General features: G+C 41.9%; 2 protein-coding genes across 6 annotated transcripts; one reads left to right on the plus strand and one right to left on the minus strand.

The window, feature by feature from the left end:
• Positions 1-16,023: 16,023 nt before the first annotated feature.
• Positions 16,024-29,995, plus strand: LOC310637178 (armadillo repeat-containing protein 12-like; the record flags this gene model as incomplete). The annotated part of the gene is made up of 6 exons (XM_083357506.1): positions 16,024-16,162; positions 17,265-17,413; positions 21,097-21,231; positions 28,691-28,864; positions 29,018-29,089; positions 29,486-29,995. The coding sequence occupies 6 exons, from the start codon at positions 16,024-16,026 to the stop codon at positions 29,852-29,854; spliced, it is 1,038 nt and encodes a 345-aa protein (XP_083213632.1). The 3' UTR covers positions 29,855-29,995.
• Positions 29,996-33,213: 3,218 nt separating this feature from the next.
• BRPF3 (bromodomain and PHD finger containing 3) lies at positions 33,214-60,131 on the minus strand. 5 transcript variants are annotated; one of them, XM_083357503.1, is made up of 12 exons: positions 58,777-60,131; positions 57,845-58,001; positions 56,657-56,788; positions 55,753-55,881; positions 54,339-54,651; positions 53,813-54,076; positions 45,091-45,588; positions 39,793-39,889; positions 38,217-38,314; positions 36,935-37,032; positions 35,142-35,296; positions 33,214-33,998 (listed from the first exon to the last, which is right to left on the minus strand). In XM_083357503.1, exons 1-12 carry the CDS (start codon positions 60,123-60,125, stop codon positions 33,815-33,817), a joined length of 3,474 nt encoding a protein of 1,157 aa, XP_083213629.1. In that variant the 5' UTR covers positions 60,126-60,131; the 3' UTR covers positions 33,214-33,814. The 5 variants fall into 5 exon arrangements, with proteins under 5 accessions (XP_083213629.1, XP_083213628.1, XP_083213627.1 ...); XM_083357502.1 differs by having other exon boundaries at positions 38,217-38,311; positions 45,091-45,591; XM_083357501.1 differs by having other exon boundaries at positions 45,091-45,591.
• Between the last annotated feature and the right edge of the window lie 11,958 nt (positions 60,132-72,089).

Raw genomic sequence — 72,089 nt, forward strand, 5'->3', positions numbered from 1 at the left:
TAAGCAATGCTGACGAGAGCACAGCACTGTCAGTTGTGAAATATGGCATTAGACAGCTTAATGGCACAGAACTCCTGCAGCACTACTGTTTGAGAAACCCCATTAGCTGACTGATAGAAATGTAAGATGATAAAATAACTATTTATTTTGAGCCCAGTGACACGATTGCGGAGGCAGAGATAGCAGAGGGAAAGGTTGACCCTTTGAGGAACAGCACTGGGCCAGCAAACGGATGGCCCAGAGTGAAACTTTCCTGGCTGAAGCCTCCTAATGCTGCCTCTAAAATTCACTAGATTTCAACAGGTGTTGCAGTGTGCAGGTATTGTCTAGTTCAGGGGTAGGCAACCTTGGCTCTTTTATGACTCGTAGACTTCAACTCTCAGAATTTCTGAGCCAGCTATGCTGGCTCAGGAATTCTGGAAGTTGAAGTCCACGAGTCATAAAAGAGCCAAGGTTGCCTACCCCTGGCTCTAGTTCAACACATATCTTCAGTAAATTTACTACTTTCTGGATGACAGATTGGGTATATTTCTCTAAAATCAGGGCTGAGCAACATCACAACTGAAAACCTGATTTAGACCGAGTAAGAGCCATGGATGGCAAATGGGATAACCTTACATGCATACAATTTCCCTTTTTTCTATCTTAGGGGCATACACTGAAGGCTCTCCTTTTTTTCTTAGTTCTATTTATCCCATTCTAGATCTCACTATAACCAATGTACTGTATTATGTTTTCCATCGACAAACAATGGGAAATCATTTATTTTTAGCAAACCTATACCTGAGACAAAAGCAAGCCACGTGTGTACTTCCATAGGAATGAGGAATTAATACTTAGCCCAAAAATAACAACACTAGATTTTGTCACAAGATATCAATCCATTTGCAAATGAGCTCAATTCATAAAGCCGGCTCTTGTTTTATCATTGGCAGAGGAACTTAAGGACAGCCCCTTCCAACAGACCGTGGCTGAGAATCATATTGCGGAATTCCCTATGATTGATGTTCAGCCGAGACCTTGGGGTAAGAAAGACAGAAGAATCTATGGCTAGTAAATCAATGTTGTATGACAAAGGAGTAGAAGCAGCCTGCTCAGACAGGTGCTACAAGAATAGTAATGAGTGAAGTGCACTAGAGAATGAGAGTCATTATCTGTGTTTTACTGTTCACACATTGCTGCTAGGTTAAATCTGCGGTATGGCTGGCTGTGTTCTGTGAAGTTAATCAGCTGCATGTGGTCCTTATTTCTCTAACTTGCAGAAAGTGACAGACACACATACAACTCAATCTTCTTGTTGTTTTGAGTGATGGAAATTGTATTCCAAATCTGAGTAATATATGCGAAATATGACAAACTCGCGATGTCATGTGACCTCGCGCAATGTATCAGGACGGTTTTGCAATTGCTGGCAATGGAGTGGGCGTGGCTTTTGCATGATGCATCCGGCCCATGGGCCGGCAGTTTGACACCCCTGATCTAGAGGGGCAAAAGGCTACAGTAGCTGAGTACGATCACATGACAATACTGTAAATGTGAATGAAGCCCAAAATAAATTGGGCTTTCTGAATGTTTGCAAATCTTTGCCAGTTAATATTATGGGCACTTCAAGTGCGTGCATCACTGTAGGTATATCCATATGTCCTTTGATTACCAGAACCTCATAGAGAAAGATAACTAAATAGGACAGAGTCAGATTTAGGGACGAGAAGTTCAGTCTAAATAAAGCAGTCAAGTCTACTGTAAATAGAAATAAGGTAGAACCCACTCAAGGGCATCAGGCATAGTACATGAAATTAAAGTGGAAACCCACTAAAGGACAAATTAGGACCAGGGATAACTCCAATACCATCCCCTGCATGGTAAAAGACTGCTGAAACCATATAGCAAAAACTACCATTTGAGTGAAGTGAGCTTTCCCAGGGCGAAGCCAGTTGGATTGCTAAAGGGCCCTCACCTAATTTCCAATTTCCCTGAGACTGGAGAGATATCAACCGTAATTTTATTCTAAAAATCAGAAGATAATGGCAAGTCTGCATCATTTAAGTCATAGGGATTATCCATTTCCCAAGGAAGTAACCTCAGCAATATTGTTGTCAGAGTTTTCTGCTACACGATGAAATATCTAAATGCCTTGAATCATGGCAGGTCATATGTAGAAGACAGATGTCAATCATTTGATCAGACATTGATTCTCTTTGAAACTCAAAGTTGCACTCAAATAGGCATCACACATCATGTCACTGAATGTGTAATTGTAACCCTCAGAAAGATAAGATATAGGACAAGGAGAAACTTGTTTGCATTATATGTGAGAATGTTCTGGGTTTTTTTTTGTTATATTAATAGCATCAGAAGAAAGAATATATTGGGGGGGTCAAAATATTAGTTAAATTGGCAGTTGGATCTTTCTTGAATATTGATAATGGAATAAACATCTATACCACTAACTCTGAAAACAGCAAACTAGCTAGTGGGCAAGTGATAGTTTGACTTTCATACAACTGCAACTGCAGAAACCTCCATCTCCCAGAAGCAGCAATCTAGGGCAGTGTACTGACTGGGAATTCTGGAAGTTGAAGTCCACACATCTCAAAGTGGTCAAAGTTGAGAAACATTGATTTAAAATAATTACTTGTTTAAAGTAAGATAAATTACTGTCCTGTAATCTTTCTGTACATCACTGGAATGAACCCTTCACATGCATTACTGTTGGTTTGTGGATCACAGTTGATTCACCTCCGTTTTGCGTCATGTAACATAGGCTGTGCTCATTAAGAGCTTATGTGGTTTAACAAATACTAGCCAGAGGGATGTGCAAGTGTTGTGCGTTCCTTGTGGAAGGTTATAGGCAAGAATACTACACAAACAGATTGCAGTGATAGTTTCTTTTATCAATATCTATACCAGAAGTGAGTATAAAAAATTTAGTGAAATAAGAGGATGACAACAAGGAAAATTATTAAGAGATGAGACTTTTCCCCATATACTGTAAATGTAATATAAATATTTAATAGGGGGCACGATCTGGGTAGAGTACTGCTTCATATCGTTTAGTGTAATCCAGAGTTTTATACAATGGTGCCATAAATGGCGTCATAATTGGAAGGATGGCTTAGTTCCTTTTTCAAGTCATACTGCAAATTCTTCCAGTGTCAGAAAAGCCTGTTATCCCAGTGAAATCCTATCATACTTGCTAGTTCGATTTGCAGTGTTCTCAGAGCTATATTAAATAAAAAATGTTTTAATATGGGGTAGTATAATTATTCTCTTATGGTGTAAAAAAACACATGTCTTGAGTGGACCCAGTAATGTATCATGAACACACACCCCTTCTATAAATGTGAGGCACTTTTCATAAAGGAATAGATTCACTAATTATTTGCTACAAATCAAAGTGAAGTGAAAACCATGTTGTATGTGGTAGGTCTTAATTCTGTTTGAATTAAACAGGACGAGAAAGAAGGAAGGAAGGCGTTGCAGGAAAAACAAATCACAGGAGGTCAAGATATCTTTGCTTCCCTCAACTAATTTCCACCATCATCTGGCGGGTTGGTCTATAGCTATTTGTGGTGTGCCTTTTCCATGACAGAAAGCCTGGGAAAAGTGATGAGCGTATCTGAAACATTTGACAGCAGAGGGCAAATTGTAACAAGTAATTAAAGGGAAATTAAAGTTTTACTTAGGGTTTTTCAAACTAATTATTGCATTTCTCCAAAGATACTGTACCTCCAATGACACACACAATAGAGAACATCCTGTTATTCTCTTAGCTCTCTAGGCAGTGACATGAGCTGAATGCTAGAAAGATGGTTGAACTGGTCAAGCAAATGCAATGGAAATGCAACCACCTACACCTTTCTGTCTGCTATTTAAATCAAAACCACCCATTTCAGAGAAACATCAGTGATGGTGTCACAGATAATTACAGCTACCAAAATGACGAGAGCCAGTAGAAAAAAATAGACTTTTAATGGTGGATTAAACCACTTTGGAGTTAATACACAACAGACTTATAAGAAATTCAATGGGGGAGGCAAGCAAGGGGATGATAGAACACTTCCTTTTTGAAATGTTAAATGCTTGTAACAATACTGTAGGACAGGGGTCCCCAAACCCCCTGGTCTATGGAAAGGTACCAGCCCACATAAGCGGTAGGCAAGCGCACGAAATTCCATTTGCACATGCTCAGAATTAGGAACCATCTCCTCCCTCTCCTGTCACTGCTGTCTGCCGCTGCCGCCAGTCCTCAGACCCGGAAAGGATGGGGACCACTTCTGTAAGATATACTATAGCTTACCTTCTAGTTGGCTCAGCTGGTGGAAGTTCAAACTTTTCACTTGGGCTCAATTCTGAGTTACAACCCCCCCCCCCTTGCATGGTTTTCCCATTGACTATAATTCAAATTTTTCAAATGCTTATATAGTGTGGGGAGAGAGAAAATTGCATGCAATTTGTGGGCTTGATAATCTCTTCTAAAGAATGAGGCCTGCCAAATGTCCAATCGTTGTAAAAGCAGTGTATGTTAAAGTATCTTTTCAGGTTGTTTTTAGGTGTTTTTTTAAAGAAAGTTAATGAATGCCTTTGGGGGTGCTTTGGAATATGAGGCAAGACAAAATTCTCCTTCAGAGTTGAAAAATATTTTAATATCAATCTGAGCAAAATCATCCCACTGTTTGCACCACCAGTAAAGTTTCAAAATAATTAATGAAAGACTGAGCAACGCCTGAGCAATTTGAATATCTACCATTGGATTCCCATCACATTCACTTTATAACCATTCTTTTTCCCATTTGCCTGACAACATGGGAATAAAATGTCTATCTGCCCGTTGAATTTTTCATACTCACTTTTGTAGGGGCAACCATGTTAATCTCTTTTAGCAGAACATCAGGATCATTCTAAGTCAGCCAACATCTTCATGTCTGACCTAGAACAATGCTTTCTCAACTTTTATGCTGCAAATCCTCTCTTGCACAGTGCTTGAGGTTCATTGACGACATTTTCATCTTAGACCCAAGGGAATAAATCTCTCATCAAATTACAAATTCAACAATTTTCATCCCACATTCAACCTCAGCCTAGGCCTTTAGAACAAGTCTACTTTCTTGAAGTAAAACTACACAAAAAAATGGACACAAACACCATGGTATACAAAAAAAACCCTACAGATTGCCAGGCATCCCCATATGTTTCAACTTCCACCCAGATACCATTCAATCTGTCAGGCTCTGTGCTACAACCACAGTTATTCTGACCCACATGATAGAGATGCTAAACTGAATGAATAAAACTAGACATTCAGGATGCTCACCCAATAAGATCAATAGAAAATTAACAGAGCCAGACTGATTATCAGGGAGGATCCATTAAAAGAAGACCACAAAGGCAGCACACCAGAACACCATTAGTTGTCACTTACAGCTTAAATGACTCATGTTATTAATAAACTACAGCCCATATTGGACAATGACCTTGCTCTTTCTCAGGCATTGGGTAACAGGCTTATACTTGTATGCAGACAACCACTCAGTTTGAAGCAAATTCTCACAAGCAGCAAGAAAGGACAAGGATAGGACAAGCCTTTCAACAGATCTGTTGAAAGATTTGTACATGAAAACAAGACTTTTTGACTTCCGCTGGCGGCGCGGCGCCGAAGACAGCCTCCCCTGGCTGCCCGCGGCTCAGCTGTTTGTTTTTTCGCCCGAAACAGCGCCGATCAGCTGTTCGGGTGAAATTGAAGCCCCCTCCTCGGGAGAAGAGGAGGGGGTGAGGCCCCAGGTAGGGGTAGAGTTCTCCGAGGCCGCCTGAGCTTTGAGCTTGGGCGGCTGAAGGATCGAACTCCCCCGAAGCCTGGGTTGCTCCCAGCTGGCCGTCGTCTCTGCTCCGAACTTCCTGGAGCAGAGCCAGGCGTCTGCGAACCATCCCTGCCTGAAGAAAGGACTATGATTTAAAGGAGCAGGCAGAGCGGTACAAGAGGAAAAGGTGGAGAGATGAAGAGGATTATTTTATTTTACTCTCAAGCTTGATGGACTATGCTTAAAATTTAAAGTGAAAGTGCGTCACAATTGTAAGTAAAAGATGGCGGCTAAACCTCCCCCTAGAACTTTTCGGAGTGCTGGAAATTCTCCGGTGCAACAACAATCATTTATTTATTTATTTATTTATTTATTTATTAGTTTTTATAAACCGCCCTTCTCCCGAGGGACTCGGGGCGGTGTACAGAGGAAGGAAGGTATACAGATTGAACAATAAAGATAATAAGAAACACTAATGAACACAAACTGGGACCCCAATTAACGCTATCATGCCAGGCCAGCCTGCTGAAACAGGAAAGTTTTTAAGTCGCGACGGAAGGTACGGAGGTCAGGGGCCATCCGGATTTCTGTTGGTAAGGTGTTCCAGAGGGCTGGCGCACCCACTGAGAATGCCCTCCCCCTGGGGGCCACCAGCCGACATTCCTTGAGCGGTGGCACCCTGAGGAGGCCCTCTCTGTGGGAGCGCACAGGACGGTGGGGTGCTGACATCGGCAGAAGGTGCTCCCGAAGGTAGTCCGGACCCATGCCATGTAGGGCTTTGTAAGTCATCGATAGCACCTTGAACTTCACACGGAAGGCAGCCGGAAGCCAGTGCAGCGCACGGAGGAGAGGTGTGATATGGGAGTATCGGGAGGCTCCCAAGAGTGTCCGTGCCGCCGCACTTTGCACCAGTTGAAGCTTCCGAGTGGATCTCAAGGGCAGCCCCATGTAGAGAGCGTTACAATAGTCTAGGCGAGATGTCACAAGGGCATGGGTGACTGTACGTAAGGAATCCAGGTCCAGATAAGGCCGTAGTTGGCGAATTAGTCGAACCCGGGAGAAGGCCCCCTTGGTCACAGCTCCAATGTGGTCTTCCAGGGAGAGCTGCGAGTCTAGGAGGACACCCAGGTTGCGGGCCCTATCAACAGGGGGAAGTAACTTGTCCCCAATGTTAAGCAGTGGGACGTTCTGAATCTCCTGGCTTCCCGGTACGTACAGCCATTCAGTCTTGTCCGGGTTCAGTTGAAGCCTGTTTCTCCCCATCCATTCCCGGACCGCTTTCAGGCAGCGGGACATCACGTCTAGGGCATCACTGATATTGTTTGGGGTTGAGATAAAAAGCTGGGTGTCATCAGCATACTGATGGTACCCTACTCCAAAACTGCGAATGATCTCACCCAGCGGTTTCATGTAGATGTTGAACAGGAGAGGCGAGAGGACCGACCCCTGAGGGACTCCGCAAGCGAGAGGCCTCGGGGTCGACCTCTGTCCCCCTGTCAGCACCGACTGCGAGCGACCCTGGAGAAAGGAGGAGAACCAACGCAGAACCGTGCCTCCCACTCCCAGTCCCCTGAGGCGTCGCAGCAAGATACCATGGTCGATGGTATCGAAAGCCGCCGAGAGGTCTAATAAGACTAGGACAGAGGAATGGCCCCTGTCCCGGGCTCTCCAGAGATCATTCATCAGAGCGACCAATGCCGTCTCCGTGCTGTAGCCCGGCCTGAAACCCGATTGGTACGGGTCTAGATAAACCGCTTCATCCAGGATCTGAGGAAGTTGGTGCGCCACCACGCTCTCAACAACCTTCGCAAGGAAGCGAAGATTGGAGACTGGACGAAAGTTATTCAAAGAGGATGGGTCCAAGGTGGGCTTCTTGAGGAGAGGTCTCACCACCGCCTCCTTCAAGGCGGTGGGGAAGTGACCCTCACTCAGAGAAGCAGAGATGACCGCTAGGAACCAGCCTCGTGTCGCCTCTCGAGCTGCATAGGCCAGCCAGGAAGGGCACGGGTCCAGTAAGCATGTGGAGGAGCTTAACCTTCTCATAATCCTGTCCACTTCCTTAGGAGTTACAGGATCAAATTCTTCCCAGATGACGTCGACAAGACTGTCCATGTCTTGTTCTTCCATCTCAGCCCAGTTGGAGTCCAGACCAGTTCGAATCCGAGCGATTTTATCCAGCAGATATTGACCAAATTCCTCGGCTCGACCCTGCAAGGGTTCCTCCCTCACCTCTTGGTTTAATAGGGAGCGAGTCACCCTGAACAAGGCAGCTGGGCGATTATCTGCGGACGCGATGAGGGTGGAAAAGTAGTTGGATTTTGCCACCCTTATCGCAGCGAGATAAGACCTGGTGAGGATTCTTAGTCGCAATCGGTCGGATTCGGATCGACTGGACCTCCAACGGCTCTCTAGGCCCCGTCTCCGACGCTTCATCTCCCGGAGCTCCTCGGTGAACCATGGGGCTCGCTGGGATCTGCGCCGGGTCAGAGGCCGCAAGGGTACAACTCGGTCCAGAGCCTCCGTGGCTGCCTTTTCCCAGGCTTCCACTAAGGCTTCCGCCGAGCTGTGAGCAGGGGGTGCATGCGAGTCCCTAAGTGCTGCCTGGAACTTATCAGGGTCCATTAGGCGCCTAGGGCGGTACCATCTGACTGGCACCGTGCACCCACGGTGGGGGGTGGCAAGGGGGAAGTCTAGCCGCAGGAGGTGGTGATCGGTCCATGACAGGGGCGTAACAGTTGTGGCACCCCCACCGACATCATCACGCCACCGTCCAGACAAGAACACCAAGTCTGGGTTGTGGCCTCTCTCATGAGTCGGCCCAGAAATTATTTGCAACAGGTCCATGGCCGTCATGGAAGCCATGAACTCCCGAGCCAGTTCGGACGATCCTCCCAGGGACGGTAGATTAAAGTCGCCCAAGACCATGAGTCTTGGGAATTCAACCACCAACCCTGAGAGGACATCGAGTAGCTCGGGTAGGGCCGCCGCTGCACGATTAGGTGGTAGGTACGCCAGCAGCAGACCCAGCTGCGCCCCTGGGCCGAATCTCAGTAGGAGAGACTCACACCCGACCATCTGAGGGACGGTGGTCTCTCGCGGGCTAAGGGATTCATTACTGCAGGCGTTGCATTCTCCTGATGTATTGACATCGAAGGATCTTGAAAAACATACCCAGTTAATTTTGGAGTCAATGGGTGTTAAATTTGCACAGATGGAGGAGAAATTGGAGAAATTGGAGCAGAGAATGGAAGAAAGGATGGAGCAGAAACTTAGAGAGATGAAGGTAGACATTTTGTCCTCAGTGCATAAAGTAGCTAAATGTGTGGAGGTGCTGGATGATCAAGTGGAAGACTTGACTCAAAAGAATGCTATATTAGAAGCAAAAGTATTGGAAATTGAAGATTTAAAAGACAAAATGGATAGCGAACAGAGTTTGGCTCAATTTTACCAGATGCAGTTTGCTGTTAGAATTAGAGGCCTAAAAGAGAATATTAAGGAAGATTTAAAGCAGCTGGTTTCTGAGGCTTTTGAGGGGGTATTGAACCATCCAGCATCTGAAATAAAACAAGGCATGGACAAAGTGTTTCGTGTGAATTCGTGGATTGCTAAGCAGAGAAAGTTGCCTAGAGATGTGGTGGTTTATTTTGTAAAAAGGGAAATTAGAGATGAAGTTATACAAGCTGCCTATGATACTAAAGTTGTGATTGCTGGTCAAGAAGTTTTGGTTCTAAAAGAAATTCCTCCAAAGATTTTAAAGAGAAGGAAGGACTTTATATTTCTTGTGCAAGAGCTCAAGCAAAGAGATATAAGGTTCAGATGGGAGATCCCAGCTGGGTTGAGCTTCATGTATGATGGCAAAAGGTACTGTTTGGGTACTGTGAAGCAAGCGCATGATTTTTACAACAATGTTTTAAAAGCAACCCCATCAACACTTCTGGAAGCTGCAGAGGGATCTGGAGAAGGAGAACATCAAGAGGATGAAGATGGACAGATAGACGAGAAGGGTACAGGAGGAGATCAAGCTGCAACTCTTTTGGATGATCCTAGAGAACAGAGGGTGACGCGTGCTGCCTTAAAACGCTCAAAAAAGATTAAAAAATAAGACCAGTAGAAATCTATGGAACTTCCACAATATACTTATAGTCAAGTGGTAGTTGTGTTTTTAAGAGTTTTGGGATGATATGTATGGTAACAGAATGTTCAATTTGGAATTAATGGACAATTTACTACAGAGGAAGAGGAAGAAAGTTTTGTGGGTTAATGCGGGTTAATTTGTGTAAGAACTATCTATTATAGCCTATTTTGGCTAGAGAGGTTAATAGGGATAGGTGCTTGTGATGTGTAAGTGAGAATATGTCTAGGTAATAGTGAATTGTGGAAGAACATAGATGGGAATGATGCTAGTTTTCTTTTATTTTAGTTCTTTATACATATTTAGTATTGTTAAGGATTGGTTTACTCTATATAAGCTAGAGAGTGATGGATTTTAGAGTTTATAATTGTTAGTATATGATTGTTTATGATTGCTTTTTAGATATATACCTTGTATTTTGCTCTGGGAAGTCGGGGGGGGGAGGGGGGGAGGAGGGGAAGTAGAGGGGTGGGAGGCAGGGGAGGGAGGAGGGAGAGGGGGAGGGGGGGAGATAGGGGGGAGGTAGGGAGGGGAGGAGGGAGGGGGAAGGGGGGTTTTTCAAAGGAAAATTGTATTTTAAAACTTTTCAATAAAAAAAAAAGAAAACAAGACTTTAAGAGCATCACTGAGCAAGAGATTGCTGAACATCTAAAAGCAGACGTTTTGATGCTGATACATCAAAAAGTTTCAGGCTATCTCAAAAGTCTTGAAACTTAACATTAAGAAAACCAAGATCATGGCATGCGGCCCTCTCAATTCCTGGCAAATAGATGGGGAAGAAATGGAGGTAGTGACAGATTTTATTTTCCTGGGCTCCAAGATCACCGCAGATGGGGACTGCAGCCAAGAAATTAAAAGACGCTTGCTCCTGGGGAAGAAAGCCATGGCAAATCTAAACAGCACACTAAAAAGCAGAGACATCACCCTGTCAACAAAAAGTGCATATAGTCAAGGCGATGGTCTTCCCAATTGCAATGTATGGCTAGGAAAGGTGGACCATAAGAAAGGCTGAGCGCCAAAGAATTGAGGCCTTTGAACTATGGTGCTGGAGAAGACTCCTGCGAGTCCCTTGGACTGCAAGGCGTTCAAACCGGTCAGTCCTAGAGGAGATCAACCCTGACTGCTCTTTAGAAGGCCAGATCCTGAAGTTGAAACTCAAATACTTTGGCCACCTAATGAGAAGGAAGGACTCACTGGAGAAGAGCCTAATGCTGGAAAAGTTTGAGGGCAATAGAAAAAGGGGACAACAGAGAATGAGGTGGCTGGATGGAGTCACTGAAGCAGTAGGCATGAGCCTAAATGGACTCCAGAAGATGGTAGAGGACAGGAAGGCCTGGAGGAATGTTGTCATGGGGTCACGATGGGTTGGACACGACTTCGCAACAACAACAATTTCAAAAGTCTCAACAAAATGGGGTTTTAGTATGTTAACAATGTTAATTGAGAAAGTACTTATAATCTCTCACATGTAACCTGCATTTGCACAACACAGCTGTTTCTCCTCCCATCTCTAAATCGTACATCATTCTAACCACTCTATACATCTAATGAACTGAGCTGCAGTTGATGAAGTTATGTTCTTTAATAAAATGTGTTAGTTGGAAAAAAAACACTACTTGACGCCTCCTGATTTTCCATGCCCATCTAGGCCAATATCACTTCTAAAGTCTTTCCAAGCAACCCCTGACATTTGTCCAGGACTTCACAAGCAATGAAACACAGATAAAGACAGTCTTAAGATGTGGCTAGGCTGCAAGGAAATCATACTCATTCTAAAGTCTCAATTTCATTTTCAATCCTTTAAAACAAAATAAGTATCACGTTATCAAAATGACTTTAAATGCATTAAGCAATACGGAGAAAAAACCCACCAGCCTAAGAAAGTTATACCTATATTTCCTTTGAAAGGTATTTCAAGGGAAGCATTTGTGGGGTGATGTTATACTGCCATCATTAGCTATAGAAAAAAAAATCAAAATAAGATATCTATGCAAAGTGATCTTCTGGGTGCTGAATATGAAACATGCTGACGTCAGGTTTTGATTTCAAAAATGGTAAAGCAAAGCGATTGTTCAGAGTCTTTGAAATACACATACTGAAAAGCTTCAGCCACACCGCATCTGTCTCTAACAAAATAAGTGCTTTTTCCCCCTTGATGTAAAATGCAAAAGGCAGTGTGAAAACAGTCCACTCATCCATTGCATGCCACTTGGACTGTGATAGCTGATTGCTTAGTGTCTCGTGGCATTCCGGCTTTAGCTCTGCTCTGTTTGTATCAACCGTTAGTATTCCATCAGTAAGAACTGAGGAACTATGCTTACAGAGGTGATTGGCTGGGCTGGAAGACAGAGAAAGCAATTTAAGACTGAAATTAATCAAACTCCACAGAGGAGACAGTCCTTAAGACAGAGCATTACTTCCTTCTCTTCCAAAAGGTGAAATGAAAAAGCAGTATGTCTTTCCCACTCCAAGTTCTTTCATCAATGAAAGCAGATCGATCCTTGCAAGAGGAAGCCCCCCCCTGCCCCCACTCCCACTTAAATTTATTAGGAAGAACAGGAATTTAATTACCGAGTAGTTTATCAGGAGTTTGAGTTGTGGCATATGAAACACAACAGAAGAGCCAACGAGTAAGAAAGATTTCTAGAAATTTATTGGTTTCTTTCTCTGAAGAGAGAAGCTAAGAAGACACTAAAAGAACAGGATAGAGCAGGGGTCTTCAAACTTGGCCCTTTTATGACTTGTGGACTTCAACTCCCAGAATTCATGGGGACACTCCACCCACAATTCCTATAATGAGGGAAGAAATTCTCTAGGGAGCCATCAACGCTTCAAAGTAATCCAGACCATAAGCAAACCCAGATGAACTAACCCTATTTTACAGTAATGGGATTTTTGCGAATCTTTCCTCCTTTTATTTTCCAGAAAACTAGGGTGGGTCTTTTTTGAAACACTTCCCACACCTCTTTTCCTTCTGTGGTCTGGGATATCTTTTGCATGATGGTTGTCTAAACTGCTAGTCTTTCTCTTGTATGTCAAGGTTGTTCCTACAAATGATTACAGTACCTTACAGGACTTTCAGCTCTGTACTTCAGCTCTATACTTTAGCTTTCTTGTATGGTGCTCTTGGAGCAGAAATTTTTCAAATGCCACATTACTTAAACTATGAAGTAATCTATAAAAGAGAGGTGGGGGGGAACCTGCACTGTATTAAATGGTAGCATATTGCCAGTTGGCCTGGCATGCAAATTATTGCCTCTTTATCTTCCATTCATTTTCTTACCATAGCACTTCTAAGGTGGGCCTTACCTGTCTTCTAAGTTTTATAAGAGAGCAACCGAGTTGACTTAAGTGGGAGTGCTTTGTTTTATTTTATTTTTTAAAATCTCTTTTTTGACTGTTTAGTGAAAAAATGTGCAGGTTGACCACATGAGTTTCTGTAACTGGGTTGCTTCAATCCATTCGGTCAGTTAAGGATGGCCATGATGATGGTGGTGATTAATTACACCTATGACACCCAGCTCTCAATAATCAAACAAAGAAATTACAATCAAATCAATAAAGCATCAAGATAAAAGGTGGCAAGCACAGCAGACCAGGTGGAATGAAGTCAGCGGTTTCACTCTCCCTTGCCAAAGACATGGATGAAAATGCCAGAGGCACTGCTACAGGGAAGTAGTGCACTTCAGGGATCCTAATAAATGACATTGTTCAATCAAAGAACCCAACATGTACCAATCCTGGAGGATCAAATTGGCTGGGCAGATGCTTTGGGATACAGGCGGTTGTTCAAGTAACCAGGCTCTGTGTCATGTATATGCTGATCAATAGAAGGCATGAGCTTCTGTTGTGATATAGATGCCGCCTGAGATGAAAAAAGTTCCTAAAAAGAAAAGTAAAATAGACCATACAAATGATGTTGCATCTTTACAGTACAATTTAGGCAAAATAATCTTTTACACTTGCATCACACAAAAGAGAAGTAGTTTTAGACTCAAAGCCTAAAGCTTTGGAGGATGGGGGTCCTGTATATATTACAACTGTCATGTTCTACAAATATAGACATATGGAATTCTCCTCCCAAAAAGACATCTGGAAATGTTTGGCACCATTTTCCATAGCCAGGTCTACATATCTTCTAGCCATGGTGCCAGCAAGCCAGATGGTCTGAACAGAGCACTGCTAGAGGCATGCTACATTAATGCTGCAGTGTCTGCATTCGTTTTCATATTCTTTCAGTAACCGTTTGAGGTACTCTCATTTCTAACTCTAAACAAGTGCGCCCTCCTGAGGCTAAATGCATGACATCAAGGGATCATCCTTAGCAAGTAAGGTAATGTTTCTGTAGCTAAATGAGTAGACAGTCATGGGCCTTGGGGCTCCCTTTTGTAATTAGGCTTTGTTCACCTGTAGTTGTCTTAGCTGTTAGTCAGATATTTTCTCTTTGTATTGCAGTAAAAGGTAAAGGTAAAGTTTCCCCCGCACATGCGTGCTAGTCGTTTCCGACTCTAGGGGCTGGTGCTCATCTCCGTTTCAAAGCCGAAGAGCCAGCGCTTGTCCGAGGACATCTCTGTGGTCATGTGGCCAGCATGACTAGACACCAAAGGCGCATGGTACGCTGTTACCTTCCCGCCGTAGTGGTCCCTATTTTTCTACTTGCATTTTTACGTGCTTTCGAACTGCTAGGTTGACAGAAGCTGGGACGAGTAACAGGCGCTCACTCTGTTACACGGCACTCAGGATTCGACCCGCCAAACTGCCGACCTTCTGATCGACAAGCTCAGCAACCTAACCCACTGAGCCACCGCGTCCCTTGTATTGCAGAAACCCTCCCATTTTATAGTTTTGGGATTCTATGAGGTTATTCAATGGACTGAAAGAAAGGATTGTTAGGAAGACCTAACCATCATTATGAAGAGCTCCTGTTCCCTAAGTGTACTGCTCAGCATTCCAGGCTGGCATTACCAGAATATATTGTATTGGATTATAACTTTTCAGTCTGCAATCAGACATATATGGAGGGATTCATTCTCAAGAAAGCAGCTTTGTTTGAGCACTTGTTCAGGAAAACAGGCAACCTCAAAGGTGACTTCGCACAGAGTTGCCAGAGTTCTGTGCACTAACCCCAGAGATAGCACAAAACACTTGGAAAGACTGTGGTGTGATTTTAAAACTAATAGCAAGTAGAATGATGCAGTAGATCTGAATAAAAGTGGTATGATGGAGTGGCGGTGATGAATCAATGCGTGGTACCGAAGGTATAGGTTTATAAAAGGACTAAAATGGAAGTCAAAAAGTATGAACTGGTGTCTCCCAAATTCTAGGCATGCGCCTGTAATTTAAAACCCCCATATATTGCTATGGAAGTGATTTGTTTTCAATGGATCGCATCAGGAACTGCACAAGTGCAATGATACTTAAGAGACTTGTAGTCAAACCAATTAAATTTCCCAAAAGTTTATGCTGGCTAGATGCTCTAATGTTGACAGTCTTACACTGGAATTGCAGTGCGTACTTTTATCACACTGACTGCCATAAAAAGGTTCTTATAAGTCATACCATTAATGTTAATTCAGTTCAAAATTTAACATTTTGTGTCAAAAGCAAATCAAACAGTTTATGGCAGGGATCCCCAAACTTGGCAACTTTAAGACCTGTGGACTTCAACTCCCAGAATTCCTCAGTGGAGTTGAAGTCCACAGGTCTTAAAGATGCTAAGGTTGGAGACCCCTGGTTTATGGAATGTATAGTATATGATTAATTTCTAACCAAGTACAATTCTAAGTTTAGCATAGAAACCAGATGATAGACAATCCACATACTTATTATTAGCAGTTCTTCCCAGTCTTATCCAATACCTGCAAATCAGGTCTCTCTGCCTTAAAAGTTTGTCTACTGTCAGTACTGGCAACATTTAAAAAGTAAAAGTTCCTTGTTCCTTTTTCATTACTGTAATGGTGTATTGTAGATGTCATGATGGAACCTGGTGATGTCATAAACCATACATGATCCATCTAACCTTTCCTATTTAAGGATCTGTGGAAGGTCAGGGCCCAGGCTGAATCTGGATCCCTGGGAATTCAAGAAGAGGAAATGAACTATTTAGAGCTGGTAACAACAAGAAACATGGTATCTGCTGCTACAGGAGCTGGGGCTATTTTCCTGTTGGCCAAGACCATCATGGAAGGGATCAAGAGTCCTCCTCATAATCCAGAACCTCTTCCCTTAGCCCGTGAGTAATATGGATTCAGGGAGTTTCTCTGAAGCCTTGGTTTAACTATCAACTACTAACCAATAGCACAGAGTCTTCCTTGGGGCTGTGGTTCAAATAAACAGTCTCAAACTTTGCCAAGCCATGTGAGATGTGATGCCATGTGGTATGAATCAGACATAAGATTAATTTTTGGATTATTTACCAAACTTTTACTCAGTTTAGGCCTTCCCCTTTCCCGATACTGAAGCTGATGGATTACTATCTTAATTACATCTATATCAGTCTTTCTCAATCTAATTCACCCCAGATGTATTCAACCATCCCCAGATAGCCCATGATCCATGTCCATGTGTCAGGCATAAGAAATCAGGGACCAGGGTTGTTCACATGCGTACAAGTTTATTCCATGTTATCTCTAACAAGAATCTGAATTATTAACGGTCAAGGCAAATTGGCAGGAGAGTCAATGGAATTCAAGGAGGGCTGGACTGAGATCTTTTGTGGGCGCGAAGGGACTCCAAACTAATGATGCACTTGACCCCCTCCTTGGGCTCAGCCTGGTCATCTCCTACACTGTTCTTTGGAGTTGCAGTCCAATCCATTTGAATACTGGCAGATTGGACAAAGAATGTTAAAATATATGACCTCTAAAAGAGAGCGACTGTGGTTTCTTTTATAGCAATGATTCTTATACTCTCTGAGGTGGACACATTACATTAGGCCATGGTCTAGTTCCTCATATTTTGTTGACTAAACCACATTAGTTCAGGCCACACAGAGCTATGTTAGAATCATGGGTTAGAAACTATTAGACATGACATGTAAACATAGCTAATTGTTGTTTATTTAATAAACTATGTTTAAGATGCTTTAGCATGTTGTGTGAACTCAGTGTTGATTTAATCCTAGTTCTGCCCATCACTCTGAAGGAATCTGCCTCATTCTGATGCTTAGAAATTATGTAGTACATGTTGGGAGAATACCAGGTTGGAGAAAGCTGGCCATAATATATCACTTATTTTACTGAGTCTCATTTATACCCCATTCATCTCTAGTTACGTTCCCCTGATCACTTCTTGTTTTTGTCTTCCTACTACTCTCCTCCCCTTTTCACTCTTAGAACTTGCTTTAGCTCACCAGAGTAAAACTGAGGTGGACTCTGGAGAACTCAGAGGACTTTTGCTCTCTCTCAGTCCAAAGCTAGATGCTTACTCTAAGAATATGATACTCCATGGAATCACCCGTTGTGTTTATCTATTGGAATCAGAGGTGAGTGTCCAGAATAATATGATGTATAATACAGTGATGGAAGACTGAGCCAAAGTAGTTATAAATAAGCTAATCAGGGCTTAATTCAAGGAACGAGGTTCAGAATGAAACTACACTAGATGATGGCAGACATGCATCTTTAAATATAAATAGCTTCTTTGAATCCTGTTTATGGGGATTATATTGCAAAAGAGAAATGAAAACTAAAGAAGGATTCATTTCTTCATTCATTACAAGCACTAAACCATTTTATTTCTTAAGGATCATACATTCGGCCAGTAGTCCTGCATTCAAACCAGCTGGTGCAAAATGTGATGCAAGTCCCTCAGAGGAATGTTAATTGGTTCAAAAGATCTATGGTGACATTGCAGTAACTTAAGTGAAACTGGTGAGGTCAGCACCTGGATGGGTGATTGCATGGGAACCCTGTTTATGTTATCTTGAGTTCCGTGGGAGAAAAGGGATGCTTGCTCCCGCATTTAGATATGAGTTCTTTTAAACAATGCAGTGCGTATAGTCAAGGCTATGGTCTTCCCAGTTGCAATGTATGGCAGTGAAAGCTGGACCATAAAAAAGGCTGAGTGCCAAAGAATTGAGGCCTTTGAGCTATGGTGCTGGAGAAGACTCCTGCGAGTCCCTTGGACTGCAAGGCGATCAAACCGGTCTGTCCTAGAGGAGATCAACCCTGACTGCTCTTTAGAAGGCCAGATCCTGAAGCTAAAACTCAAATACTTTGGCCACCTAATGAGAAGGAAGGACTCACTGGAGAAGAGCCTAATGCTGGGAAAGATTGAGGGCAAGAGAAGAAGGGGACAACAGAGAATGAGGTGGCTGGATGGAGTCACTGAAGCAGTAGGCGTGAGCTTAAATGGACTCCAGAAGATAGTAGAGGACAGGAAGGCCTGGAGGAATGTTGTCGCGATGGGTCGGACTCGACTTCGCAGCTAACAACAACAACGAACAATGCAGTGCATTCATGAAACCCTGATCCCTAAGGTGGAAGCTGGAGTTAGTTGAGGGCTACCAGATCTGGGCAGTAGAAATCTGAGTGACTACTACAGGTAGAAAAAGCATCCAGACCACTCTGAATATACTACAATTAAAACAAAAAAGCATTTTTAAAATGATAAAAATTCAAAATAAACATACATAGCAGCCAAGATACTTGGCCAGAATAATAAAGCCAGGAAACATGGTCTTTGACATATTCTGTACCCCCATGCTAAGAAACACAGCCAGGTTTTTAGAGCCTTAAAAAAAGGTGAACAGGGTTGTGGCTGTTCTAATCTCTGAGCTAAGGATATTCTACAGAGCAGGGGCTACCTCAGAAAAGGCTCATCCTCACCAGCTGACACTTGTTGGCTGACAGGATCTGCAGTATGCCCAATATGCTAAAACAAATTGGATGGGTTGAGACTCTTGGAAAAGGCAGTCCCTCAGGTAATCTGGTCCCAAGCCATATAGTGCTTTAAAGGTGACCACCAGCCCCTTGAATTGTACCCAGAACCTTACCAATAACCAATGCAGGTCATGCAGTAGTGTTGTTACATGTGCACCATTTACTACCTGCACAGCCACATTCTCCACCAGCTGAAGTTTCTTAATGCTCTTTAGGGACAGCGCCATGTGGAGCATGTTACAGTAGTCTAATGAGAGGTTACTAGGGCATGAGTCATTGTGAGAAGGGCTCCTGTCCAGAAATGGGCACCCAAAGGTATACAAAGGCTGTCCTAGCCAGGGCTGCCATTTGTTCTTTGAGCGGGAGCCATGTATCTAGAAGTAATCCCAGATTGCTCACTGGGTCTGTCTGGGGTAGTGCAACTCCATTCAGAAGTAAAGTTGGAAAAACCTTGTCTCTGGAGGGCCCAAATACCCACTGTCTTGCTAGGGTCGAGACAGTTCACCCCATCCAGTCCCCAGTAGCATCCAGAAGCTGGGATAGGTCATCCATGGCATCCCTCAAGGAGTCTGCAGTAGAGATATAAAGCTAGGTGTCCTTTGCATATTGATGACATCCAGTGCTTTTTTTGTAAAAGAAAAAGGTGCCGGAACTCACACATGTCATACAACCCGCCTTGCCTACCCTACAAGGTTCCATCCAAAAAAGGTGCCGGAACTCCGTTCTGAGCATTCTATGACAAAAAAAGCCCTGATGACATCTCACCCCAGACTGATGGATCATCTCACCCAGCAGTCTCATATAAATGTTAAAATAGAAGGGGAGAGAGAACTGAACCCCCCAAAAGGACCCAGATTGTTGGGGGAAATAAGCTGACTTTGTAATAATGCCGCTTGGGGGGCCCAAAAGCCCTAATAAGCAGGCATATACATAGAATGAAGGCTATTGGTTTGTGCTTAAATTGTAAGCCGCCCTGAGTCTTCGGAGAAGGGCGGGATATAAATGGGATTAAAATAAAAATAAATAAATAAAAAAATAAAAATAGAGACCCTGGGCTGGATCTCTCTCCCTCTATCAATACTGACTGGAACTGACCCCTGGAGAGAGGAGGAAAACCAGGACAAATCAGTGCTGCCTACTCCCAATTCCCAAAACCGGCCCAGAAGGATACCATGATTGATCTGGTAGCCCTATTAAGTCTCCTTTTTCTGTGAGAATTAAGCTTTCTATTATGCCTTGCTTCTTCTGAAATGGAATCTTTGTTTTACACATCTTTAACTCAGTTTCTAAGTTAACCATTTTTCCAAATTCACACAAAGTACTGAATCATAAACAAAGTAAAAGGGCTGAGTTTTCACACCTGTGAAAATTAAAGGTAAAGGTAAAGGTTTCCCCGCACATGCGTGCTAGTCGTTTCCAACCCTAGGGGCCGGTGCTCATCTCTGTTTCAAAGCTGAAGAGCCAGCGCTTGTCCGAGGACGTCTCCGTGGTCATGTGGCTGGCATGACTAGACACCAAAGGCGCACGGAACGCTGTTACCTTCCCACCGTAGTGGTCCCTATTTTTCTACTTGCATTTTTACATGCTTTCGAACTGCTAGGTTGGCAGAAGCTGGGACGAGTAACAGGCGCTCACTCTGTTACGCGGCACTCGGGATTCAACCTGCCAAACTGCCGACCTTCTGATCGACAAGCTCAGTGTCCTAACCCACTGAGCCACCACGTCCCTTCTGTGAAAATTAACCAGAGTTAAAATTAGCTAATATATTGTGTCAATAGAGTTGGTAGGTTTGTTTAACTAACACAGTTAAGCATGATTAAATCAAACATAGCAATATCAACATGCATTATTTATTGTTTACTGCATGAACTCCTTACTCCTTGAACTCCCCACTTCCAAGAAATTTATTTCACAGTTATCATACTATTATAATTACTTAGTTGGCAAGCTTCAGACATATGTTCCTTAATTTGTTTGACTCCTCCTTCTCTTACAAGTTTTGGATTCTTTATAAGTTCATCTTGTATTGTACTCTTTCTTGGGATCTTTAAAAAAAATAATAATCTCATAATAGCTGCTCTGATGTGTTGGAGTTTGGAAACCAGAATAGCCAGGAATAAATAGGTAATAATAAATAACTGGTTACTTCACATCTTTTAAAATAAAAATGTTGAATGTGAAAAATTACAAAGTATTAAATGGAATTGAAGATACTTTCTCACACTTTGTTTTAACTTAGCCGTACATGCATCTACACACATACTGATTCTGATTTTTTCCCCAGGCAACTGCATGTACTTATGAGGATATTAAACTTGTAGCCTCATTCCTGGATGATTCAGACATGGGTGTCAAGATTCAGACAATGCATGCTCTCAAGGCTTTTGCTGGAATCTGGAAACTTAGAATCAGAATTCAGGTGATCATTTGTATAGTACTGTATTTTTGTATCAATTCACATGTGAATGATTGTCATTTGATATTATGGTCATTGTCATGTATAAGCGTGCAGCTGTACCTGTGAATTTTCTCCATAGATAAGCATATCCTATGATAAATATAAAAGAGCTGTGAATGTGCTGGCCACAAAATTTGATCTATGTGCTTTCATTATTTCCGGTTTCAAGATGGCGGACGTGCTTGTCCGAGCTCCGTGAGCTCCGTGAGTCCCAGTTTGGAGGTGTCCTTTTGGAGCCCCTCAGGAGCCTTCGGGCTGCCTGGGATGTGGATTGGGGGACGAGGCAGCTAACCTGCGAGCTTTTTCATCTGTCTGCCTTCGTTTGCCTTCTGCCTTCTGCCGCTTGCCGCTTGCCGCTTGTCTTTTTTTTTTTTTTTTTTTTTTTTTTTTTTTTTTTTTTTTTTTTTTTTTTTTTTTTTTTTTCGGGCCGCCTCTCAGCTGTTCGTCGCCGCCTCCGGCGTTCCCTGCTGTTCTTGCTGTTCTCTGCTGTTCCCTGCTGTGCCGGACCGGTTGGGCTGCTTGCTGCTCTCAGACGGGTTCTGGTCGGCGAGGAGGACGAGGAGGACACTTGCGGGTGCGTTTGGGGTGGCGGTGATGGCGGCGGCGGCGTGGGCGCTGGCGGCGGCAGTTTCTCGGGCTGCGCTCGGTGCGGCGCTCGGTGGCGGCGTTTTTTGCTTCCCCGGGCCGTTTCGGGCCGCCCTTAACATCTTCGGGCTGCCTCTGGTTGCCGAGAGAGACGCCTGTGGGTCCGACTTGGCGGCGGCGATGGCGGCGATGGCGGCGACGGCGTGGGCGTTGGCGTTGCCACTGGTAGCGGCGTCTCCTGGGGCCGCATTCGACGGCAGAGATGGCCTGCATCCGGCGACGACGGCGGCAGCAGTGGACTTGGGCCGTTCTCAACGACCAGCACTAAGCGGTGGCATTCCTGGGGCCTCTTGGCCCGAATGGCAACACTTGACCTGTTTTTGGGCCACCTCGGCGGCATCAGTGTTTTCTGGCCTATTTGGGCCGCTTGTGGAGGCCAGTGACTGGCTGCGATGTTTCTCGGGCTCTCGGCCCCTCCCGCCGGCGGTGGTGCTTTCATCTCACCCCAGACTGCATCAGGCTGCTTTTAGTGACGCTATCGTCCTCGGGCCGTTTTGGCGGCGGAGAGGGCGACTGAGAGTTATCCTAGCAGCGATGATGCTTCCTGTGCTGCCTCGGACCGCTTGTGTTGGCAACGGCGTCTTTGGACCGCTTCAATGGAGCAACAGGCGGTCTTTATACCACCTTTGGACCGCTCTAACGGCAGTGACGCTTTTAGACCATTTCGCCCATTTTGGCCCGTCTACTCTTCTGCCTGAATATATAATTTTGTCTGCCTCCCCCTCTCCCCTTTGGATTTGGTCGGTCCTGGGTATCAGCCATGGTGGGAGAGTGGCTGACTTTTACATCTGCAGCCCCATAGAGGTGGGAGCTCTATGGGGCATGCCTACCCAGAGTATATCTTTGACCATCCCCAGGTACAGAGTTGCAACTTGCCGTGAGAGGGCGGGGGTGACCTGTTTACTGGGGCACCCAGCTAAGTGGCAGTGCAGCTGGGTGTGGATCCAGATATTTTCTTTTCCGGCCTTCGACCCTCCTATGGACTTGATCATCTCCAGGACTACCTATTCTGGACTTGCTGGACTAACATGCGACAATATACTAGCACGGACTTGCTCGCCCTCAGGGGTGCCCCCCTCGCCTGGGTGCGACCCGCCTCTTTAAATTCTAACCTCGATGAAGGGCCCGAGTTCTGGGTCTCTGAGAGATGGCTGGGTAGGGGTAGGGGCCGTCAACATAAATGTAACAAGAGGCCCCTGATTTTGTTTTTATCAAAATTTTTTACGGGGTTGGGGAGGGGGGTGGGTGATAGGGGTTGTTTGGTTTTGGGGGGCGGCCAATCAACCATAGTTCAGGCCAGACTTGGGTCTGACCGCGCGGGGGGAGAACGAGGGGTCGTTGTCTCCGGGGCTCATGAGCGGGTCGTGGGATTACCAATTCCCACGACGGGGAATGGCAGCAGGCGGATAGACAGGGGGCCATATCGTTACCGGGAGCGCCGTCTCCGCTATTTGCAAGCGGTGGGGCGCTCCGACCCTCTGCTTCTTTCCCGAGGTTCCGGGAGCGAGGATGTGCAGCCTCCTGAGCTCCGGCTGGTGTACCTGAATGCCAGGTCCGTGGTCAACAAAGCTCCCCTTATTAGGGATTTAGTTGAGGGTGAGCATGCGGACCTGGCTTGCATCACGGAGACTTGGTTGGGGCCAGAGGGTGGGGTCCCTTTGGTTGATCTTTGCCCACCAGGCTTCCGGGTGCTACACCAGCCTCGAGCTCAGGGTAGGGGTGGGGGAGTGGCGGTGATCGTTAGGGAGACCTTATGTCCGCGGGAGACCACCGTTCCTCAGATAGTCGGGTGTGAGTCTCTCTTTATGAGATTTGGCTCTGGGGCGCAGTTGGGCTTGCTGCTCGTGTACATTTCGCCTAGTCGCGTAGCGGCAGCCCTGCCCGAGCTGCTCGATGTCCTCTCAGGGTTGGTGGTTGAGTTCCCCAAACTTATAGTTTTGGGAGACGTCAACCTACCATCCCTGGGAGGTTCATCTGAGCTTGCTCGGGAGTTCATGGCTTCCATGACGGCCATGGACCTGACGCAGGTAATTTCTGAGCCAACTCATGAGGGAGGCCACACCCTTGACCTGATTTTCTTATCTGGACGGTGGTTGGATGATCTTGGTGGGGGCTTTCCACTTACTATGCCCCTGTCATGGACCGATCATCACCTCCTGCGGCTGGTCTTCCATTTTGCCACCCCTCGCCGTGGAGGTACGGAGCCAATTAGATGGTACCGCCCCAGACGCCTAATGGATCCTGAGAGATTCCAAGCGGCGCTGGGGTCTCCACCTGCCTCCATTGCTCACAGCTCGGCGGATGCCTTAGTGGAAGCCTGGGAAAGGGCAGCCACTGAGGCACTCGACCGGGTTGTACCCTTGCGGCCCCTGACCCGGCGCAGATCCCAGCGAGCTCCATGGTTCTCCGCGGAGCTCCGGGAGATGAAGCGGCGGAAACGGGGCCTAGAGAGCTGCTGGAGGTCCAGCCGATCTGAACCCGATCGATTGCGGTTAAGAACCTATATTAGGTCTTATCTCGCTGCGATGAGGGAGGCGAGGTGTAATTACTTCTCTACCCTCATCGCGTCCGCAGACAATCGCCCGGCCGCCTTGTTTAGGGTGACTCGCTCCCTTCTTAATCAGGAGGTGAGGGAGGATCCCTTGCAGGGTCGTGCCGAGGAGTTTGGTCAACATCTGTTGGATAAAATCGCTCGGATTCGGACCGGTTTGGACTCCAGCTGGGCAGAGTCTGACGATCAGGACACGGGCGGTCTTGTCAATGTTATCTGGGAGGAGTTCGATTCTGTGACCCCTGATGAAGTGGACAGGATTATGGGGAAGCTGAGTTCCACCACATGCTTATTGGACCCGTGCCCTTCTTGGCTGGTTTACGCAGCTAGGGAGAGGACACGAGGCTGGCTCCAGGCGGTTATATCTGCTTCTTTGAGTGAGGGTTATTTCCCCACCGTCTTGAAGGAGGCGGTGGTGAGACCTCTCCTCAAGAAGCCTGCCTTGGACCCAGCTGTATTGAACAACTTCCGTCCAGTCTCCAACCTTCGCTTTCTTGCGAAGGTTGTTGAGAGTGTGGTGGCGCATCAGCTCCCTCTGGTCCTGGATGAAGCGGATTATCTGGACCCTTACCAATCGGGTTTCAGGCCCGGGCACAGCACGGAGACGGCATTGGTCGCTCTGGTGAATGATCTCTGGAGGGCTCGGGATAGGGGGTATTCCTCTGTCCTAGTCCTATTAGACCTCTCGGCGGCTTTTGATACCATCGACCATGGTATCCTGCTGCAGCGTCTCAGGGGATTGGGAGTGGGAGGCACGGTTTTTCAGTGGTTCTCCTCCTATCTCCTGGGACGCTCGCAGTCGGTGTTGGCAGGGGGGCAGAGGTCGACCCCTAGGACTCTCGCTTGTGGAGTTCCTCAGGGGTCGGTCCTCTCGCCTCTCCTGTTCAACATCTATATGAAGCCGCTGGGTGAGATCATTCGTGGTTTTGGAGTTGGGTATCATCAATATGCTGATGATACCCAACTTTTTATTTCGACCCCAAACCACCCCAGTGATGCCCTCGCTGTGATGTCCCGTTGCCTGGAGGCGGTTCGGGTCTGGATGGGGAGGAACAGACTTCAACTCAACCCTGACAAGACTGAGTGGCTGTACATTCCGGCTTCCCGAGACACCTGGGATGTTCCACCTCTTTCTATGGGGGGTGAGCTTTTACCCCCTGTGGATAGGGCTCGCAACTTGGGAGTCCTCCTAGATTCACGACTCACTTTGGAGGATCACATAGTGGCCGTGACTAGGGGGGCTTTTGCCCAGGTTCGCCTGGTGCGCCAGTTGCGGCCCTATCTGGATCGGGAGGCCTTGTGTACGGTCACTCATGCGCTCGTGACCTCTCGCCTAGACTACTGTAACGCTCTCTACATGGGACTTCCCTTGAAGACTACTCGGAGGCTCCAACTGGTACAGAATGCGGCCGCGAGAGTTGTCTTGGGAGTTTCCCGGTACTCCCATGTTACACCTTTGCTCCGTGAGCTGCATTGGTTGCCAGTTGTCTTCCGGGTAAGGTTCAAGGTTTTGGTTATGATCTTTAAGTCCCTACATGGCATGGGTCCGCGATACCTCGAGGACCACCTGCTGCCGGCGTCGACTCCCCTCCGCCCTGTGCGCGCCCACAGAGAGGGCCTCCTCAGGGTGCCTCCTGTCAAGGAATGTCGACTGGTGGCCCCCAGGGGGAGGGCCTTCTCTGTGGGTGCTCCGGCGTTATGGAATCAACTGCCGGTCGAGCTCCGGATGGCATCAGACCTCCGATCCTTCCGTCGCGGGTTGAAGACCCATTTATTTGAACTAGCGGGTCTGGCCTGATGGGGGTACTTGGGTTTTTTATTGGTTTGTTTTAGTATTCTGGTTTTAACTTAGGCATTAATTTAATTATTTTTTAATGTTTGTATTGGTGTTTATATTTATGCCCTGTGAACCGCCCTGAGTCCCTTTGGGAGAAGGGCGGTATAAAAATCTCAATAAATTAAAATTAAATTAATTAAATTAAAAACAACCAAAATAATCACTTTAGCTGTTTATTAGTTTATCTGTAGATCTCCACTTGCTGCTCAGCCCCTGGTTAGATGTGTACTTCTAGACTATATACGGTAATAGTGGGATGTACAGTTTGCAGTGGATTTAGTTTAAATGCATTAAAAATCAAAAGAAAGCATTTAGCATAGGAATGAGTTATGTACTTTTTTTTTGCTAAATATGTCTCATACAATAGACATTTAGAAAGAGACATTTCCAATCGTAATTAATCTGGCAACAAATAGGTTATGTATGGGAAGTTTGGTTCTTTTTTCTTTTCTCAGCTACTAAATTATGTTTTGAACTCTCAGAAAAATACAGGGTCTTTTTTTCCCCGCAGCAAATGCAGGACACACAGGATATCCTTAGGAAATTGAAATTTTATCAATGTTCACAATACATTGGAGATAAAATAAAATGTTCATGGACCAATGACAACAACAGATAAATTGCTGGAGGGGGTGGGGAGGGATGTTTGTCTCCCAGAAAAAAAATCTCCAGATTTTCCCAGGGGGTATGCCAGTTGCTGTATAAAGAATAAATTATAGAAAGCTGCATTATTTTAATCTGCATAATCAGTAGTTAGGCGTAACATACTCTTCTACAGTATTACCAGAAATTAGTCCCAGCCAGAAATGTTAATCTGATGTTGATTTCAACCTTACAATTTGCAATTAATGAACCCTACCCTTTATTAATTGAGCTCACAAGTATAGCTAGAAAAATATTGCAACATCAACAAACCATACACAAAAACGGTTCTCTAAATCTCCTCCTCTTTCAACTGGATGGGATTTAGATTCATCATCTGGTCTACTTAAGATTTAATCATGATAAATCCAACTATGATCCTTGGTGCTGAGACGTCTATCATAGCTTTATTCTTGGGCCAAGTCATAAGATGCTTTATGCATGAATGTGCCAGAGTAAGGCACTGGCTTAACCACTGTCTGATGTTGGAACAAGAGCCCCATTTTTGTTGATCATCTGGTTTATCACTGACAAATAATTTTGTTTGCCAAAACCTTAGAGTACTTTTGTGACCCACAAATATCAACTTGGGGGCAGCTAAAGTCTTTGACAGCTGTAGGTGCACTGCGGCTTACCCTGCGCAGCTATTGTCTTTGCAACTGCTCTCAAGAAAGGGAAGTCCTGTAACTTCCAAATAACCTGCATATCTTCAGAGACTGCCAGTTTGTAAGTTGTTTACTAATGCCATTTGGCTTTATTTTACATGGTCTTGGCGCTTGTGTTTCCTTTCTGGCTCAATAGAGACACTGGTGCCGCATAAGTTGTGGAAAAACACTGCTATTAGTGTCACTTCAAGGATATCTTGGGTTCTCCAAAGAAATCACTCCTTTCCTTTCATCACCTAACTATAAGGAGGAACAGATGACTTTATAAGACAAGTTGCTACTTTGCCTCTGTAGGATTCCATCTCTTCTCTTCTTTTTTTAAACTCAACTTTGGGAACTGGTGTTAGAAGGATACTACTCTTCTCTAGAAGGTGAAACCAAGAGTGGAAAAAATGTTTCCTCCCAAAGGAAATAAATTCTTTTTCTTGGCTTGCTTCTCACCTGAAATTAAACTATTCCTGTGATACTCTCTAGTGCTCAAGCATTGTTCTATTTATATTTTATCTAACACTCATCTGGAATAGTAAACAATTATTAAGCAACAAAATAATTCCAAGAATAAGATTTATTATAGGACTGCTACTAGATCCCTTAAAATGAACCACCTAGTATGTTTATGCTTTTTCTGATTTTGGAAAAGAAAATCCATTTTTTTAAAACAAACAAACAAACAAACAAACAAACAAATATTATTTATAGTAAAATATCAGTGTTTTAATTATTAACAAAAACTGAGAAAACTGAAAGCATCAGTTCTTATACAAATGGTGTTTGCAATGATACATAGTTTGAAATACACAACCTGAGGCTTATTCTCTGCACGCAGCACCGCCAGAGTGCTCTAAATGTTATCAAATTGTAATTATTAATGTGATTGAAGGGGGAAATTATTAAATACATGAGGATAATCATATTAACATGCAAGAGAAATGAATCCAGTTTCAATTTGTGTTCTGAACTCACTACTTTTTGCAATGCAGCCTCTGGCCTAGCACTTAAAGGCTACTTGTAGCACCCCTCGGAAACAAAGGATTTCTGCCCTATTATTCACAAATATAAATGCTGTTTTGTTCTGTGCAGGAATTTATGCCCAAGATTCTTGAAATGATCACTGTATTATGGGATGCCGACATACATGTTGCTGGACTGAGATTACTGAATGGATTGCCGTGGCCAAATCACATGCAACCCCTCCTGAAAAAGCTCTTGCCCACATTAATGGACATTCTGCAGATGGGGACCAATTTGGCCCAGGTACTATATGGTTCATGAACCGTCCAACATGCTCTAACCCCAAACTCCTAATATCATCAGTATTTTGGGGGGGGCACAGTGAAGAAGCCACGGTATACATAAGCATCCTACCTCTAATGATTATATGGTCTGAAAGTTGTTTTTTTTCCCCAGGTGCAGATTCTAAAATTCCTTAGCACATTAGCCCAGAAGGAAGAACTGTTATTTGATATCATGAATTGCCAGGTAAAGATTTCCTCCTGACCCCCACAGGGATATTTGGGAGAGGAAGTAAAATACCCGAGAGCAAGAATAGATTTTAAGTACGGTAGTTATTTAATCAAAGAGACATAAACAAGTACCTAATTGGAAGATGCCCTAATGTGTATCTTCCAAACGTGCTGACAGTGCAATTCATATCTGAACATTCTGTGGATTGCATCTCAACATAGAGTATGTCAGATTTCAGAGAACAAAATCCGTTTTTCTTGTCATGAGATGATTTCTTATAAAAGAATCAGAAGTCTCTTACCCTCAAAAGAAGATGCAATCAATTAGCCAGTAGAACATGATCAGTCTGTCAGATAACTGCTTTATGTTTTTCTCTTAAGGCTTACATTTCATTACATTTCCTTTTTTAAGGTGTATCCAGAATTCCTCAGCCTGTTCCAACCTTCCCAGCTTGGAAGCCTACTCTTTGAGCTGCTAGTGCTCGTGGAACGACTCTGCGAGGGTCGCCTGACTCCCCACTACCAATCAGGGCACTGGCAATACAATGAGTTGTCACTTCATGAGGTCCTTTTTGGAAACAATTCTCGGCTAGCTGATTGTCTTCTCTCCCTCATCATTCATCCCGAGGAAGAAGTGCAGATTCAAGCCTGCAGAGTTATTCTGAAACTGCAATTAAATGAGGAGGGGGAAATGGCTGGCATCCAGAATACCAATTCTTCTTTAAGCAAATTCTTCTGCGAGATCAATGCTGATGGCCCCAGTGCTGAACCTATGTATTAGATCCTTGCAGAATTAAATTATCTTTAAAAATATGGAGAGAAAATAATTATTTTGAAAAAAATAAAAACGTTCAAATGGAAAGTTCCCCCGCACGTGCGTGCTAGTCGTTTCCGACTCTAGGGGCCAGTGCTCATCTCTGTTTCAAAGCTGAAGAGCCAGCGCTTGTCCAAGGACGTCTCCGTGGTCATGTGGCCGGCATGAGTAGATGCCAAAGGCGCACGTAGTGGTCCCTATTTTTCTACTTGCATTTTTACGTGCTTTCGAACTGCTAGGTTGGCAGAAGCTGGGACGAGTAACAGGAGCTCACTCTGTTACGCGGCACTCGGGATTCGACCCGCCAAACTGCCGACCTTCTGATTGACAAGCTCAGCGTCCTAACCCACTGAGTCACCGCGTCCCTATATAGGAAAAAAGCAGGTTGGTAATCAGTCAAGAGGCCAAACAATGCTAGTGGCCTTGCACCAGTAACAGCAGAAAAACTCTTCCTCAGTAATAATATCCCAGAACAGAGAAATAGTGACAGCATCTCTTAAGGAGGTCTTAATGGTAGAACCAAGCCTTGGCCTTCTTTGTGATGGCTCCCTCCCTGTGGAACGTCATCTTTGCAGAAATAAAATTGGTCCTCACCTTGGCACTCTTTCAAAAGGCCCTGATTTTTGCCAAGGTGGTTGGTTTAATTGTTCTTGCCAGAACAGGGGGATGAAGGTTTATTGGGTTTTGTATTGGATTTTTTTTGTTGTTGTTATTGTAAGACCTGGATTCACTGTGAATGAATTGGGCGGCCACACAAATTCCATAAATAAATAATAAATAAAATTACCTACAACATAAAAACATAATCAGTTTAACCAATCACAGGCCAACATTCCTATGCCTGAGAGTCAAAGAAAATGTAAGGCTACTCAAGATGCAAACATGGGATTTCCCTGTTCCACCATTTATATAACACGTAGTATAATCCACCCAGTAGGATGATGACCTAGTGTTTTTCACTGCATGAATTAATGAAGTATAAATAGGAATAAACAATTAGAAGTTCTCATACTTTTATCACTTCACTTATATTCATTCCAGCCCATGCATATTTCCTTTGGATCGAAAAACAGAAATGGAAGAACAAGCAACGTAATACAAGTCCTGAAAATTTCTGTAGTTGGAGGTTTGCATATAGAATACACAGTGAAAACATGACCATCCTGCTCAAAGGCCTGCTCTCTCATAATCACCCAAACTGATATGACAGAAAGGACAGATTAGTCTTAAGCCAAAATTTTAACAAGATACTTGGCCCTCCTCTTTAATATATTCCATCTTGAAACAGGCCAATTGGGACTGGGGAGGAGAACTTGTGTATTAACATCTGATAAATTAAAATACTCATGAGGCAAAGTAAGTTCTTTGAGTTGACATCTTCAGAAATCAGTGTGTGTTACATTTATCAATTTGGCATATAACTGCCTTTTCTGTGCCTGAACTATCAATGATGATCCTATTTTTGGCTATTTCACGGGCAAAGTTGCTTTGGCATGCAGATATTCTAGTGTGGAAGTGCAACAACATATCTATACACCAGCTTTGCTTGTGCTTGGAGTCACCTTTCCATCCATACCCCATGGTTTTCTAGAAAGTGTATCTGGAAAGAGGAAAGCCCTTTGAAATGGCTGATGGTGTTTTCAAGAGCCAGCTACTCAGAAATCTTCTAAATACATTGACAAATCATTTCATTTCAGAGTCCAACTCAGGAAAGAAATTTCCCCAGCTTAAATAGTCCAATCAGATATTTTACATTAGAACATTTATTTCTCAGAGAGAAAATATAGTTTCAGACAGTCAGATTATAGTAGGTAAAATTAGCATTTTTCTTTACAAGCATAGAATTTATTACCTCTTATTCCATCTGATATAAACAGTTCTAGAAAGCAAATAAACTCACTTTCTACAATAAATAGAGCCATCTGTGCTTTACAGCAGACTGACAAGTCACATTTAGGTCCCATAGCAACAGCAGGATATTAGCCAATTCAAATCCTTAAATTGTAATTAAAAAAAATAGAAGAAATTAAAATGCAAGATCTTAAAACAGTTAAACATAAATCACAAGTCAACAGCCAGGCTACAATCTGGGGAAATGTATGTTTCTTTAAATTAATTATATTGTATGCATACAAAAGACCTAGCAACACAACTGAGGACTTAAGGATTAACAATCGGCCTGAATAATTTAGAACAGTAGTTTACAATTATGTACAAAAGTTCCTTCTGTAACCACACTCTTGAGATATTAACTATTTTTTTAAAAAAAGATTCCTATTCGTGTTCTGTATGTTACAGATTTTTCCCATATAGTGTGGTTTTATGTCCCAATGTACAACAATGTGGTTCTTGAAAAAAAAACACCACATAGAAATGGCAGTGATTTTCCCACAATAACGTTTGTTCGACAATCTCTTCATAAGAAAATAACAACAATAATGAAGTGAAAAAGGGGGGGAAAAACACACAATGGTTTTCAAATTACAAACTTGCTCTGTACCTTTGGTTTGAAATTCGTAAAGAAAAATAAACTTCATAAAATCAAATGTTACATATGAAATGCATTGCCAACTTGCAGGGTTCAGCTCTTCCTCTTTTTGTAGCATATGCAAGTTAAAAAAAACAAACAGGTTTCTTCAAGGGGTTGTGCTCTATTTTTTAACAGATCCCAGTAACGGAAGCTCAGAGAGCATGAAAAGCAATTGCTGAAGTATTTATGGGGTGGCCAAGAGTGACTGTAAGGAATTCTGGTGAATAAGATGATAAACACATTCCAATTTAATTCTCATTTCTTCAGGTAAAGAGGAATCATGATTCTACATGATTGCCTTAGTCCAGAACTGCCTACACCAAAGTACATATGGCACTCTAAATAAGCAGATGCTTACTACTGAAAGCTGGAAAAAGCTCTAAATGTGCAATGTGATGCTTAATGGCCCAAACCCAAATGGGGCGATGCTTCCATGTCTAGAAATCCTACAGAACGGACAGGACGCTGTGGTTTTCTCAAGAACAGGCATGACAAGTGAGACAGGGCTTCATTGACAATGGAAGGGGGGGGAGAAATGTTTCTGATACCATAAAGATTGCTTTTTCCTCATTTCACAATAAACCTTCATATCTGGCAACAACATTCTAGCAGCATAAGTATTTGTAAAATAACATTTAAAATATTATTTTATCGATTTTCAGAAGTATACGAATCTGAAATTGAAATGTAAAAATCACAGAAAATATCTCCCAAGGGGTTTCTTCATATTTAAAGCTCTGTGAATGTGAGCAGGACAGAAAATCAGGAAAGGGGCATTACCCCCAAATAGTCTATCTTTCTTTTTTTATTGTAATCTCTAACATAAAAACAGATACAAATTTAGAGATTTCCACACAGGGTTGCAAAAGTAATTGAAAGGGGGAAGGGGACCAGTGTTTTTCAAAAAAATAACATGAAAATATATGGGGAATATTAGTGAACATTTGGCACACAAGAGTCATCAAAAAGACCCTCTATTCATAACAGAAGCAATAAACTCCACAGCTGCTTCAGGACTAGCTGAAGTTTAAAAACTCAAGAGTCTGGTAGGGCTTCTTGTTCAATCAGCAAATTATCTAAGATTCTGTCAGGGTTGCAGCATTATAGTGCAGCTGCTCCTAACATCTTACTAGGTCAGGCTGCTACATCACTTCTTTCCCACCTGGATCCTTTGGGAAACATCTTCAGAAAGAAACCAGGCAGACTTTTTGGCACATATCAAGTATGTAACATGAATTTTCCCTACTGTTGGAAATACCGTGTCTCTACTAAGAATGCAAATATGGCAATTGTATCTTCCTGTAGGCAGGAAAATCCCATATTCTTCAGGATATAGTTGATCCAGTTTGCCTGTAGATGCAGACATTACTTCCTACAGGATGGGTAGAGCAGGTTTCCTACAGATAATTGGGTGTGACGAAAGGATGGTCTCCCCGAACGCGGCTCATGTGAATCATTGCACGGTCATATGCAACCTGGACAGACTTGCGGATACTGGTTTTCCGTCCTTCCAGCATCTTGAGTTTATCCACAGTGTCATCTACTCCAAGAGGAAGAACTTTTTCTCGTGGAAGCCACTGCCTAGAGGAGGGAGGGAGGGAGGGAGAGGGGGGAGGAGAGAGAGAGAGAGAGAGAGAGAGAGAGAGAGAGAGAGAGAGAGAGAGAGAGAGAGAGAGAGAGAGAGAGAGAGAGAGAGAGAGAGAGAGAGAATTATTATGGAGACAATGAAAAAATTGAGAGCATTACAAATTGTACAGATCAACCCCATTCTATGGCTTTTAAATGTTCAAGTTGCACTAATGCCCAATAAAGTGTTAATAAATGTATACTCTCTAGCAAAAACAAGCTAGACTGCTTAGTGCAGTAACAAACAGAGATTCAAGGTTTTGGTAATGGTCTTTAAGTCCCTACATGGCATGGGTCCGGAGTACCTCAGGGACCACCTGCTGCCGGCGTCAACTTCCCTCCACCCTGTGCGCTCCCACAGAGAGGGCCTCCTCAGGGTGCCTCCGGTCAGAGAATGTCGGCTGGTGGCCCCCAGGGGGAGGGCCTTCTCTGTGGGCGCTCCGGCTTTATGGAACCAGCTGCCGGTCAAGCTCCGGACGGCACCGGACCTTCGCTCCTTCCGACGCGGTCTGAAGACCCATTTATTTGAACAAGCTGGCCTGGCCTGATGGGGGATGTTAGGGTTTTTAATGGGGTTTTTATACTGTTATTGTTTTTATCTGGGTGATTATTTAATTCCTTTTAATTTTTGTATTCTCTATTTATATGTGCCCTGTTCACCACCCTGAGTCCTTTGGGAGAAGGGCGGTATACAAATTTAATAAAAGTAAAAAAGTAAAGTAAAGTAAACAGAAGACATACTTATGATTCACTAGAATAGGGGTTCCCAACCAGGGGTGCTTGCATCCCCTGGGGGTACAAGACGTTATTCCAGAGGGTGCGAAAATTAGGGCTTTCAAAATTATAGTATATATGCGTAATTCATTTTGAACTTTTGTAAGGGGTGCAAGTATATCAGAAGCGTTCTAGGGGTGCAGGGTATAGAAAAGTTTGGGAGCCACTGCACAAGAAGGATCAGTTTTTGGCTTGCTACTCAGTTGCATAGCCGAAACCTCCCTTGATCATCAACAAGCTTGCTATATTAATTAAAATAAATACTTGCTATTCTATTGTCCAAAGAAAAGAGGTTATTCCCCTTCATTTGTTTATTTGACTCACCATGTCCTCTTGTTGTCAAAGAAAAGGACAAGGAAAAGTTTTTCTCCAGTCTCCGCTTGCTTCTGCTCACCTAATTTTAGCACTTCCAGAGGGGGGACAGGGATTGGGACTCCATTGTGAAGGAGGCCCTCTTGTGGCATCTCAGGATCAATGATCTAAAAGCAAAGAGCAAAAGACAGAGGTGATTTAACACAAGTCACAGAAATTTAGCTCAAAGATGTAACTTCAAAAGCCTTGGTTCCAGCATGAAAAACAGATTAACCCTGATAATCACTCTCTTGTACCATGAAGGTGTTTATTGAAAATGTTGCATCAAATATCATTCCTACGCATACACATGAAGCCCTTATCTGTATAAAATTTGGTTGTAACAATTTATTTTCTTTTTTTCACTTTCCTATCGAACAAGGTACACTTTTATGCAGCCTGGAATCTAATGTCTTAGATTTCTGAGGTTAAATCATAGATTTTAAAACTGGATTTGAGAACTCACTTGAAAGTATTAGCGCTTATTACATTTTAGTATTAAAACGTGGAATGAAGTTTAAAAAGATATATTAATATGGGAGAATTTACAATTGTTATTGTTAGGGAGAATTTCTGTGATACAAATGAATGTCTTGTGTAGAATGATGTTTCTGTTTTAGACCAGAGGTCTCCAACCTTTCCAGGCTCGAGGAGCGGAGGGAAGGAGAGCAGCTTCAAAATTGGTGCATGCGCATGTGCACACAGGGCCACGTGCACTGGTACGGCATTGGCATGGCACACAAATGGCTGCACCCCCCCCACAGCGGTGAACGGGCCACACAAACCACCCAGGTAAGCGTCACATTCACAAATGGGCTGCGGACACCTGCCCTGCGCTAGCATCCCCATTTGCGCCTGCGCGCCTGCACAAACAGGACCATGAGCAGTAGCCCAAGTGGGGGAATGTGCATCCACATGGGCATGCACCGGCCAGCCATTTCTGCAGCCCAGTGGCCAAGAACCTGCAGTCCAGTCTCAGGCCGCGGACCATAGGTTGGGGACCCCTGTTTTAGACAATACCTGCTTTGACAACTGATGCACCATTTAACAATGGCAAAAGGATATATTTAAGTTTGTATGGCAGGCAAAAATGACCAAAGGTTAAATATATGGTATTACAAGATGCAAAAGGGTGAGTATTGGGTTTATCTGATTTATAATTGTATTTTTGCAACATGGCTGCAAAAGGACGTGATCTGAGATTTGGGTGGCATGGTTATTTGTAGTATAATAAAATCAAGATTAATGTGGATTTTTAAAAAATATGTTAGATGTACCCTACTGAGAATAAGAAACAGAGTCAAATGCATAGATTGTGCCCCGAAATCTCCTTTGTAAATCTGACACCAGAAGCATTTATAGATGAGAAATAGGCAAATACTCAAAACTCTTAATCAACTTTTTGTGCAAAACCGAAGAAAATGAATTTACACTACATGGTTTTGATAATAGGTAGGGCAGATTAGAGAAAGAGAATCATGATGTAACTAGAGAAAGATGTAAATTTATAATTAGAAAAATAAACAATTAATAAACACAAGTAATAATTAAACTACCAAACTGAATTCTGAAAATTCAAATCTACCCCAGATAATCTTAAAATATTTAGGGGCTGTTTGGTGTTTCAAAGCAGGTGTACTATTTTGCCTTTTAGCAGGAAGTAAATATAAAAATACTGAGTGAGATTTTTCTTATGCACAGTTCTTCAATATAATTAACTTCTTTTTCCAAGAAGAAGTACCGCTGGCTTAGCCTTAGGTACATACCAGGGCTGGGTACGAAGGATAGCCACGACATTTTGCCCACACAAGCTCCAGAGGTTCTAGGTCAGCGTGTTCCTCAAATGACATCAGCAAGTTTCTTCCTAAGAAGTTACAATAACAGCCAATTTAGGATTATGTTGTGCTATGCCAGATTCACCAATTATAACAATGAAGATTCAGTATTATTGGTATGGAAGCATAGACTGTACTTAAAGCTAGGTCTTACAAACTAATTAAAATAGATATAATAAAACAAAATTGAACAAAAATAAAAAATAGCATATTAGATAAAGAAGGCAATAACTTATAAATTATCCTACCACTTTCTTCTTTTAAACTGATAAAAAGAGTCTCTAATAATGGATTTGGTACAAAAGAAATATACTACAAATTCGGCAGGACAATCCTATGATGTTATTAGGGCAAAACACATGAATGTTCCCACAATGCCAGTGAAACAACTGCCTTATTCCAACCATCCTCAGTCTTCTAAAGGGAGAATAATACAAGACAGAAATCTTCTACTAGCATAGGAATGACTGATAAAAGAACTGTCTTATGTCCTTGCATACATAAGCGATATTTTCACCAACAAAGTTTGGACTACAGGTGGTCATTGACTTACAAGTGATCACTTAACAACAGACTCAGAACAAGTTACTTACAACCTGTCCTCAAAGTTGCAACTGTCATATCACTCCCACAATCACATGATCACATTTTGAGCACTTGGCAACCAGTTTATATTTATGACCCACGGTCATGTTTTGCAACTTTTTTTGCCATTTTCTGGCAAAAAACACCTATTGGATAAGCTGGGTTTGGATTTACGAACAGATAATTCGCTTAAAGATTGACTGTTTCTACAAAGCCTTGCAGAGTCTAATTGTTTAGTATAGTAAAGCATTTTGTACTGTGAATGCACTGTACAAGATTTTAAATGTCTTTACTCAGCATTCCTATATCCATATCCTGTTCCCCAAAGTACCTGTATTCCATAACGTATTATAATTATATAATGTGGAATAGTTAAATGCATGAAGTAAGGGGATTTGATAGAATGAAAACTGCTGGCTGAAGCTATGACTCCTGAGAATCTTCCGCATGATTAGGCCCTCTACAAAAAAGCACTGCTATTCAAAAGCAAGCCCCACTGAATTTGGTAGTGCTTAACTCCACAGAAATATGCAAAGAACTGCAGACTTATTCTCCTGTGGCACAGTCAACATGAAAAATAGCACCTATATCTTACGAATATTAATTTCATGTGCACATTTTATCTCACCTGAGTTGCTATATGCCAAATCTTTATTTACACCATCCAGAAAAGGGACCCGTGTAAGAGCAGGCTTTCCTCGGCTACGTTTATGTGGTGGCGGACTACTGTGGAAAAAAAGGAGGTGTGACAAGAAAGTTACATAATAAATAACATTTGATAGTTAGCTTCAGTTCAGTTCACATAATGTCATGAACTAAAGGAAACCAAAGAGTCAAGTCACAAAGGAGTGTTATTTTCTGGGATGGTCACCATGCTAGTGTGAAAGCCATTCCTCTGGGCTTGATATGCAATTTCAGCATCCTTTACATCAGACATGTCAAACACAAGGCCCGGGGGCCAGATCCGGCCCGCGAAGTGGTTTCATGTGGCCCCCAAAGCCATCCTGGAAACAGTGAGGGAACAGTCCCCGCTGCCTTGGCCCTGGCCCAGAGACCCTCCTTTTGCCAGAGACCCCCAGATCTGTCCCACTCCTGCCCAGGCCCCCATAGGCACCCTTGATGCCAATGATGTAGAGCTGGCCACGCCCACCCAGTAGGCCATGCACACTCTAGCCACGCCCACCCTGGCCATACCCACCCGGCCCCCTAAGGGTAACCACAATGCTGATGTGGCCCTCAATGAAATTGAGTTTGACACCCCTGCTTTACATGATCTGGATACCTGCAGGGCAACTGAAACCACATGAAGAAAAACAAGGACAAAATAATTGCCAAATTATTGATTGATTGATTGATTGACGGATTGATTGTTTTCTATTTCCTATTTCTAAACTGCTCACCTCCCTCAGACAGGAGCTCTGTTATGTCTTTAAAATAATGATGAGCTGCTTCCAGGAATTGTATAGGAGGAATGAGGAAGCAAGCAAATGCCAAGGAGGCTTCAGACTGCTGAGAAAGTTAGACTATGACAAGGTAAGAAGAGTCAGCAGAGATAATGTGGCTCTACAATTTCTAGGGCAAAAGTTTGGAAGTAAATCTAAAAAGATTTAGATGTTTACTGGACAAACCAAACCATTTTTTTTGTAGGAAACTTTCCTAAAAGTTGGATTGGAATTTATTCTTGACCTTACAGTACCCCTATATCTTGGAATCATCAGGTAAGTTAATTTTAAAATATTAGTGCTAAATGAAGAAAGAGACAGAAAATAAATATGTTACAAGGCAGGGATTCCTAAACTTTCTGCCACCACACCTGCCATATCTCCCTTTGGTGTAATCTTAACGTATATACCTCCTATAAAAATCCAATCACCAAAATGGACACAAATGAACAATGAAAATAATACAATGAAACTTTGGGGGGAAAAGTGGATGTGTCACAACTGTATATTGTAACTAAAAGGTTCGTCACACCTCCCCTGGACTTTGTCTACACCTCCCCAAGGGAGATATACCTCAGTTTGGGAAACTCATAAGGTAAAAATGTATTGCAAATATGAGTCTTACCATTACTACTGTGTTGTAGGTTGCCCAAAACATAAGGCAGGAACAATCACTTTCACCTTGAAATCTGCAACCTACTACCTATATAAAATTAGTAGAATTTCAATTATTTGAATGCAACCACTCAAAAGAGGTCTTACCTGCATATGTCAAATGAAAGACCGCTGCCCCGTCCAGAGCTACATTCTGAATCAGACCCACTTTCTGTATGCTTCCTGAAGCCATTGGTCACAGTTGCTGATGAGACAGATGACAACAAGTCTAGTTACACATAGTATTTTTCTTCAAAAGATATTCAGAGATTCATCAATGAAAACGCAGACAATTATACAGTCCAGCTAAAGAGGTTAGATAAGCAGATTCAATTTAGCTACATTCAGAATGCATTTAAGATTTAAGGCAACAGTTGGCATAACCTTCCGAGTGTTTGTGCAAAGTGGCTGCCCAGCGGCATTTCCCATCTGGATATCTACTAGATACCTTAATGGAGCCGTTTTGGCAGTCAGAGAAAAGTTTAGGAACATTCACTTTCACAACTTCATCGTGCTTAGGGAGACTCAGGTGTAGGCATAGCAGAGCTTATACTGTTGCTTTAGCTTTTCAAATCTGAGCCAGAATCACCAGCATCCAGTGAGTTCCGAATTTCATTTATGATGCCACTGCATTGAACCCAATAAAGCTTTACGCAGTTAACACAATAGATTGCATTAATACAGATGGAGTAACTGTGGGGCAGGAAAGTAAAATATTTGTAAGAACCCACTTATTAAATGATGCACAACAGACACTGGGGAAAATGTGAGCAATTTTAACTTCTTCTCCTAATTACAACGTAACATTTGAGTTTAAAGCCAATGAAGATATTTATCAAAGTAATTATTCTAGGGACAATCTTATTAATAGAATCCTACATTTCCTTGATCCTCTCAGATGGTATTTTTCCAAATAAAGTTAAGAGGATAACACTTTTAGTTTTATACACACATTTTGCTTTTTGTTTTATTTCCAAAAAATAATAAAGAAGCCAATTGGTTCCAAATTATCTTTTCAAACTAACAGAACTCATTCAAAATACATGTTCACTGCATTTCCAACTGCATTGTTTTTCCCAGCATAAAAGTCACTACAAGGTAATTTTATCTTTCTTTTTGTGCATTATTACAAAAGGAGAAGTAGTAGAATAAAACAGGTAATTCAGTGCAGTAGTTGGGGGGGGAGTATTTCAAGGATTATATTCTGCAATCTTATGCAAGTGCCCTGACCACCAGGAGAATCTTGAATATACTGTGTTGCAACATTTGTATGTATATGAATATTTACTGTCTTTCTGTAAACATCTCCTAGGTCAAGAAGTGTTAAATATTATAGTTTCTTTAACCTTTTTTTTAAATTAAAAGTTATGTTGGACACAGATAACTGAAGAGAATGAAAACACACAGCATGCAAACCTAATATATGTATTATAGATGATCTCTGACACAAGGTTTTGAGAATACAAAGCATTAGTTTTTAGTATGATTATAATTAAATAGTTCATACTGAATTGTGTACGTAATATTCTACATATATATTTATTTTGATTTTGCCTGAATATAACTATCCCATAAAAACAGTACTGTGTATCAGTAATTCTATCAGTCCCTCATAGAATTAATTTTGGAATAGTCTTCATTCCAGCAATTATGCCATGATTTTTCAATTGCTAATTCTTTTATTCCTATCCTTTTAAATTGTTGTTTTAAAGTTTGATTATTATTATATCCATTCAAACAGGAATCCCCTGGACACCTCATTACTTTTCTTCTGAGTATGTTTTTGTTTCTCTCTTTATTTAATCCCAATAAATTATCATGCATTTGTACTATAACAAAGGTGCTACTTTTCTCCCTACTGTCATTTCCTTTATTATGACAATTCTAAAGAAAAAAATTGTTTAACTATCTTCTATATATTCACTAATACCTGTTATTATAAGTATTATAAAGCGTAAAGGTATAAAAAGTAGTAATATTCTTGGTTCTAGAAGAAGAATATGCACATAGAGGAAGATAAGTTTTAACATGAAAAGGGTATAAACATATATTCACCTTTGAGCTTAGTTCTTATAGAATTCCTATCCAACTAAAGACACTGTAAATGGGAATAAAATTTACAATGATGATATAAAACAGGGGTAGGCAACCTTGGCTCTTTTATGACTCGTGGACTTCAACTCCAAGAATTACTGAGCCAGCATAGCTCAGGAATTCTGGGGGTTGAAGTCCATGAGTCATAAAAGAGCCAAGGTTGCCTACCCCTGGTATAAAAGGAAATCCCCCTACAAAAGCAGCTGTCTTGGGAGTAATTAATAATAGCGTCACCACATACTGTTTAACCCTCCTGCCTATGTAAAAGGGATTAAAATGCTTTCGAGATATCAATATTGCCTTATTTGCCTGATCTGTTTTGAGGTTTTACTATGCTAAAAGTGTTCCAGACCTACTAAAATGACAATTCGCCATTTTGTTTCAGGTTGTGTATGAGCTACTATTTTTTTATTTTATTATGATAGTGCATTTTATTTAACTAGAATCAAGACTGAGCAGTAAAACCGCCAAAAAGTTGCCAACACCAAAATTATTCCTCCGATGTAAAATGGTCCAAAAGGATATCAGATTTGGTGAACTGGCAATTAAATGGCAAATATGATTCAAACTGCCATCAACTGATTAAATATTAGACTGAACAGGAACGGGATCTCTATGGTCATAGAAAATAGCTAAATGGAACTGCTGAATCAGCATTCAGGATGAGAAAATATTGGATTCCAGGGGTGACGGAATAACAGTCAGAGGAACAATCACAAATGTAGCTCCCAAATAAAATGCTCCTCTAAGCATTCATGAAATACATTAGCCTCAAGAAGGCTCCCCATGGATGTGATTATTTTTTTTTAAAAAAAGAGATCCACATCACCCCCTCAAAATACAAGGATGAAATCATTCTTTTTTGTAAAGTACTACCACTGACAGTAATAAACTATTTGATCTTATTTTCTGCCAATTAGTCAGAAAATAAACTATTTGATCTTATTTTCTGCCAATTAGTCTTCATTCTTTTTCTTAACAAAGGTGTTCTTATCATTATCATGAGAAGAAAAGCAGAAAACTCCCTTTTGTTCACTATATAATTTTCTAATCGGGAACAAAAAGATAAAAAGGATGGAGTCTAAGGGGAAGAAGTCTGAATGAAAAAGAGTTTTCAGCAGAATATTAGAATCTTTTGGTAATCACTGAGCTGTCACACAAATGCCTCAAAATGGGAAAAATAACCGCTGCGCTTACTAATCAAACTAGAATACGAAACTACACTGATAGTTCATTATTTTAAACAACAGCTGCTATGTAAGCCTAACACACTAAGCTGATCACTTCTGCAGAGCTCAGAAGCAAACCAGGGTTAGGCTTAATTAATATTTGGACGGGAGACCAGCAGGTGATACGTAAGACCAGCTATTGTGCATAAGCCTTTGAAATAAGACTACACAAATGTATAAAGCATGGATGCAGGCACAAACACACATCACTGATTATGTGACACCACATCATTGTTGACTCTTTGCAACCACATAGATATTCTTCATGACAATCTGTCCCTAATGTGCTCCTTCAATTCTTCCAACGGCACCCTCATTTTTACTGTAACTGTACCCTCCTGTGAATCCCTTGGACTGCAAGGCGATCAAACCGGTCAGTCCTAGAGATCAACCCTGACTGCTCTTTAGAAGGCCAGATCCTGAAGTTGAAACTCAAATACTTTGGCCACCTAATGAGAAGGAAGGACTCACTGGAGAAGAGCCTAATGCTGGGAAAGGTTGAGGGCAAGAGAAGAAGGGGACGACAGAGAATGAGGTGGCTGGATGGAGTCACTGAAGCAGTAGGCGTGAGCCTAAATGGAAGATGGTAGAGGACAGGAAGGCCTGGAGGAACGTTATCCATGGGGTCGCAACTAACAACAACAACACCCTCAACAACTCAAACGCATAAAAATCAAAACACCTTGGGATATACCTAAGTGGGAGATTTCACCTGCTGCAAGTTTCTCAAAATTGGATGCTCCCGAAATATGACAATTCTCACAAAACATAACTCCTGGGTACTAGATTAAAGAAGACAGACTTATGACTCTAACTTCTTATCAGTGTTATATACTACTTAAGAAAACATGTCTTTGGTCCCGCAATATATTAAAAATTACTGATATATATTTTGTCTCTTATAGACAGTTTTCAGAGAAAATTTTGTTATTCATATATCATTCTGTTGCTTTTTACTTGATTATTCTATGCCACCCAGAGTCACTTCTTGTGATATGGGCAGCCACATAAATTTGATAGACAAATAAAAGTGCTCCGTGGAGCACGTAAGTAAAAAAATACTGCTTTTGGAATGGTTATCCATTCAACATTCCCAAACTGGAAGCCTCTCATAAAGCCTCGTTTCATAAAGTAATCCTCTCTATACATAAAGAATAATTTGATCCTCTCGCTTTTAAATATTGAAATAATATAAGGGCTCACAGATCAAGGTTCACTATGTAATGACTGCAGCATCAAATGTTAACTGCCACATGTGAATAAACTATTAGAGATCAAATATCATTGGCAGAACTTCAAATATGAGTATTTTCAAATATGTTTTTCAGGGGAGCCTGATCACACACTCACTTATGAGTCATCACATGAGCCCTAAATTCAGAGACACATTCACGGAAGTGAAAGATCCTGCTGTTTAATATTTCAGCTCTTATAAATAAGTGAAGTTTTAATGTTGTTGCATTCTTTCAGGCACCATCAAACTTGTCTTTGGCATATTATTTTGTTCTATTCTAAAAGCAATGGAGAAGATTCTGGTGTTAACAGCAAATGTTCACTGGAAAAAAAATCTCAGTAGTGTCAGGATTCATTCCAATGAAAGAGTTATAAAAAGTAATATACATAATGACCAATCCCCAAATAAAAATATGAAAAGAGGTCTAAGCAAGGGGAAACATTTTTGGGATGAAAATAAAGAAACTTATACCCTTTCTACTCTTATATCTCAAACTATCAAACGTTCCAAATCCTCCCCAAAACAGTCCTAGCAACAGAATAAATAATAATAAAAATAAAAAAATCCAATCAGTTACAAATCAAAAGGTCAGCATATCTTCCACAACTCAGGCTAATCTTCTGTTTGGGGCCCATAAACTTTTTCTCATCCTTAGTATCACTGGAGCCTGGTGCAAAGGTTCCTATCACAGAAACTACACAGAACCCAGTGATCAAAGTGACTCAGGGAAATGCTGGACGGTATAGAGATGTGGACATTTCTTGCCTGCTAGCCAGCCAGCTGATACCCTTACTCTGGAAATCTCTGACTTTCCAAAACATCAGAGGAATGAAAGCTCAGGGGAGTCACCTGTCACTCCTGCCTGCCTGGGGGATTTCTCGTCATCGCTCCCGCTGCAGCTCCCACTCTGTGGCTCTTTCCGAGATGGCTGCTCACCCTCTATGCTGGAGGGGGAGAGCTGCCCACTTTGGCCGTGGTCCTCTCCATTCTCAAGGGGACAGTCCAGATCTCTTTGTAGTTTCACCCCGTTCTTGGCTTTTTTAAAAAGGACAGAAGTCCGCCTGCCCACTCCACTAAACGGGGGGCTGGCAGAAGTGCCCGTAGCCTGAAGGGCCAATCCATTCAGGCCGTTGTCGCTGAGCAAGCGCTGGAAGGCGTGGTGGCTCTCCCGCTGCAGCGTCTTCTTATCAAAGACCTCGGACTTCAGCCGTTTATGCAGTCTGTTCAAGGACTTGCTTTCGCTAATGGGTTTGAGAGTTGGAGGGTCCTGCAGAGAGTCCAGCTCCGATAGGGAGGGTGCAGGTCCTGTGGGCTCCAGGGTAGGGGGAAGTGGGGGCTTGGTGTCATCTGCTAAAGAGAAAAAGAATCTGCTTGAACATTTTACAAAGTATTCCCTAAAGTAGGATCACAGCTTTCTGTTTCCTCCTATGATTGTAAGTCAATGGTACATCAGTTAAATAACTACTTTGTGTATTATGTATTTAAGGGAGGCATTCCAAGTAGGGGAGAACAAGGGAGAGAGAATCTTAGCCAAGTCTTCAGAAGGAACTATTATGACTCTTCACAAGAGCCAGGAAATATCATTTATCCCATGGTATTATTTAGGATGGAAACTCTACGCAAATTTTCTTAATCCCCCACACGTTAAATTTAGAAAGATTTACTTCTGAGTAGATATGCTGAAAACACTGAGCTGCATGAAATTCATTTTCCCATCTTTCTTTACTCATTTTTTCAGATTCTTTTTCAAATACTTAAATTCCCTACATAAGAGGATCCAGACATCTGGAAGGTCTAGCAATTAAAGCAGGAGAATTTCAAATGCAGTTCAAGTCTCATTAAAGAGATGAAATCCTGCTTCATGCACACTAAAAGCAGTCACTAATGTTATTTTTTATTTCAAACAAAACAAAACTGTCGTTGTTCCTTGCACAGTCACCAAAACATTCAGAACAGTCCAGATTTCAGACATATTTCTTGTTCTCTGACATGACTACGGTATGGCTGAAACTCATAACGGAATAAAATCACACTTGCATTTTTTTCCCATTTAGATTCTCTTTACGTCCAAGCATTCAGTCTAAGTTAAATTATTCTGTCCGTGTCCTAAACCATATACTGTAGCTTTCAACACAGATGACCAGGACATAAAGTCAATACAACAGATGATGAAACATGCACGATGATGTCATCACACAAACACAACATACATACTCGTGTCAGATACTAGGACGCAAGTATGTAACGACACATTTTATGCTGTCATTTTATCATCTTCCTCATGCTATTCATTTACCATACTCATGGAAGAAGGAATGATTCAAGAATTTCCTAACAAAATTAGAGAGTGCTGATTGAAAAATACCATACCAAGTATTTTATTTCTCCATGAATGAGAATAACACTTTTAAATGTTATTGTAATAAAATCATCTCAAAACACTGCTAAAAGATAGCAACATTCTGTAGTTGCTTCACTGTAACAGTTAAACATAATTTAGTTCCCCTTTATGAGGCAGTTGACCGTAAGTGTGTAATTTCTGGGGGAAAGTGTGGGGAGAAGACAACTTCAAAGTATCCCTGCAATAGAAATTAGAACTGTGGAAGTCATTTCAAAGGTTTTCATTTGCTGCCCTATCTTTCTTCTGGTCTACAGAACATCTGTTTCACATCTTCTGTTCTTATAATTGGAGTGCAATTTATGAACCAAAACCATCTGAGTTGGCTCGGGAGTTCATGGCTTCCATGACGGCCATGGACCTGATGCAAGTAATTTCGGGACCGACTTATGAGGGAGGCCACACCCTTGACCTAGTTTTCTTATCTGGACGGTGGTTAGATGATCTTGGTGGGGGCTCCCCAATTGTTATGCCCCTGTCATGGACCGATCATCATCTCCTGCGGCTGGTCTTCCGTTTTGCCACCCCCCGCCGTGGGTGTGTGGAACCTATCAAATGGTACCGCCCCAGATGCTTAATGGATCCCCAGAGGTTCCAGGCGGCGCTGGGGTCCCCACCTGCCTCCCGTGCTCACAGCTCGGCAGACGCCTTAGTGGAAGCCTGGGAAAGGGCGGCCACTGAGGCTCTTGATTGAGTTGTACCCCTGCGGCCCCTGACCCGGTGCAGATCCCGTCGAGCCCCATGGTTCTCCGTGGAGCTCCGGGAGATGAAGCGTCGGAGACGGGGCCTAGAGAGCGGTTGGAGATCCAGCCGATCCGAATCCGATCGATTGCGACTAAGAACCTACACTAGGTCTTATCTCGCTGCGATAAGGGAGGCGAGGTCTAACCACTTCGCCACCCTTATCGCGTCCGCAGATAATCGCCCGGCCGCCCTGTTTAGGGTGACTCGCTCCCTCCTGAATCAGGAGGTGAGGGAGGATCCCTTGCATGGTCGTGCCGAGGAGTTTAACCAGCATCTGTCGGACAAAATCGCTCGGATTTGGATCGGTCTGGACTCTGACTGGGCAGAGTCTGTCGAGCAGGACACGGGTGGTCTTGTCGATATCACCTGGGAGGAGTTTGATTCTGTGACTCCGGAGGAAGTGGACAGGATCATGGGGAGGCTGAGCACCACCACATGTTTATTGGACCCGTGCCCTTCCTGGCTGGTCTATGCAGCCCGGGAGAGGACACGCAGCTGGTTCCAGGCAGTTATATCGGCTTCTTTGAGTGAGGGTAGCTTCCCCGCCGTCTTGAAAGAGGCGGTGGTGAGGCCTCTCCTCAAGAAGCCTGCCTTAGACCCAGCTGTATTGAACAACTTTCGTCCTGTCTCCAACCTTCGCTTTCTTGCGAAGGTTGTTGAGAGTGTGGTGGCACATCAGCTCCCTCTGGTCCTGGATGAAGCGGATTATCTAGACCCGTACCAATCGGGTTTCAGGCCCGGGTACAGCACGGAGACGGCATTGGTCGTGCTGGTGAATGATCTCTGGAGGGCCCGGGACAGGGGGCATTCCTCTGTTCTGGTCCTATTAGACCTCTCAGCGGCTTTCGATACCATCGACCATGGTATCTTGCTGCGGCGTCTTGGGGGATTGGGAGTGGGAGGCACGGTTTTACAGTGGTTCTCCTCCTATCTCCAGGGACGCTCGCAGTCGGTGTTGGCAGGAGGGCAGAGGTCGACCGCGAGGTCTCTCATTTGTGGAGTTCCTCAGGGGTCGGTCCTCTCGCCTCTCCTGTTCAACATCTATATGAAACCGCTGGGTGAGATCATTCGTGGTTTTGGAGTTGGATATCATCAGTATGCTGATGATACCCAGCTTTTCTTTTCGACCCCAAACCACCCCAGTGATGCCCTCACCGTGATGTCCCGTTGCCTGGAGGCGGTTCGGGTCTGGATGGGGAGGAACAGACTTCAACTCAACCCCGACAAGACCGAGTGGCTTTGCATACCTTCATCCCGGGTTTATTCGGACATTCCATCTCTTTCTATGGGGAGCGAATTATTACCCCCCGTAGATAGGGCTCGCAACTTGGGAGTCCTCCTAGATTCACGGCTCACCCTGGAAGACCACATAGGAGCTGTGACTAGGGGGGCTTTCGCCCAGGTTCGCCTGGTGCGCCAGTTGCGGCCCTATCTAAGCCGGGATGATCTATGCACAGTCACTCACGCGCTCGTGACCTCTCGACTAGACTACTGCAACGCTCTCTACATGGGGCTGCCCTTGAGGACCACCCGGAAGCTCCAACTGGCACAGAATGCAGCCGCGAGAGTTGTGTTGGGAGTTTCCCGATACTCCCATGTCACACCTCTGCTCCGTGAGCTGCATTGGTTGCCAGTTGTCTTCCGGGTGAGATTCAAGGTACTAGTCATGGTGTTTAAAGCCCTAAATGGCAGGGGTCCGGAGTACCTCAGGGAACACCTGCTGCCGGCGTCAACTTCCCTCCGCCCTGTGCGTTCCCACAGAGAGGGCCTCCTCAGGGTGCCACCGGTCAGAGAATGTAGATTGGTGGCCCCCAGGGGGAGGTCTTTCTCTGTGGGCGCCCCGGAGCTATGGAACCAGTTACCGGTTGAGCTCCGGACGGCGCCCGATCTTCGCTCCTTTCACCGCGATCTGAAAACATACCTGTTCGAACAAGCCGGCCTGGCCTGAGGGGGGATTGGTGGGGTTTTTACTATCATTTTATTGGGGTTTTATTAATGTATTTATTGTTTTTTTTATGGGCATGTATTTAATTACTTTTTAATTTTTGTAGCTTTGTGTTTTATTCTTGCCCTGTACACCGCCCTGAGTCCTTCGGGAGAAGGGCGGTATAGAAATATTAATAAATTAAATTAAATTAAATTAAATTAAATTAAAAACAAAGAAACATGTAATGAAATGAATTTAATTAAAATACCCTTCTCGCTTCCAGACTAGTTTTTAGAAACAGCAAGGAAAGAGGATGTTTCTCTGTCATTTTCTCTTGCAGCATGTAGTAATACTTACAAATCAATTATAAACCTTGGAAAACATATGTTGTATTAAAAAAACACATTATGGTACTAGTCATGGACAAAACGGAAGTGGAAATGGGCATAAAATTCTGAGCAGATATGAATAGGACTACTGTATACTGCAAAATCTCCATATCCTAATCAGAGGTGTTGTTTTTTTAATGCTACTTCTCTTTGAATGCATTTGTCTCTTCTTTCATGACAGCACTAAGAATTCTCAATCAGGAAGCATCCGGCACAACTTTTGCTAGACCAGACATGTCAAACTCGCTACGTCACGTGACGTCGCACAACGTATTGGAGCCTTTTCGCCATTGTCGGCAATGGGGTGGGCACGGCTTCCAGATGACGCATCCGGCCCACGGGTTGGCAGTTTGACACCCCTCTCCTAGACTTACAAGCATTTGTTTAGTAACTGTTCGAAGTTACAATGGCACTGAAAAAAGTGACTTATGACCATTTTTCACACTTACAACCAGTATACCCATGGTCATGTGATCAAAATTTGGACACTGCCAACCGGCATGTATTTCCGATGGCTGCAGTGTCCTGGAGTCATATGATCACCTTTTGCAATATTCTGACCAGCAAAGTCAGTGGGGAAGCTATATTCACTTAACAACCGTGTTACTGCTGCGATCACTAAATAACTGCAGCCAGAAAGGCTGTGAAATAGGGCAAAACTCTCTTGCTTAGATATGGAAAATTTGGGCTCAATTGTGGTTGTAAATTGAAGACTACCCTTACAGCAGTAGCCAATTCATGCCGAATTTACTGAAGACTATTATTTGTAATGTATTAATATCGAACCTCAGCTAAACTATTTTTGGGAAGGAAAGCAAACAACGTGAACAGCTCTTTTTGTGCTACTGCCATAATATTCTGTGTAAATCCCTGAATAGCCCAACTCAGAATCAGCCCCCTGCCTGCTTTTCTATATACAGCATTTTCCATTTTCACTATCTCAAGACATAAGAATTATGATGTCACATCTTTCTTTGGGAGAACAATCAAGTTCTGTCAACTAATGTCACTTGGAAAAAAAAATAATAACCCCTGGTTCCAAAACAGATTAAGATTCTTGCTAGCTGAAATCACTTATGGCTGGATTTACACATCACTTTAAACTATGATTCATTTTAGTGATGGTTTATTGAACAAGTCACAGGATTCTGACTCATTCAAAAAATCCTCAACCACTGTGCACATAAATCAGTGTTTGGTTTTATGTAACCAAAATAGAACCCATTTGATTTCCCACTGCCCATATGTTCACAGTTCAAGATTCCTTGAATTCCGTTATTTACTATTAATTGGAGAATGCCTGTATAGTTTCCTTCGAAATCTCATGGTATAATATTCAGGGCTCATTTTTACAGGTTGCAAAAGACTTCTTAATCACAGAATAACAAACAGGAAGGAAACATTTAGGCCATCATGCTCAGCACAAATTAAAGCATCCTCAACAGGTACCTGTTTAAGCTATGGTTTGCACCTACACAGCGAAGGAGATCCTACTACCTTCTCTTGTTATCGGGCTCCATTGTCAAAAGGATTTTAACATTAGAATTTTTTTTCCCTAATATTCAATTGGAATTGTCTTTCTATAATTTAAATCTGCTACTGTGTGTCACGTCCAACATTTTGGAAGAACAGAAAACTGATCTTTTGGGGTCAGTGGTGATTTTTGAGCTTGCTTTTCTTCTTGCAAACATTTAATTACTAGCCTAGGTAATATCATTGATGCACGGGGAAATTAAGTCTTCTTGCTGTTTAAATAGGGTGGCTCCATTGGGGTGTTGTTTCTTTCTCAACTGCTCTTTGAATTGAGTGTAGTGTCTTGCTTGGTTGTTCCTATTCAGGTTTCAGTTCCTGCTTTTTATAAGTGTTGGTTAACATGCATGTGTTGTGCGACTGATTGTAACACAACCTGCATAACCTACGAAAAGGATAGCTCTACCGCACATTAAAAACATTTTAAAAATTACCCCCAGATGAGTATAAATTGTTGGCATTACAGCAGCCCCTAAAATCAACAGTATCTATCCAAAGCAAACATAAAGACTCAACAGCCAAAGACAAAACATGTCAAGTTACAACATACAATGCACGGACCATGAAGATTGCTATATAGCAGGAGTGTCAAACTCAATTTCATTGAGGGCCGCATCAGCATTGCAGTTGCCCTCAGGGGGCCGGGTGGGCGTGGTCTACTGGGTGGGTGTGGCTAGAGTGCGTATGGCCTACTGGGTGGGCATGGCCAGCTCTGCATCGTTCACATCAAGGGTGCCTATGGGGGGGGCTGGGCAGGAGTGGGACAGATCTGAGGGTCTCTGGCAGGAGGAGGGTCTCTGGGCCAGGGCCAAGGCAGTGGGGGCTGTTCCCTCACTGTTTCCAGGATGGCTTCACGGGCCACATGAAACCACTTCACGGATCCGGCCCCCGGGCCTTGTGTTTGACATGTCTGCTATATAGGATAAATTGGCAGTCCGTAACCCTGAAAATCAATTGGCAGCCAGAAGATACCAGGAAAATTCTTTAATTTCACTACACACTGACAAGTACAGGTTAGCCCTCGATTTACAGCCATTCATTTAGTGACCGTTCGAAGTTACAAAGACACTGAAAGAAGTGATTTATGACTTACAACCGTTGTAGCATCCCCATGGTCATGTGATCAAAATTCAGATGCTTGACAACTGACTCATATTTATGACAGCTGCATTGTCCCAGAGTCATGTGATCAAGTTTTGCAAACGTCTGACAAGTAGAGTCAATGGGGAAACCAGATTCACTTACTAACTTAACAATTGCAATAATTCGCTTAATAACTGTGGCAAGAAAGGTCATGAGTTAGGGGCAAAACTCACTTAACAACAGTCTCACTTAGCAACAGAAATTTTGGGCTCAATTGTGGTCGTACGTCGAGGACTACCTGTACAAACACAATTTCAATTGGGAAATTATAGATGTTCTAAGCCAGATCAATCTATCACATATAAACAGATAACAAACTTCAGTGCCCCATGTACTACTGATTTAACCCAGCCTGGTAATGAAATATCTGCAAGAAGCAAACGGAAGCTCAGAGAACACCAAGAGGCCAAAAATTCAACTCTCAGCTACATATATTCTCTACCAGAAAACAGGTCTCAACCTGCTTTTCTGTAAAGTCCTTTCAGGTACTTGAAGAGTGCTATTATATCCCCCCTTAATCTTCTTTTCTCAAGGCTAAACATACTCAGTTAACTCAATGCCTCCTCAGAAGTTCCTCTTTATACCAGTTCAGTTTTTCTAAATTTGTTTTGAACTGGACACAAAAGCTGAGATGGAATCTGAATAAGGCATAATAACCAAAAGGCAACTATTACTTCCCTTCATTCTACTAAGGAAGGCTAAAACTACATTTATCTCTTTTGCTACTCTTTTTGCTAACCCACTCTGGTGACTCATACTTTCTTTCTTTCTTTCTTTCTTTCTTTCTTTCTTTCTTTCTTTCTTTCTTTCTTTCTCTCTCTCTCTCTTTCCTTTTCTTTCTTTTTTCCTTCCTTCCTTCCTTCCTTCCTTTCTCTCTCTCTCTTTTTCTCCCCCCCACAAAGAACTAGTTTATACTTCCAGTAAACAGAATGTTCCCTATAGAACAGGGGTGTCAAACTGCCGGCCCGTGGGCCGGATGCCTCATGTGGAAGCCACGCCCACCCCATTGCCGGCAATGGCAAAACCGTCCCAATACGTTGCGTGACATCACGTGACGTCGCGAGTTTGACATATTTGCTATAGAAGCTACAGAGATATCAGTATAACGACATATTCTGGGCTGCAACCAAGTAGATTCAACTCTGGCAAATCTGATTAACCTCTGCTGTTTTCTTCCAAACTCACCAATTTATCACGAGGTACAATTTGTACTGTGCAGTATGATAAATATCACAAATCCTGAAGATGCCTCTGACTCAATGTTTAAATAATTTTGGTATGCATTGTTAAAAGCAACCATTATAGCAAGGATTCTTCTAACAGATGAATGTAAGATTAATATGAACAGATTCCTGGGGTATTTTCACTTAGTCAACCCAGCCCAGCCTAAACTAAATCTCTTTCCTCACTAACCTACTGAAACCCAATGAAATCTCTCACCTTTCTCCCTGTCTTCATCACTGTGCAGCATTTTTTCCAGACCTTCTTCCCATGGACCCGATTCTCCATTTGGCACGGCTTTACTCTGCTGCTGAGAGAGCTTTTGCCTCACAGAGTTGATTTCTCGTCTTAAGAGTCGAACGCGACGGGTTCGGGCACCGCTTGACCTCATGGTGCTCACTACGTCCAGCTTTTCCAGTAGTTCCTTCAGTTGTACTTCCAAGGAAAGATGAGCTCGGTTCTCAGCAACAAGAATGTTGTCGACTGCAATTAGATATATTGGGTATGTACTATCAATTGAGAAAGTTCTTTGCATCTCAAGCCAGACCTACTCACCATTCTTACCTAGCTGAACATTATACTACATTATGGACTTTATACCACAGGCAGGAAAGGCATCACTTAAATCTGGAATCAGTTAAATATTTTTATATAGGATACTTTTCAAGATGACTTCTTGAGTTGATTTACATTTTTATACACATGTAGTTGTCTTTATTATATCAGAAATTGCTCAGAAACTTACCATCCTCCCAAGAAAAACGATAAAAATCTTCTGTCTTTGGAGACTCAGGCAAATGAATCCCCACTTGGGGGTCAAAGCCAATATTCTCAGCTTGCCGTCGTGCATGGCGTAATATTGCACCTCCAAGGTCTCTGAGCCGGACAGCTGCTCGATGGAAAATTGTGTCTTTAGAATTATACCTCATGCAATTGGCAAGGATGAGGTTAAAATCTTCTTCAAATTCATCCAGTGTTTGGTACTGGTGGGACTCCAGCTTCTTCCTCATGGTAGAAAAATCCATTGGCTTGGAAATGAATTCCAGGTAATCTGGAACCTAAACATATAAAACCTGTACAATTACAAAAATCATTTACTAGCCAACCAGGGTATACCCATCATAGTATTCTGTATGTCCTCTTATTGGCACTGGGTCTGAACATAAACTTACAAGAATGCCACTCATTTAATTACTTTCCCTTCCACTCTGGTAAACAGATCTATCTTGCTAAAAGGTAACAGTCAATTTCCAAATAGACAGCACTCTACTTGGGATAGTTTAGCAGCTCTTTGTGTAAGCAGTTTATTCTTCAAAAATACTTTATTTTATGAAACAGTAACGTGAGATAATCAAGTAACAAGACTTTATTGTTGCCAGTTATATTTTTATATTGTCCAAGAGCTGGCAAGGGTTTTTTTCCAGATGCTGGGTACTATAAATGCTTTTATTTGATGATAAAATGGCCTGGGTCCGGGATATTTGAGGGAACACCTGCTGCCGGCATCAAACGCCCTTCGCCCAGTGCGCTCCCACAGGGAGGGTCTGCTCAGGGTTCCGCCGGTAAGAGATTGCCGGCGGGTGACACCCAGGGATAGGGCCTTCTCAGTGGGAGCGCCTGCCCTCTGGAACCAGCTGCCGGTGGAGCTGAGGACTGCCCCTGACCTCCGATCATTCCGCCGGGGCCTGAAGACCTGGCTCTTTGAGCTCCCGGGCCCAGGCTGAGGAGAAAATTTTAACTGGGGTTTTTAAGTGTACAGGGTGAATTTAATATTTTTAATGGGTTTTTAACTTTTGTATGTTTTGATTTTTAATTCCCTGTAAACCGCCCTGAGTCCTCAGGGAAAGGGCGGTATATAAATGTAATAAAATAAATAAAATAAATAAATAAAATAGCAATAATATTGCATTATTTATCTCTGCAAAAATGGGAGAAACTTTGCAAGAGCAGCAGATTTTGTGAAATTTCAGCATTTGCACCCCTCAAACTCTTTATAATATTGCAAAGTTATCTTTAATTTGTGAGTCCTGAAGAAGTTTTTCTTTTTTTTTTGGATTGTCCAAATGATTCAATGCTCCCAAGTACTGCATTGCCAATCCCTGATGCAGCCATTCCTCTAAACAGAGACTTCAAATCATCCTATGTATCTAGGTACTTGCCTCACTCAGGTTTACGGGATCTGCAAAGATCTGGGCTGGATCCTTTTCCTGCAGTAGATCCAGTGTTGTGCGCAGAAGAACATTGAATGGTGTGAGCTGTAACTCCATTGCAGCTTGCTGAATCTTTACCTGAAATCAGAATAATACTATTTAGAGATACCAGAGACAGAAAAAATGAATATTTCTTTTTCACATATAATTAATGTACAAAGCTCACTCATTCATCATATAACACTATAAAAATGGACTGTAAACTAATCGCAGGGAGTTATGTATGAAATTGCCTGATAGCACATAGGAGCATAAATTTCAAGAAAGCTAAATTCTCTACTCAACTTATATCACTTTGTCAGAACAAGAAAATGATTATTTAAAGCATAAAACAGCAAAGTAAAGCAGATAATTAGCTGCAAAATGGCATTTTATAAGACTGTGAAATCTAGAAACATAGCTGTCGAAACCTTTAACTTAAACCAACTGGATAACATATAGTTATGCCTTCCCATCTTTATGCAGGTACATAAAGGTCCATAATTAGATAAGTGGCAACTGGAGAAAGGAACATGTCATGTCCTCTCCAGGGACAAAAACATTCGTATTTCCCCGAACAATTCAGTTATATAACTAATTTTACAATAATGGTGTAGTTCTACGGATGTGCTTGTTTTCCTAGATTTTGTTTCTAGGTTTAATCAATATTCTTGGTCTAATCAATATGAAATACCATTCATATTTACATGCCACCTGGAGTTGTTTCAGTATGAGATGAGTGGCAAATAAAATTAATAAATAAATAAATCCATCCTTCAGTAGCTAAAAAAATCTGCAATGCATATGCAACTTTCAGTAGCAATTAATATACAGAAACAATGCTACAGCACCATCAAGTCATACTTCCATTTACCTGTTCACGTTTGAGTTTCTCACGTTTACGAATTAATTCAATGAGCAGCCGTGCTCTTTCTAGGTCATGTCGAAGTTTCTGCCAATATTTAAGCTCTTCTTTTACTGCACTAGTCTTTTCATCCTGCTCCTTCTGTGGAGATAACATTTTATTGCTGCAGATTGTATTCTGTCACTTCAGATCTCTCAATTTTCACTTTCTCTCCACAATAATTCACAGTTAGGGTCTACCTAAAACACAGTATCTAATTCTTAACCATAAAGATTTAATCCAGGTGAATCTTAAGTCTTGGTGCCAGGTTGCTTATGTAATTGTCTTTCCCAGGTTGTTTTTTTTACCTATCCATTCAGTCCAGTCTGTTTTAGAGTGTCAGCCAGTGGGGCCCTAGAGAAGAGCCTTTTCTGTTGTGGCACCTGCCACCTGGAATATCATCCCTCTGGAAACTAGGTCATCCCTCTCCTAGTTGGTCTTTTGTTAAGCCTAGAAGGCACGGCTCTGTGCTCGAGCCTGGTACCCCAGATGTGGATCAGATCCCATTTGTTAATTGTGCTGAATGTCTGCTTATTGCTTTTATCCCTTCTCTGGCAGATTTATATATATATGACTCATCCAGGGTCATATATTTGAGATGGATGCCCATGTACCTTTATTAAATAAATAAATCTGGATAGAACAAAAAGATTAAAATACCATATGACACTCAGGGCACTGTGATAAGTAACTGCACTTGAAAAGCTAGGATTGAAAAATATTCCTTTGTAGAAGAAAGAAAGACTTTAATAACTAATAGCCACAATCCAAGTTAATATCCACAATGAATGAAAACATTGCTCTATGGAATGAGTTAATCCTATTTCCAGGCTCAAGGAATAGTTTCATGAACATATCTAATATCATCTTGGTTTTGCCTCTTTTCTATATTATGTAATATAAAAATTGATGTTATGCACCCATAACTGATAGTAAAGTAACTATACAAGGCAAACATCCAGTAAGAGAAAATGTAATAATTTCATTACTGCTATTCATTCAAACTTTCAAAATTAACTAACTTAATCTAACTAACAATAGGTATTCAAGAAAGGATCCTTTTCACCTAATTCTTTCCTAAACCTTCCCATTCTGTTTATCAAACATTTCTTCCTCATACTACTCCGGCAGCACTATCATGATGAAAAATTCTTATACCAGTTCTGCATTTCTTTGGGACTGTAAGTGAGAGTGTAGCCTCCGTATCAGTGGTACACCATTTCTTGACTGACGTTTCAATAGCCAATAATTGTGCAGCCTCTGCATGAACTGATTCTTTCTCTGGAAGTTGAGTCCACTGCAGATTTTATTCAGCCTGGGGAAAATAATAGCATCAAAAGAGCTTATACCTTATTAAATCCAAATTCAGATTCCGCAAATCCACACGAGGCACGGTAACTCTTCTACTTCAGGCAATATGGACCACTGCCTAATTCTCTAGCCACAGGAGCTTTAAATACAAACTATACAGTATCTCAGATTAGAGGATTTTCAACTGGAAAATTCACGCCACGAGAAACAGTTGTACAGATCCAGTTCAGCAGCAGTAATAGAAAAATGAGCAAGGCCCACCCACCAAATGAGCTCAAACGAACAAAATTTACCTCACAGTTTTAATTAACCAAAGCAATTTAGTATTTCAAAAAAAAATTTTTCTACGATATGAGCTTTAAGAAACAAGTTCACTTGTTGTGGACCGAGGCTATAATCAAGCACACAGTTAGGCTGTTTCATTCATCCTGAAATCTGCTTAGCAAAGTCTTTCTAATTGCCCTCTCACAGGGTCACGACCACCACCCACCCTGCAGGAATGATCCCTGAGAGAGGGGAAGGAAGGCTAGACTTTGCTTCCCCCTCTTCTGGCTATTTAGAAGGAACCCTAGAAGTTTATTTATTTGCTTGTTTCAAATAATATTTATTTTTATCTGCCTTTTTAAAATTTCTTGTAAGCCATTTGGAGGGATAGTTTATTCTAAAGGGAAGGACATAAATAATTGGAAAATGTACACAGCTCGCGATTAAGCCCTGCTGAGATGAAAGCAGAAACCAGGGCAGACCGAAAAAGTGACTAGGACAGCTGCGCCACTCACCGGTAAGAAGGGATCTGGGTGACCATTAGCAGAGGCACAGAAGCACTGCTTTCCTTTTTCACCTTTTGCTTCCAATTTACTTTGTTTTTATTTTTGGGACTGACCCTCTGCATTGTCTCATTCTTTACAATGTCCTCATCTCCTTCATGAAGAGTAGTTGCATGTCCTTTTTTCAGGGTGCCAGGAGGGGAATGTGCCTCGCAGAAAGCAGTTTTGCGCACAGTGAAGGTGGTGCCGTTGAGGCTGGTCTCCCTCATGGGCTCAATCTTCATGAAGAGACCAGCTCTCTGGGCACAGGTAACGTGGAAAGCAGTGTAGCAGTTCATTTTGTGGCACTGGATAGCTGCTCCCATGCCCTTCTGCTTGCAGATGTAGCAAGTTAGTTTCCAGCGGGCAGGTGGGATGTTTTCTATTCCCTCAATGGGTTCCAGAAACACAGTGTTTGCAAAACAAATTTCTGGGATCCAGATGGCACAAACAACGTGAGCCCAGTGACCATCACTGGTCTGTTTGAATGCTCCACCTTTGTTTGGACACAAGACACAATCAACAGGGTGGGAAGGGGATTGTAGGCAGCAGCGACAAAGCCATTGTCCCTCAGGGATGTAGGGAACTCCATAACACTCCTGGTGCACAGCCAAGTTGCAAATGTCACAAAATAAAATGACATTGCTGTTATGACATTCGTCATCCATGCAAACGCAACAAACAGCATCCTCATCTATCATGGTCTGCTGAGCTCCATTATTACGACTCTCCAGATATGACTCTTTCTCCAGACGATCCAGTAGCAGTTCAAAAGTCTCTGCAGAAATTGACCCGTACCCATCATTCTTCCTTTTTTCGTTGATCATGTCAAGCCAGGCCAAATCCTCCTCATCCAAATCATACTCTACTTCAGCATCAACATCCTCGAGTGGTTTCTCAATATACTGATAGTAAGCTGAAGGCAAGGGAGGAGCATCCAGCTGGCTGAAAGAGTCAATCATGCGAAAGCTGGGCTGTGGTAGAGGAAAAGATGCTCCAGAAGCATGTTTGGTGCACGTCTCTTTTTTTTTGCCTTTACACTGATTTTTCCTGGATTTTGAAGGAAAAAGTGGTTGTTCACTGTTTTCTTTATTACTGTTGCATTCTGTGATGTCCTGGGCAGTCAGCTCATCCTCTGTGATGATCTTTAGAGGATCATAGATGCTGATGCGATGGAGACGGCCATCAATATCAACTTCCACTATTCGCTGAGCCTGGGCGTATGTCAGGGTCTCTCGGGTGGGTGAGCATTTCAAGCTGTACGGTGAAGGAGAACGTCTTCCTTCTAAAGTCTGCCGGGACCTCCTCCGAGGTTTCCTCATAGCAGCAAGTTAGAAAATCTATAGGATAGTACAACAGAAAATAATTTGAACACCACTATATTTAAGCATGTGCACATCATTTCAGTACATGGAGTCTAATTCATTACCTGATGAATTGCTTGGAGTGATTTCAAATTGATGGCACTTAGAAACAAAAGCACACTAAACGGCCCTTTAGTTAACCATAGTTTATTGAATAAAGCACAACTGGCCAAATTTTAACAATATATAAGCTATAAACCAGGGGACTCTATAGAAGCCAGTTTGTTTGTTTAGAAAACCTACATGGCGGCTTATCTTTACATCAGACATGTCAAACACAAGGCCCGGGGCCCGGATCCGGCCCGCGAAGTGGTTTCATGCGGCCCGCGAAGCCATCCTGGAAACAGTGAGGGAACGGCCCCCACTGTCTTGGCCCTGGCCCAGAGACCCTCCTCCTGCCAGAGACCCTCAGATCTGTCCCACTCCTGCCCAGGCCTCCATAGGCCCCCTTGATGCTAATGATGTAGAGCTGGCCACGCCCACCCAGTAGGCCATACGCACTCTAGCCACGCCCACCCAGTAGGCCACGCCCACCCAGGCCACACCCACCTGGCCCCCTGAGGGCAACCGCAATGCTGATGCAGCCCTCCATGAAATTGAGTTTGACACCCCTGCTTTACATGGTCATTCTAAGTGGCTCACAAATGACATCTAATAAAAACAGAATAAATATGACCAACTAAATCTGGAACAACGCCTTATATCCCAATTTCAGTGCAACAACATCCGATCAAGTCTGCAATTACCCTTGCATTTGCTAGCTTCACTTCTATCCTAGTCCATTGCTGGGGTGAAAGGCTATACTTTCATAGCCCTGCAAAATGTTTACAAAGTCACAGGAACCAAAATTATTACTTTATATTCACACAAGAAATCTTGCAAGATTATCCTTATTATTTAAGTGGTTAGTGATCCCCACAGTGAAAAGATTCACATAATAGGCTATATCAAAGCCAAGCAAACCAAATTATGGTTCTAATACAGGCTGGGATCCAGGCAATAAACAGATTTTATTTAATAATAGATCATCTCACTTCCTTCAAAATCAGTCTCTCCTGACATTTTTGTAATATTCCTGAAGTTTTTGTAATATTATTTGTAATATCACAATATTCTTGGGGTTTAAGGCTGCCAATCCTTCAAAGCAGATGCTTCAAAGCATGCCAATTCTTTTTACAAATAAATGAGAATGACTAAACTACTAGAGCAGCCATGATATTCAAATGGGTATGGTTATCTTTTGGACATCAGAAATTGAGTTTCTTTGCTATACTAAAGAACACAACTAACTAGTTTAACCTAAAAACTCATTCGTAACAACCATGTCTAGATTAAAACATCTGATTTTCAAACCATGATTCCTGAAGCTAGTTTGTTTAAGACACCCATAGAATGTTGCAGCTAACTACAACTAGACAGTTTCCAAACACCTCCTTTTCCTAACCAGACAGCAAGTCAGACTTGCTGTGGCTTGGATATAAACCAGTTTGTCTAGGTTCCAACATCACAACAACCTACATTTAGTTTGAAACGTAAGCAAATGTTTTCAAACTCCTTCCAATTGCATTACAGGAGGGGAGAAGCTGAAGAGCTTAAAACTCACTAGGATGACTCCTTGTAACAAAAAGAAAACTTAGTACTGTATTAAATGTGAGCAAACCTTTTAATCAAAACAAACCATGAAAGCTAGGAATTATACTTTTTGACTGGAATTCAATCAAAGTTTGACTGTAATGTTTGAAGTACAGTACAGTATTAGACACCATGAAATAACAGTGACACCATGAAATAACAGTGCCAAATAGCTATTGTCAGATAATGCTCCTCTTAAACAGAAATTTGCCAATGTAGATTGGCCTGCAGTTCGGTTTTGCACAAAAAGCAAATCCTGGCTCCCAGGCGTATTATTTTGAAAGGTGCAAATTATTATTCAGGGGCAATTTAATTTAAATAAATGAGCTTTCTAAAGCTGCAAAACCATTAGAACTAGAAAAATCTTTAGAAACTAATTGCCAAGGCAAATATGTGAATACAGACACGTACGATTTTTTTCCTACATCAATAAGTATTACCGTATATTGGATTTTTAAAAAATCAGTTCATAACAGGCTATTACTAGTAGAAAACAAACATTATGGTCACTAACGTGTAATTCTGAACTTAATGTAACTGTCTTCCAAGGGAAAAAGGATTGCCAGAATGTCTATGAAGTCCAAGTTTTTCTTTGTAACCACATAAGATACTTTAGCTCAGACATGTCAAACACAAGGCCTGGGGGCCGGATGCGGCCCGCGAAGTGGTTTCATGTGGCCCGTGAAGCCATCCTAGAAACAGTGAGGGAATGGCCCCCACTGCCTTGGCCCTGGCCCAGAGACCCTCCTCCTGCCAGAGACCCTCAGATCTGTCCCACTCCTGCCCAGGCCCCCATAGGCACCCTTGATGCGAACGATGTAGAGCTGGCCATGCCCACCCAGTAGGCCATACGCACTCTAGCCACACCCACCCAGTAGGCCACACCCACCCTGGCCATACCCACACGGCCCCCTGAGGGCAACCGCAATGCTGATGCGGTCCTCAATGAAATTGAGTTTGACACCCCTGCTTTAGCTAGACTAAACATGAAGTTCAAGGTGCTGGTGATGACCTATAAAGCCCTAAATGGCGTGGGTCCGGATTACCTTAGGGAGCACCTGCTGCCAGCATCAGCTTCCCATCGTCCTGTGCGTGCCCACAGGGAGGGCCTCCTTAGGGTTCCGCCGGTTAGAGATTGCCGGCGGGTGATTCCCAGGGGGAGGGCGTTCTCTGTGAGTGCACCCGCCCTTTTGAACGAACTGCCGATGGAGCTTCGGACTGCCCCCGACATTCGCTCGTTTCGCCGAGACTTAAAAACTTGGTTGTTTGAATTGTCTGGCCTGGACTGAGGGATTTTAAATATTAATTAAATTAAATTAAATTAAATTAAATTAAATTAAATTAAATTTAAAAAATTTTAATGTTATCTTAATTGTAGGCTGTATTAATTTTATTTTATTCTCTCTTTTGTATTGTTTTTAACTTGCCCTGTCAACCGCCCTGAGTCCTTTGGGAATAAGGCGGTATATAAATTCAACTAATAAATAAATAAATAAATAAATAAGTGTTCAGCATACACAGCACCCTGAAAGACAAAGGAAGTGTCCATGACCACTTTACTTTATTGAGGTACAATAAATACTGTACTGCTTTTTAAAATGAGCTTTTGGTCTATATCAACAGGTACTGTTTTTAAGGAACTTTTTTATCCGGCTTACAGCAGCAGTGACACATACATTGCTTGTTTAGGGAGAAAACTAGCAATGGGACACTATCAGTAATACAGATTTCTGAGAAAATTTCGAACTGCAAAACTTTCTGCTGCTTTAAATCAAGCGAGATCCAATCTCACATTACTGACTTCTATTTAGTATTGTCATTTTTACTTTCATTTAATAAGCGTGTAAAAAGTATCTTCTACCGATACTCTATAGCATACAGAGATTTCGGATATTTCTCCTGTAGCTAAAAGTATCAGAACTGATTTGGAAATATGATATCTTAAATATGATGCGATTTCCACATTTCACCCTCTCCATCCAAGTCCATTTCCAAAAGATTGTTGGAAATTAATGTTCTATTTTAGGATTCTACTACCTCAGCAGATGGCAGCACTGAGCTGAATTAATTTACTCTCAGAAGCTAAAGGGTGCTGCCCCTGTTTTTTTTAATGTCTGTCTGTCCGTCCTTCCAACTATCCATCCTACTTATATAACCAAAACACGACTCTCTGCAGTATACAAAAAACCCCATAAAAGGACAATATTAAAAAATATTCCTAACTTTAAACATTGATATTATTATTAAAAGGCTAGAGAACATTATATGTGACAATGTAGCCACATCTTTAAATCACCAATTTATATTATATGAGAACCACAATGGAATTTAAGGTAGCTAAGCTGGACAATTGAGAAAAGAAGGTATTTTTATCACACAGTTACAAAAACTGCCTGTATGTTGTCATCAAGGGTTAAGTTCAATAAGAGAATGTCTTCTTTCATAGCATTCCATCTTCTCTATCTTCTCCCACATGGTAAAAGTTATCTAAGGATATGGACTGAGACATCAGACTATATCAGTGAAGGTGAATCTTTTGGCCTCAGCATGTCAAAAATTCAGAAAATAACAGAATAACAGAGTTGGAAGGGACCAAATCCCATTGTAACCAATGGATCAATATTGAGTTGATTCAACAAAAGTTGACCATACACTCACGGTGGGTAAACAGTAAAAAGAAAATAACAATTATATAGCACTTCATATTGCTCTGAATATAATACTAAAGAATGACCTAAAATTGTTCAATAAATAGTAAGTGGGCAGATAATTTCATAAATACCAAATTAAAAGATATTTATAGTACATTCTTTATACTCCACACTCAAATCTCTGGGGTATAGTCCGCCTGTATTATTGAACAAAAAATAATTTTAAGGTATCAAAGAATAGTGCTGCCTTGAATTCAATGGTAAAATTGCTTCATCAGATTAGCGAACATGAAACAGGAGAGGCCAAGGCACTTTACTTTCTTTTTCTTCTTCCAGTCTATGATAAGGTTGACTCAGCCTTCCATCCTTCCGAGGTAGGTAAAATGAGGACCCAGATTGTTGGGGGCAATTAAGCTGACTTTGTAATAATGCCGCTTGGGGGGTGTATGAAAGCCCTAATAAGCAGGCATATACATAGAATGAAGGCTACTGCTAAGCTTGTAAGCCGCCCTGAGTCTTCGGAGAAGGGCGGGATATAAATGGAATTAAAATAAAAATAAACATAAAAATAATAATTAGGCAACTTCCAGAAAAATGGGGTGGGAGGTTTCAAGCAAGAGAGGGAAACATAGTTGTAAAGTGTGTACAATATTTATCTTCAGAATTCAACTGTACACAAACTGTACTTGGTTTGTGTTAGTTTGCGGATGACGGGAAACTGGGAATGATAGGTAATAGTTTAGTGAAACAAAATCCAAATTATATAGACCTGAGCACTCAACCAAAATGAATACTACAGAATGCAACCAGATCGGGGTGACCTTATTGATTATACATTAAACATGTACCAGGAGTTTGATGCAGCTGCTAAAAAGCAAATACTATATCTTGGCATGTATTAACAGTAGTGCAAATCCAAATCATTGCCCTTCAAAAGCAGAAGTGACAAATTGGATCAAGTTCAGAGGAAAAGTATCAGCATGGTGGAGGGTGTAGAAAACAAGCCCTATGAGAAACACTTAAAAGGATCTACCTGGCTATGCTTAGCCCACATAAAAGACTGCGAGGAGGTATGAAGCTCTCTGTTTGTTTCATCTGGAGGCTACCCAACTCCAGAATTACTCTGGATATTTTACAATTTAAAAGCAGGACCAGAATTGTGGGTTAAAATATAAGGAAAAGCTTTCAGGCTACATATCAAGATAAATCTCCCAGTAACGTCAACTGACTGCCAAATGAAGTGTTGAGTTCTCTTTTGCTGGAATTCTTCAGAGACTGAATATTCATCTGTCAGAAATGCTGTAAGGGATCCTGAACAGGGTAGGACTACATAACCTCTAAGGTCCCCTCAAACCCTATGATTCTCTGCACATGCTAAAATATTGGTTGGTGCTTTTGCTAGATGTATTCCTATTATACGGAACTGATTTTAGATTTAAAAGCACAGTAATGATGCTCCAAAAACTACAAAATACCCAGTTGGGTAATACCCTTACTAAGAACAAGTAACATGTCACAAAATAATGTGCAAGTTTTCTTATAATTGAACATTCTGAGAGAAAACAGCCAAAGTACATAAATTAGACCACAAGGTCTGAATTTAAACAGTGATGGGTTTACACATGCCAGTGTGGAATTTATAAGTACTTTGTAAAGCCAAATGAACTATGATTTATTAAGCCAAATATAGATGATAAATCACAGCTGACTACAGCTCATTGCAAAATGAAGACTGCAATAGTATAAATTTGTGAATGCCAGGAATTGTAAATATCAGGCTCAATACAAGTTCCTGAAAGATGAAAGAATGCCTGGCCCTATTTGTAGAGAGAAAACAAAACTCCCAGCCATTAGTCAAGCAGTTTAGTTATTGAATAGTAAACGTAATATCTCATTGCTTAAAAGCAACATTTATAAGAAACCAATATTCTGCTTTACTGAAGGAATAAAAGCTTCAAAGATTCCACAGCAATTTTTCCATTTTACATTTCTCCCTTCGCTACTGCCATGAGAGCAGAATATTTTATAAAGGAGATGTAAGAACTTTCCAAGATTTGATGCATAAAAGTCTATCAAATAGCTGTATGAATTCAAATGTACCCAATTAGATGCATCAAACTGATTCCATCATTTAATTAGGGAGTTTGCTCAAACTGAAACTTCATAGAGTTCTAATGTTCTTCTTAAAGGACTATATCCCATGGCCTGACAATGTGCACTCTGATCCATGAAAGCTGATGTGAAAATGAATTTGTTACTTTTTAAGGTGACATAATATTTTTGTTTATACAGAAGATAGAGCAAAGGAATGTAATAGCCTTTAAAGTTTCTGTTAAAGAAGGAAAAAGGGAAATTGAAAGCAAATGAGAGTAAGAAAAGAGAAAGCATACAAAGAGGTGGAGGAGAAAGGCATTAGGTAACAGCAGCATTACCTATCAGGTGATTTCCAAAAACTCTGGGAGTTATAGTACTAGTGACATCAGATTATGAATGGCTGACTAAAAGCAATTTTTTGTTCAGGACATATCTTTATTCATTCAAGTAAAGGTTTACAAAATAGTTACTAACCATTTATTTTCTGAGACTTCTCCCATAGAAAGAGAGAGAACAAAAAATCATGTACAATTGTCAATCCATATCTTTATCAATTTTAGAAAGCATTCAGAATCTAATCACGCACACGGGCTTCAAATGTACTCAAGTTTTATTAACTTGAACCAAGGAGCTCCCATAATTTACTGGGAACTAATTGTCTTCTCTTTTATAATTTTGGAAATATAAAATTAGAAGTTAATGGCAAAACTGTTCCAAGGATGATTCAGAAACAAGCAAAGCTATTACTAACAGCCAACATGGCTTTGTTAAAAACAGATCATGACATACAAACCTTACTGCAATGTTTGTCAAAGTGACTAAATTAATGGACCAGAGAAATGCTGTGGACACAATATATTTGGACTTCAGTAAGGATTTGACAAAGTAGACCATGACCTACTAATTGGTATGCTAGAAAAATGTGGGATAGATAGCATCACCACCAGATGGATTCATAACTGGCTGACCAACTGCACTTAACGTGTAGTCAGTCCTAAATGGAACTACATATAGAATAACAAAGTTGGAAGGGATCTTGGAGGTCTTCTAGTCCAACCCCATGCTCAGGCAGGAAACCCATACCATTTCAGAGAAATGGTTGTCCAGTCTCTTCTTAAAAACTTCCAGTGTTGGAGCATTCACCACTTCTGGAGGCAGGTTGTTCCACTGATTAATTGTTCTAACTGTCAGGAAATTTCTACTTAGTTCTAGGTTGCTTCTCTCCTTGACTAGTTTCCATCTGTTGCTTCTTGTCCTGCCTTCAGGTGCTTTGGAGAATAGCTTGACTCCCTCTTCTTTGTGGCAACCCCTTAAATATTGGAACACTGCTATCATGTCACCCGTAGTCCTTCTTTTCATTAAACTACACATACCCAATTCCAGTAACTGTTCTACATGCAGTGGGGTGCCCAAAGTTGTCTTAGGCCCAGTACTCTTCAACATCTTCATAAATGATTTAGATGAGAGATAAAAAGGGAACTCATCAAATTTGCAGATAATACCAAGCTGGGGGGAATAGCCAACACTTTAGAACAAGGGTCCCCAATCCCTGATCTGTGGACCAGCACTGGGCCACAGCATGCCAGCAACTGGGCTGCACAAACAAAGTCCCATCTGCGGGATGCAGGCAGTATGCACAACCACATCCTTGTGGTCTGCAGAAAAACCTTTCTCCATGGTACTGGTCCCTGGTACCCAAAAGATTGGGGACCTCTGCTTTAGAAGACAGACAGTGCATCAGCAATTAAACACTGGGCCCTATCCAACCAAATGCAATTCAGTGGTGAAAAAAGTAAGGTTTTATACTTAGGCAAGAAAAACCAAATGCACAGCTATAGAATAGGTGGTACATGGCTCAATAGCTGTGAGAGGACTCTAGGAGTTCTAGTGGACAACACTTAAATATTTTTGAGTGTGCTGCAGCTGCCAAAGAACCAATGCAGTCCTAGGTTGCATTGACAGAGGGATACTATCAAGATCACATGAAATACTTTATATACTACTTTGGCAAGACCGCACCTGAAATACTGCATCCAGTTTTGGTCACTATGATAGAAAAAAGATGTTGAGACTCTAGAAAGGATGCAGAGAAGAGCAACAAGGATGATTGGGGGCTGGAGGCTAAAACATATGACGAATGGTTGCAGGAACTAGGTGTTTCTAATTTAATGAAGAGAAAGACTAGGAGTGACATGATAGCAATCTTCCAATATTTGAGAGGATGTCACAGAGAACAGGTGGTCAACCTATTCTTCAAAGCATCTAAGGACAGGACAAATAGAAAAATTAACCAGTGGAATGGCTTGCCTTCAGAAATTCTGGGTGCTCCATCACTGGAGGCTTTTAAGAAGAGACTGGGTAGCCATTTGTCTGGAATGGTATTGGGTCTCCTGCTTGAGCAGAGGTTGGTTTAGAAGACCTCCCGGGCCCCTTCCAAATATGTGTACCCTTATGTACTGCCGATGCACTGTTTTTTACAGCTAGCAAAGTAACGTTTTTTTCTATTGCTGATGGAAAAAATAGTGCTAAATTAAAATGATACATACTACTTTATTCTGTGTATCATTTTAATTTAGCACTATTTTTTCCATCAGCAAAGTCCTTCATATCCAAGATCATCCGCTCAAGTAAGTCCCACTTAGAAACAAGATTCTGAATTCAAAATGTATTGCCTGTAAATTCTGCCTGTTTTATTACTTCCTGTAGACCCCAGCCGAGGAATTTAGGAACTCAGGATGAAAGTAAAGACAGCTGCCCCCTGAATAGCCTCTTCTGACTGCCTATTTTTGTGAAAGGGGGAGTGGTTCTCCATGATTCCAATCACCAGGATTTCTTTTTGTGTACTCAGTTGGTCAAACTAAATCTAATATGAAATATATACTTTCTTTGATTTCTAGAACTACAGCTACAGTAGGACCCCAAATACAGCCTGCAAATAGGACGGAAGAGTTTCCTTTCCAAAGTAACCATTAGCCCTGGGAATAGTTTGCACAGATAACAATTGACATTTTTGTGCCAGTATGCATGTGATTTTTAACAATTTCACAAAGAAACTGAGGAAACATAAGTGTTCAGATACAGAAAGAAGAGAATATTTGTAGCTCATCAAGGATTCCACAGTGTGCAGTTAGCCTACCATAGTTTTAATTAATTAGTTTAATATTTAACACTGAATCTAATCATGCATTTCAGAACTTAGAAATTTGAATCTTCTAGTTCAGTGTTTCTCAATGTTGGCAACTTTAAGCTGTATAAACTTCAACTCCCAGAATTCCCTAGTTAGGCACATAAAATATGGTTAAAATCATGGCTCAGAACTTTGTGTGTGTATGCAACTTTTCCCTATGGTGAATTCTGAAATATGGTTTAATTTTTTATTCTTCTGCACTTTGGATGTGACTGCTCATAAACCACATTAAAGATGGTTTACATAGGGCCTTGCAGGTTCCGAGAAGGTAAGGTGCCAATATATTTTGCCTCTTTGGGGTTCAGTGAGCTTGTATTCCTTCTCATACCACGTCTAAAATCTATATAACATTTTCTTATCAAACAGTATAGTGTAATGGATCTATAGGGGTTTATAGAGTTATATTTCTTCTCTGTCACCCTATACCACAGGAGCCGCATGCGGCTCTTTCAGCCGTCTCCTGCGGCTCCCAGTCCTCTGCCATGTGCAGTCCAAAAAAAAAAGTGGGACTAAAAATTCAACCAATCAATTCAAATATGCAGGGTAGGTGCATTTCTCGCCTTGGCTCCACTCTTCAGTCAAACCCTGTTCTGCACATGTACGCATGTACACACATGCGCACACATTTTTTGCGGCTCCCAGTTTTTCCTTTTGTGAGGGAACCAGTTCCGAGTGGCTCTTTCACTGTTTCAGGTTGCTGACCCCTGCCCTATACTGTATTGTTTCTCTCATTTAAATATTCCCAGATATGGAGAGAAAATTCTTAAGGAAAAATTCATCTATTTAACTATATAAACATTACAGATTAAGGGCCAGTAAAAACATGTCCAAGCTTAATAATAATGTGAAAACAAAAAGAGAGGATATATAAATAATAAATACATTAATAAACAGATACTTTAAGTTGCAATAATATTTGATTTACAGTTAAATATTAAGCAATCTACTAAATGAAAAACTTGCTTTCAGACACTTTTGTCAGCCTCCAAGGTACTCTTTCAGATTTTAATCAAGATATATTTGCTAATGCCACTTTTACCTAGGACTACTGAAATATTTTCAAATACTTCACACTTCCCTTCCTTTACATTGCACAGCTCATTCATCAGAGTGGGTAAAACTTGACACGTTGCCAGAACCAAAGAAAAAACTACCTTTTAGGATTTGTGGAAAGCAGAATTTGAAACAAATACTTTTCAGTTCTAGACACTGCAAATCTAAAATAGTGGTGGATTTAAATGGCATATTAAGCCTCTAAAGTTCTACAGCTCGGGTCCAGAAGTTAGACGTGGAGGTTAAGACAGCAGCATGTACATCCTTATTAAGGCTACAGGACTGGGTTGGACTTTATTAGCAACAAGGAAACAGGCAGCTAAGAGAGGGAACAGACATTTAAGATCTAGACACCATGATATAGAAAATCTGCCATTCCTGGTGTTTACAGTTATTTACAGTTATTAAAGTATTGGGACATGTAATATATGGGGACAACTAAGGAAGGGGGAAGAAGTAGACAATTGTTTTGAACTAATTGGTCAAATATCTAACAGGATTTATATTTCCCAATATATCATGATTTGTATAATGCATAGTTGACTATAGCCATGCCTGCCTTAGCCACTATAATATCTGTTTGTACAACACATTAAGCCAAAACCAAACATTCTTGGATTTAGAATGAAGTATAAATGCAGCCAATGAATCAGAAATTAAAGCCATATTTTCATAGCAACTTTCTAGCACCAGACAAAACCAATCAAAGCATTGCATGCATAGATTTACGAAAAGAATTGTGCTTACGTACTGTGACCCACTTTGTTTTTAAAATGCACTATACCCCAGAAGAAATTAATTGAACAGACAAGTATCCCCAAGTGGCAGGTTTTTCTTGCCTCAAAATGAATAAACTACTTCAAAGAGGGGGGGAATCACTTTTATTTCATATCTGAGGGAACATTATACTGTTGCCCTATTTAATTAAGTGGATGAATACGCTTGAGATCTTGTAACGGTACCTTCTTTGCAGAGGGGTGGACTAAATGATCTCTAAAGCATATCCCAAATCTTTCTTTCTACAATTCTACAGGAAAAAAAATGGAAAGTCAGCCTTAACTGACATTTGCTTAATTTCTATTCTACCGGCTATTTATATTCAAGGTAACCCATGAAAGCTTTTCAGTCATCTCGATATATCTTTTCCAAGATTCCTGTAACTCCCTGAATACGGAAGGGCAGCCACGAATTCCGCCAAGGCATTCTCAATTCCTCCAACACAAGTAGTGACACTCTAACAACAAACTCAGGGGTCTTCAAACTTGGCCCTTTTATGACTTGTGGACTTCAACTCCCAGAATTCCT

Source organism: Vipera ursinii (genome assembly GCF_947247035.1).
Source record: "Vipera ursinii genome assembly, chromosome: 3".
Taxonomy (NCBI): domain Eukaryota; kingdom Metazoa; phylum Chordata; class Lepidosauria; order Squamata; family Viperidae; genus Vipera; species Vipera ursinii.

Bases quoted from the DNA above. Each gene is read 5' to 3' on its own strand.
- BRPF3 (XM_083357501.1), bottom strand. From the start codon at position 60,125: ATGAGGAAACCTCGGAGGAGGTCCCGGCAGACTTTAGAAGGAAGACGT. The intron at 39,890-45,090 runs GTGACTCCCCTG...CTGTCTCATCAG, and splicing joins CAGGCAGGCAGGAGTGACAG to CAACTGTGACCAATGGCTTC. The intron at 33,999-35,141 runs GTGAGTCAAATA...TCCCTCCTCTAG, and splicing joins TTTGACAACAAGAGGACATG to GCAGTGGCTTCCACGAGAAA.